The sequence below is a fragment of the Chlorocebus sabaeus genome, chromosome 4 (assembly GCF_047675955.1).
Source record: "Chlorocebus sabaeus isolate Y175 chromosome 4, mChlSab1.0.hap1, whole genome shotgun sequence".
Classification (NCBI taxonomy): Eukaryota; Metazoa; Chordata; class Mammalia; order Primates; family Cercopithecidae; genus Chlorocebus; species Chlorocebus sabaeus.
Window position 1 is genome coordinate 19,893,793 of NC_132907.1, and position 72,089 is coordinate 19,965,881.

Below are 72,089 nucleotides of genomic sequence, written 5' to 3' on the forward strand. Positions count from 1 at the left end.
TCAGAAGGTTTTTGATTTGCGTAAACCATTACTTTCTATAAATTCAGGATAAAAATGAAACATCAGAAGTAACACTTGTTTCAAAAGCAGAAAAAAGTTTCTCTTTGACGATGAGAGTGCTTCCTCTATTTAATACTGGAAAAAATTTCTATTTAATGTTGAAGGCTTCTTCTGTTTTCAACTTTGCCAGCTTCTCATGTTCTGGCAAAAATATTAGACGTTAGATTTCTCAAAATTCAGGAACTTGCAGCTCCACTTAAAATGCATACTTAAAAGCTACTCAGAAAATGTATTGTGTGATTAAACAAATATTTAAAATTAGACAAAAAATTTATGCATAATTCAAACTGTACATAATTCACATTTATGCTTCTAAACAAATAGAAGCTCACATCTGTACTACTTTTACAATTTACAAAGTGCTTTTATATACATTTTCTCATTTGCTATTCACGACAGACAAGTGAGACAAATATTCTTATTTTACAGATGGAAATAGACCCAGACATTATTCAATACTTTAACCACTAATAGTGGAACCCTGAGACTTTAGATCTGCAAAGGGGTTTAATAATGCAAATATCACATGTATTTCCATTTTCAACACCATATTTAAGTTTTCCATTTTCTTAATAGAAAATGATAAAAAATGTTTTCCCCAATATAATAATACAAATGGAAAACATTATAGACAGTCATATACTAACCCAATGACCAAGATTCACCAGAAGCAAAACCTATTTGGGGGTGTCCTATATTGTTATGTATAAACAGGGCACCAGCACCAGAACCACATTTAGACTAATACTTTTTATTTCTAATTAAAAGAAAACAATGCAGGGCACTCCTGCGGCCTGCAAGTCTAACTGTACATACATATGTGTCAAGACTATGCACGTGGCCAAGAGGAATGCAAAGAGATATTTTATCCAAATTTGGAGTTTAGGGCCTGATTGTCCTAGCTTAAGCCCATAGGAACTTGACAACTCGTTCATACCTCTCATCTTTAGTCATAGTTTCTTTTTCTCCATCCCCCTTTCTCCCTAACTACCCTGTGCCATTTAGACTGGAAATTCTAACAGGTAGCTTTTTCTTTCTGAATTACCTTTACTACTGTATAATTTTTATTTTCAGAATATTCCTTATTTCTACATCTTGAAGACATTTCTTTATAGTAGATGGGGGAGCTAGAGCTTACATTCACTGCCAGAAAAGGGTCAGTTCCAGTGTTAACTTCCCAGCAAACACCCGAGAGAAAAACTGAACAGAACAGTGATAGGTGGCAGAGCAGTGACACCTGCACCCAGAAAGCCGCACTGCAACTGTCTAATATTTGAGGCTCCCCTTTGTTATAATTCTGCCAATTTAAACTAGAAAATTCTGGCAAAGCAGATCAATACATTTAAATCACTGGTTCAAAAACCACTCTTTTTCATGTTATAATGTTTTTATTGCAATTGAGGACGTTTTCAGTAAGTATCTTGAGCTTCAGGCCCTGGCTAAGTATTCCTTTTGTACTAGAAATCAGATTTCTCTGGCACAATTCCATTGCCTGCAATGGTCTTTATCAAAACTACAAATGCCAGCACACTATTTCAATATGTATTCAGTTGTTCATATCTAAATACCTCATTAGCTATGAAACAAACCAAATATAAATGCTGAATATATAGTACATAGCAACAGATTCTTCACAGAAGAAAACAATGAAAGGCTAATTTTCTACAACATGTTACCTGTTCATTAGTTCTTCAATAATATGACTTAGGCTATTTGTTTCAAGGATAACAAAATGTATGCACCACTACCCATGTCTTCTCAACATTTTTAATCTAGGTTCTAAAGGGCATAAATGAGGATGCATATAGTCAGATTTATTTTTATAAACTTTTGATGTTTCTTTTGTTATGCATCTTACATGAATATATGGAGACAAGAACAGATAGATGTACATTTAAGTCAGTAGTTATATGAATTTTGCATATATGACTAGTTGCTTATATGGATGTTGTAAATGACAAGATAAAATAACGAAGTTGGATAAACTCATCCGTGCCCTGTGAACTTTAGTCTATTTACTGCATAAATTGGTTCAGTCACTATTTATTAGTTTTTAAAAAATGGTTTTTAAAAGCTGCAAACCATACACATTTCTGAATCAGGAAGAGGTAAACTGTGACACAGTTCCCCTGTGCTGCTGATTCTTTTGGGGAGAAAAAATAAGAGTTTCCAAATTCTATTTTTAAAAAAGCTAGAGTTTTCTTCTATGATTAACCTTCACTCTAAAGTCCCTTTTACCCAAGGCATGGTCCCTGGGTCATCTTTTTGAGGCTTAGTTTCTGGGAAGTTTTCAGTAAACCGCTCTCGTGCTTTGTCCCAGTTTTTTTTGTTCTTGTTTTGGAGAAGGTGAACATCTTCAATTGAGGATGGTTTGCCTGTCCCCAAGCCTGCATGTGTTCGCCGAAGCTGAAGCTGGATCTGTTACCAAAAGTTGAGCAGAGGACTTATTTTAGAGTCTAAACACATTGAAATCTGCTGTGTCCAACTTAGGACTCTATAATTTTTTGATTTATTACAGATTGATGCAAAAGAAAAACCTGTCAAATGCATCTAATACATGCAGGAATATATATACTTTTATACATGGAACTTACACTTATTTTCCTATGTTGTCTTGCCTGTCAATAAGTACAGCCTACTTTACAGAAAATAGAGTGCTCCTTAACTAGCAATCACCAAATTTCATTTAGATGCTGCAGAGTATGTCATTCCACCCTAAACAGAAATAAAGGCAAGGGATATGTTTAAACCCACTGTCCTATCCTTACCTAAGTAAGTGGAACAAGCAGGTTAAACATTAATAACCATAAAAAGAATCTGATTGTTTATTTTCATAACAGGAGGGGAGCACTTCTCAATATTTTAAGAACATTCAAAGCTAACATTTAACTGAGTGCCTAATGTAAGGTACAATGCTTAGGGGCTTTATCTTCAAGATAACCCTGAAAAAGAGTTCTTATCCCCATTTTTTCATAAGAAAACTAAAGTCCAAACTTGCCCAAAGCCACATAGCTAGTAAATGACAGAGCACATATTCTAACCTAGGTCTGACTACAAAATCCTAGTTCTTTCCACTGTAACTCAAAAAAAATTAGAAAGCTGGTATATACTCACACTGATCCATCTATTATTTCTTTAGGTACTAAGTCATTATCCAGAAAGTTCTACAGTCAGGTTACTTCTTAAGGTTTGTGTGAAAGATAACCCAAACCTCCTATGAACAATGGGACCATTAATTAAACTACTATGTCGTTTTCCAGACATTATTCTCTATATTCCATGTTAACATGCTCTGATTCTTGAACCTAACAGACTTTTCAGCTCATACAGAATCCACCTGTTTGTAAACTAACACTGTGATTGTTCTTGAGTGCTCAGTACCAGGCACAGTATGACAGTTATTAAAAATGACTCTAAAACACAGAAGAACCTTTGGCTCAGGAAACAGCACTTTTTACCCTAGCTTTAATGTAGGAAAAAAAAACACTCAAAAAGAGGCTTTCTAAAAATATAAAACACAAAACAAAGCACATGTATATATCTGGTAATTGTGAATGCCACAAAGGCAGTAATCATGTCTACTTTAGCTTTCTACTATATTCTTAACACTTAAGGCAATGTTTGGCACATTAATGTACACAGTAAATATCTGCTCTAGGAATAAATGAATACAAGAAAATGCAAGTCTTACCGGAGTTTTCATTCCTCCACCATCCTTCCCCAGGCCCTCTCCTTTCTTCCAACCCATCTTCTCCAACATCTTCCGACCTTTGTTGCTATCAGTAATTTCACTTTAAAGAATATTAAAATGATAGTTGATTGATAAAAGATCTTTTAGATCACATTTATAACAAATTCATGAATTAAAAGTAATTGGTACAACTACTTTAGAAAACCGCTTGGCATTACCTAACAAAGTTGAAGACACACAAATTCCACTGGTACATGTCCTACTTAGAAAAGCATGTGCACCAAAAGACACATACAACAATGTTCTTCCAGCAAATCTAATAGCAACAAATCAGAAACAATCCAGATGTCTGGCAATGATTAAAATGGGTAAATTGTGGCATAGTCATACAGTAGAATATTATTCAGTAATAAAAATAAACCATACATAACAAAATAATGTGGAACAAAAAGAATATGGACACAAAATAAATACTGAATTGTTCCATTTCTTTAAAATTTTAAAATAAGTGAAATTAATCTATTGCTGTCAGGATGGTGATTACCTTTGAGGAGAGCAGGACAGTGATTAGGCAGGGCACAGGGAGAATAAGCTTCTGGGGTTACTGATAATTTTCTATTTCTTGTCCAAGAAATGTGTATTCTGCAATACCTTAATTTTATGATGTATCACTGAGCTATATACTTATAATCTGTGTTCTTTTCTGTACATGTTATATATTAAGAAGTTCAAATGAAATAAAACTTCTTAATCACTGTTTGCATTTTGTCCTATGATTCTATACTCTGCTAATTCAAGAGTATTTTATGTTCTATTATATCTTTTCAGTTCCACAAAATATGCTGTTAGCCCTTCAATTAATAACCAAGCAATGTCAAACCAATGTGTTTTATTTTAAATTTATCTTATTTAATTTGAATGCACTCTTTACATTCTCCAAGATTATATTTTAAATATTAAACTTAAAAAAAAAAGTGTCATGTTGCTTAGTGTACCTGTTTTGTAATCCTGTATTTCATCAAATAAAATGTTGGTAATGGATCAATCTCCATCAACTCTAAGGTACACCATTATTTTATGTACCATCAAGAAAAAATTGTTGCCATTTGTAACCATAAAACTCTTAGAGTCAATGCAATATGATACTGAATCAAAACTTTATAATTAGTTATTAGTTCTATATGAAAAATTTAAATTTTAACTAAACTCAAAATTTATATTCTGAGGAAAAAAATGTAGCTAATATTTGATTAAATGCAGAAATATGGTCATATTGTAGGCCTCAAAAATCACCTTTTTCATTTTTATCCAAACTACTTTGCCAGGAGAAAACTGAATCAGAGAAAAATAAATAAGAAAAATTATATTTCACGGTCATTAAGAACAGAAGTATTTGAGTATTAAAATAATTATTAAAAAATACTAGTCCATACCAAGTTCTTACCAGTCTAGGCTTCTAGATACCTAGCATATAGAAGTATACACACTCAACTGTGTGGCTAGACTGTTAACATACATATACGTGTGTTTAAGTACAGGTACTCATGCATATGCTCAGCAATTTTTTAGGGGATAATGGAATTCTAAGATTAGTGGAAAGTATAAATAGACTTAGTGTCTCCATTTTGTTGTTAAAGCATTCATTTTAAGGCCACTTATCGGCCAGGCGTGGTAGCTCACGCCTGTAATCTAAACCCTTGGGGAGGCCAAGGCAGGTGGATCATGAGGTCAGGAGTTCAAGACCAGCCTGGCCAACAACATGGTGAAACTCTGTCTCTGCTAAAAACACAAAAATTAGCTGGGCGTGATGGCACGCAACTGTAATCCCAGCTACTCAGGAGGCTGAGGCAGGAGAATTGCTTGAACCCAGGAGACGGAGGTTGCAGTGAGCTGAGATCACACCACTGCACTCCAGCCTGGGCGACAGAGCAAGACTCTATCTCATAAATAAATAAATAAATAAATAGACCACCTATCAGGATATATAGCCCTGAACATCAGACCACCCTATGAATGTGATTATGAACAAAGGATGTTTCAAGCCACTGTAATTCAAAACTTACGAATGAACAGATGCAGGAGCATCATCTCTTTGGAAAGTTCCTTCACTTCCAATCTGCTCCCTACGTTTTCCAGCTCTATCTTTATATTTTGGATTCTTCAATGTCTTTTCATCTTCGTATTCTGTATTCTTAATAAACACAAAATATTCATTGAGGAAGAGAAAGCTGATAAATAAGACAATTTCTGTACATGTGCCTTACTTAACGAATAGGGTTCAATGTGGCCTATATAAACAATAAAATAAAACAAGCTATGATATGAAGAAATTGCTGGGTATGGTGGCTCATGCCTGTAATCCTAGCACTCTGGGAAGCTAAGGCAAGAGAATAGCTAGAGGTCAGGAGTTTGAGACCAGTGTGAGCAATATAGCAAGACTCCCACCTCTACTTGATTTATATTAAAGTTATAAAAAAAAGATATGAAGAAATTGTCATATTAGATATGCTACTTTTATTCTATTCCCTTTAAAATGTTTATATTATTTCAAGTTATGCCACAACATACATATACATAAGAAGATGATACGGTGAAAATATAGTATATTCTGACTCAATGCTGCGTTCTCATCTCGTCATACGAACGACTAGTATTTGAAGAAAAATACAGAATCCCTGGGGTTTGGGGGGGAAAAAATCTATCTCCCCTTTTCTCTAAGGAAGTGAAAGTTCCAAGGGACCTACAGTAGTTTGATACTGTTTCTTGGAAGGGAGAAATGTAGAGACTTTTAAAAAACCCATTTAACCTGGCAATAATATTTTTTTGCTTCAATAAAGCTCCATTTAAGTGACTAATTAGTCACTTAACAAACATTCACTGGATAAAGAGTATGTCAAGCTCCATGCTAGGTTATGAAATGCCAGAAGGAAGATGTGCATAACCTTTGGCCTATTACAGTATGAGTGGTTCGATAAAGGTATACACAAGGTGTGGTGGTGGCACAAAGATGGGGTAGTCAATTCAGCATTCATAGAAGCCTTCCCTTTCCCTTTGTTATAACTTGCTGATCTTTATATAAAAAGTATGATACTTATCCAGAGAGATGCTAGGGACTGGAGAGCAACTCAACGAAGGTACGACAGAAGCTTTTAATTAATTTTGCTTTTAAAAAGAGAAGAAAAATATAGAACTACCTATCCTAGTAAGTTTTTCCCCCAGAAGACAATAAAGAAATTGAGCTAAAATTTTTGAGAAAACAATTTTATTCTCTCCTTAAATGTCTTCTATTTTCCCCCAAAATTGGTCTATCTTGTTTTTTCTACGATTTCTCTACCTTAGTAAAACAGTAACAACAAAAAAAACACAATTTGACAGAAAAATGTTATTTTGGCAGCAACTTCTTTTTCCGTATCTTCATGAAGTGTAAAAATTTAGCACAAATATACTTAAGAGCTAGATTCTACATCTAGCTCTACCATTTAATAGCTGGGCTACTAAGCTTTAGTTTCTCAAAAGTAAACTAGAAACATTAATTAATTGCCTCCCTGGTCTATTTACAGGATTAAGCGGTAACTTTTTAAAAAAAAAACCTTTATTGAGGTATAATTAATATAAATAAATCATACACAGCTAGTGTACAATGAGATGCTTTTGAGATTTATGGACCTATGACACTATCACCATAAGCAAGATAATAAACAAACCCATCTCTCCCAAAAGTGTCCTTGTCTCTCTTTGTAATCCAACTCTCCAGACCTTCCCTGTGTAGCATTCCTCCCTTGTCTAAGCAATCACTCTTCTTCCTTCTGTCACAATACATTAGTTTGCTTTCCTAGAAGTTTATATAAATGGTGCAGAACAGTTCTTCCCACTTTCCTGTTTGTAGTTCTCAACACCAACCAGAATGTGCTGGGAATGCAACATCCTGAGGTAAGGAGGGATTGGCTGAAACAGTCCAGGCTGTTCCAGTCCCCATCTGGAAACAGGATATCCTTCAACATTGTAGCCCAGTGAGTCAAACGACCCTGAGGTACATAACCCAAGGTGGGCTGCTTTCCAGGGTCCCTCAACTGCTGCGCAAGTAGGGCATACAAAGTTGAGGTTCCATTCACCCACAAGGCAGCTTTCTGACCTTTGGGGGGTGGTTTCACAATAAATCCCAGGCTTCTGTCATCCCTTGCTGCCTATTTGTAAGTCATAAGTTTGCTTCATGTAACTTGTATGAGAGGGTGTTCTATCTCACTGACCTCAGACAAGCTGGAAATCAGTGTAATAGTGAAACTGTTCCACAAGTGGCAGCACATATACGTGTTTTATTTGGCTTCACTCAACATAACTATTTTGAGATTCATCCAGGTAGGTTGTGGCCTATATTACTAGTTCCTGCTTTTTTATTGCTAAGTAGTATTTTCACCATATAGATACACCATAGTTTGCTTATCCATATATGATGGACATTTGAGTTTTTCTCAGTTTTTGGTTATTCAAAAAAAAAAAGCAATGAATATTTGCTTACTGGTCTTTTTATGCACATATGCTTGCACTTATCTTGGTTAAATGTCTCAGAGTAGAATGGCTGAATTGTAAAATAGGTGTATGTTAAATTTTAAGAAACTACCAAAGCATCTGCACCATTTTACATTCCCACCAGCAGTGTATGAGATTTCTAGTTCCTCCACAACCCTTACAATACCTGTTACAGTCAGTTTTGAAAATTTTAGGCATTCTAACAGATTTGTAGTGGTATCTCATTGTGGTTTTAATTTTCATTTCCTTAAAGACTGATGACACTGAACATTTTTTCGGGTGTTTATTTGCCATCAGCATACCTTCTCTGGTGAAGTATCTATTCAAATCTTTGGTCCATTTTTTAACTGAGGTGTCTTATTATTAAGTTTTGAAAGTTTTTTGTATATTCTAGATATAGAAGTCTTTGACCAGATACATGATTTGCAAATATTTTCTCCAGTCTATGGCTTGTCTTTTCACTCTCTTAATAGTGTCTTTGGAAAAACATAAATTTTTAATTTTGAAGAAATACAGATTATCAAGTTGTTCTTAAGGATTGTGCTTTTGGTGTTAGAATCTTTGCCTTTAAAAAAAAAAGTTTCTAGAAGTTTTAAAGTTTTTAGGTTTTATTTTTATATCTATGATCCATTTTTGGATCATTTTTATAGATTGTTCAAGGTATGGATCAATACTCTTTTTGTCTGTGGTTTTTTTTGGTAAGGCCATCCAATTATTCTACCACCATTTGTTGAAAAAGACCACTCTTGGCCGGGCACAGTGGTGCATGCCTTTAATCCCAGCACTTTGGGAGGCGAAGGTGGGCGGATCACCTGAGGTCAGGAGTTCGAGACCAGTCTGCCCAATGTGGTGAACCTTGTCTCTACTAAAAATACAAAAATTAGCCGGGCATGGTGGCAGGCACCTGCAATCACAGCTACTTGGGAAGCTGAGGCAGGAGAATCACTTGAATCCAGGAGACAGAGGTAGCAGTGAGCTGAGATTGTGCCACTGCACGCTTCCAGCCTGGGTGACAGAATAAGACTCTGTCTCAAAAAAAAAAAAAAAAAAAAAAAAAAAAGACCACTCTTTCTCCACCAAACTGCCTTCAAGCCTTTATCAAAAATTAACTGTCCACACATATATATGGATCTACTCCTGGACTATTTTGTTCCATCCATCTATTTATATTTATGCCAATATGATACTACCTTAATCACTGTAGTTTAATTATAGTAAGTCTTTAAATCAGGTCGTATTAGTTCTCCAACTATGTTGTTCAATCAGTGTCATCTTTTTTGCAGAGATAGGATCTTGCTATATTGCCCAGGCTGGAATGCAGAGCCTATTCATAAGTGCAATCACAGCTCACTGCAAGTGATCCTCTTGCCTCAGCCTCCCAAGTACCAGGGACTACAAACTACAGACACTACCATGTCTAGTTATGTCAAGGCATCTTAATGCAAGTTTTCTGAAAACCAGAAATGTATATTCAAATGTAGGCTATTATCATTTTTCTACTCCAACTTCAGTAGTTTTTAGATTATGAATACCAGAACACTAAACTAATAGAAATCACAAAATCATACTACACAACTATTTATATATAAAATGTACTCAGCATATTTAAAGACATTTTTACTGAAAACCAGATATACGGCTTAACAAATGAAACAATATTTAACATCCTCACCTGTAAACCATATTTTACTCGTATTTTCTTTAATTCTTTTCTTCTTTCCAACTCTTTTTCCTCCTTACTTAGTGTTGGACCAACTGAAAGAAAAAAAGTTTGGTTAAAAAAAAGCCACTAAATCTGATTTTGTAGAAAATTAAAACTAATGTTATTTAATTAATAAAAAATTAATATAACCCATTAGTAACCATTCCGATCAACCAGAAGTTGAAATAAACATTAATATAAAGGATAAAAGGGTTGTGATGATGTCCTTTCAGCATTTTGGTAACTAAACCTACTTGAGAAGTAAAGCAAAAACTACAGATAATAGGAATCTTACAGTATAGATACCAAAATGAACAATGAACATTTTGATTTTTCAATATGATTATTGTAACACAATCTCAAATGCAGAAATATTAAGTAAGTTTTGCAAAGGAACATAGCCATAAGCAAAATAAAAGTCAGAGAAACCAAAATTCGTGTTACTGTGTAATGCAACATACTCATTTTCAAATTAGTATCAGAAAACAAAAAATAAACAATGAACATGCATACTTGGCATTTGGGGGAAAATTTATGTCAAAAAAGATGACCTCTTACTAGTTCAAAGCATCTATTTAAATTTTAAGAGCTTTATATGGGTGGGATGAAAGCACAACAGTAATATCCTACAGTGCCATTATAAAAAATAATGGTACATAGACAATATACAGCATGAGCTATCAATAGGACAGAAAACATATCAATCAACAACCCTTAATGCCCTGGCCTATTATTTCCTATGTTAATATTACATGACAGAGTTCAACTGTGGATGACTTTTTTACATCAATACATACATGTCAAAAGGAAACCAATCTTTATTATTACTTTATTGTCATTACTTTTTAAATTATTTTAACTGATAAATTAAAAGTGTATATATGGTGTACAACATGATTTTTGATATATGTATACATTGTGAACTGGCTAAATGAACCTCATTAACATATCCATTACTACCTCATGTACTTATCACTTTTTTGTGTATGATGTGAACACTTAAAATTTACTCTCTTACCAATTTTCAATTACAACTGCTCCTAAGGACATTTGACTACCACTACAGTCTGACTCAAAAGCCTACTAAACTGGATTAGCAGAAACAGAGCTAATCAATCTCTTTCCTGGTCAGAAAGCAGACCAATGCTACATATCATGAAGCTAAATTATTACACAGAAAAATCAACTACAATTATAATCTATTAGCCTAGGTCTCAAATTCCACATATATGTCATTTCTTAGTCTCATTTGGTAATATTTACTGAAATATATCTCAATCTATTATTACATCAACTGGATACAAGACCAATAGCTTTGTATAAATATCTCTCAATGCAGTATCCTATCAATTAGACACGTAGCCAGTAGCTGACTGATATTTTTTACAACACTTAGGTAATGAAAGAGAACCAATCTTTATTAAATTAATTAAACCAACCTTTATTAAACCAATCTTTATTAAATTATTACTTTGTCATTACTTTTTAAATTATTTTAATTGATAAATTAAAAGTGTATATATGGTGTACAACATGATTTTTATCATTATTAAATGTTAACATTATTAAATGTTATTAAATGATAACATTATTAAATGTTATCACAGCCACATTTAATCTGTTTCACATACCAAAAGACTCATCTTTCTTATCAAGGCGAAGGTGGGCTCTAACCTGCCCTGGTTCACAGCCATCACAGGTATCACTGCCAGGGTGAATGTGAAAGGATAAGACAGTTTCTCCAATTTTCACTTCATCTCCATGCTCAAGTACATAAGGGTCACATTTAGTTTTCGGCTAGAGGGGAAACATTTTACAAAACAGAAATCAAAACAATCACATATGGTTACCTTACATCTATTGTAAGTAATGTCTGATTACAATTTTAAAAATATATTTAAAATAGCTGTAAATGAAATAGACACAAACACACTTCCCCAACTTGATGACGCATAAAAAAAAGTTCTAGTGGAGATGAAGACAGCTGAACTGAGTAATTTGTCAAACCCACCAATCTCGCTATCCAATCAGAAATATCCAATTCTAGACTTCAATCTATTACCAAAACATATAATCATCATAGTAAAAAAAAAGATGAAGTGTTAAGAGAATGGGATAAATGCATCACATCTCCCTTTTCTTCTCTCAACTCAGTTTTATTTCCATTTTTACTCTTACAGACTAAGAATAAGGCCTCCCTCCTTCCCTATATTTTCTTTTTCTTTTTTTTGAGACAGAGTTTCACCCCATAGCCCAGGCTGGAGTGCAGTGGTGTGATCTCGGCTCACTGCAACCTCCGCCTCCCTGGTGCAAACGATTCTCCCGCCTCAGCATCCCAAGTAGCTGGAATAACAGGCACACACCACCAAGCCCAGCTAATTTTTGTATTTTTGGGAGAGATGGGGTTTCACCGTGTTGGCCAGGCTTGTCTTGAACTCCTAACCTCAGATGATCCACTGGCCTCGGGCTCCCAAAGTGCTGGGATTACAGGTATGAACCATCGCGTCCAGCCCCTATATTTTCTTATTATATGCCAAATAGTTTGTTACATGCTGAGGATGTAAGTGTTAACTGAATAGACATAGCTTTTGCCTTTAAGAAGTTTTCAATTTAGCAGTATTTCCATTAAGACAATAAAAAAAAAAGGGAGGACCTTCAAAGTTGTTATTGAGACATTTACACACTTACTCTGAATAGCTTTACAATGGATTCATAACTGAAAATAAGGCACAGATACACAATTAGAAGTCAAAACTCAACAGCCAAGGAAGACCCACTGATTATATTCTTTTTTCAGCCTTTCTGGAAATTTCTTTCCGAGTAACACATTTGGGCTTTACTCTGAACCAAATGATAAAGATTATGGCCTTCAGAAATAAAAAAAATTCAGTTTTAAAATAATGTGCAGGTAACTAATTAATACATACACACTCACCTGAAGAATCTGTTTTCCATTAACAACTGTGCCATTTTGACTGCCTTGATCCACAAGGACATAACTTTGTAAGTCATGGTCAAAATAAATTTCTGCATGAAACTTAGAAAATAAAAGCAAGCAATTATTAATTACTACACTTTTCAAAACTATGGACAATTTCTGTATGATATGATGATGTTAACTTGAGTCTTTGATAATTTACACTTTATTATACTTAACACTTTTTTAGAAACACAACTATTATATGCTTCTGGTAGAAACAGAGGCTATAGAAGAAAATGTCATCTATAATTCTACCTTTAACTACCATGAAAAATTTAGAATATGTCCTACTTTTTCTCTTTTTGTACTAGAGATTATAATTTGAAAAATTTTGACCTAATGTAAGTATTTGTCCATATCATTAAAAACTCCTTTTTTTTTTCTTTTTTTGGAGACAGAGTCTCACTCTGTCACCCAGGCTATAGTGCAGTGGTGTGATCACGGCTTCCTGCAGCCTTGACCTCCTGGGCTTAGGCAATCCTCCCACCTCAGTTTCCTGAGTAGCTGGGACTACAGGTGTGTGCCACCATACCTGGTTATTTTTTGTATTTTTTGTAGAGACAGGGTTTCACCATGTTGCCCAGGTTGGTCTTGAACTCCTGAGTTCAAGTGATCCTCCCGCCTTGGCCTCCCAAAGTGCTGGGATTACAGGCATGAGCCACCACACCTGGCCAAAAATTTTTAATACAAAATGTGATTTGAAACACCCAAGGCCAACCTCTCAGAGAAGTTTCCAGGATCTTCAATAGTTAGGACTAATCTTTCCCTCCTTTTTCCATAGCACTTTATCTATTCCTCTTATTTTGCTTCTTTAACGTTAAGTCATGAGGTTCATCCAGTTGTTATACAGTTACAGAGTTGTCGTTCATTCATTTTGCTGAATGGTAATCCATTGTGTGGATATACCACAATCTATCCATCCATCCTTCTGAAAATGGACATTCAGGGGTTTTTTCCAAGGTTTTACTATTTTTTTTAAATATTACTATAAACCTTCTTGTACCTGCAATCTATTTGTGTACAAAATGCAAGTGTTTCTCTGGAGTACACACCTAGGAATGGAATTGCTAAATCATAATATAAGCAAATCTTAAACTTTACTAGATAACTGTTTTTCCAAAGTAGTTGTATCAATTCATATTCCCACCAGCAGTCTGTGAAAATCCTTGTAGCTCTATGTATACTAAACCAAAACTTGACATTGCTTTATCATTGTGATCTTAACTTGCATTTCCCTGATTAGTACCAAAACTCTTTTCTGAGACGGAATCTCATTCTGTCACCCATGCTGGAGTGCAGTGGCGCCATCTTGACTCACTGCAAGCTCCACCTCCCAGGTTCACACCACTCTCCTGCCTCAGCCTCCTGAGTAGCTGGGACTACAGGCACCTGCCACCACACTTGGCTAACTTTTTGTATTTTTAGTAGAAATGGGGTTTCTCCATGTATGCCAGGATGGTCTCAATCTCCTGACCTCGTTATCTGCCCGCCTCAGCCTCCCAAAGTGCTGGGATTACAGGCGTAAGCCACTGTGCCCAACCCCCAAAACTCTGTTTAATTATTAGTCATTTGAGTTTCCTCTTCTGTAAATTTTCTTTTTAAGTCCTTTATACACTTTTTTCCAACTGGATTGTTTAGAATAAGTCTTTCCGTACGGCAAAACCCTATTCCAAAAAGCTGTTCTAAATTACTTTTCCAATAGGAGTGATATTTAATAAATGATGAATGAAAATTGACACCTTGGCTTCATCTGTATTTCTCAGATTACTAGAAAGACTGAATGGCTTTTCATATATTAACCATGATATTTCCTTAACTGTGAATTGCCTGATGTATCTTTTGCTCACTTATCTACTGGTGTCACAGTGGGGTTTGAAAACAAAAATTCGCGTGAACTTTTCAAAAATAAATAATGTATATTGTGTCATATTTGTTGTGCCTGTCCGAGTCTGCCTTCTAAACTGGTTTCTTAACATACAAAAAGCAAAATTATTTTGTCCTTTGTAATTTTTACCATTTTTTAAACTCAGAAAGTCTTCTATCTAGTGGTCAAATACTTGTTTTTTCCCCTAACATTAAGTTTCTTTTTTAGAAGTTTCTATTTGGATACATGTTATATGTGCTATCAAACTGACTTCACCAACTAATTATCCACCCCACCAATGGATGTTAGTTTAAAAGAAAGAAAAAACAGAAATGCCACCAGAAGCCTGGTGTGGTGGTGTGTGCCTATAGTGCTAGCTACTCAGGAAACTGAGGCAGGAGGATCACTTAAGCCCAGGAGGTGTCAGGGGCTGTAGTGCGTGCCACTGCATCCCAGCCTGGGCAACACAGTTAAGAACCTGTCTCTATATCAAAAAAAAAAAAGAAAGAAAGAAAGCCACCATAGAACTATCTATAGTTTAGATGGAAAGTGGGGAAGGATCTCGGAACTCTTTGCTATTTAAGTTACAGATTAGGTGTTATTTTTTTGGAGGCAGGAGACCCAAGGTCATAGTAAAAAAGTAAATAAGCAAGATAATCTGGTTAGAATTAAAATTATGAGAACTTTTTCCTCTTGCTGAATGAGTCTCCAAAAAGTGAAAGTAAATGGTCTTTCAAATTAAAAATGAGAAATTATATTCCAAAAAGACAAAAATCACATAAAATCTATTTTAGGTCCACATTACGGTCCATTAAATAAAAGCAAAATGGGAACGATGGAAGGTTAAAAAAAGAGAAAAGCAAAAAAGGAAAAAAGATAACTATAAGAGAGGAGAGAAAACAGTACAGGAAAGAGAAATATAAAGAGCCTCGGCCAGATGTGGTGGCTCACGCCTGTAATCCCAACACTTTGGGAGGTCGAGGCAAGTGGATCACTTGAGCCCAGGAGTTCGAGACCAGCCTAGGGAACCCCCAGGCGAAACTGCATCTCTATGAAATACATAAAGATTAGCTGGGCATGGTGGAGTACGCCTGTAGTCCCAGCTACCTGTGGGGCTGAGGCAGGAGGATTGCTTGAACCTGGGAGGTCGAGGTTTCAGTGAGTCGTGATCACATCACTACTCCAGCCCGGGCAACAGTGAAATCCTATCTCAAAAAAAGTAAAAATATATAAAGAGCATCAGGAGCTAAACCTTTAGTTATTTTCTACTTATAACTTGAGTTGCAATTCTGTTCTATTTGTTTTGAAAACTCAACTGTTCTTTTTCCTGAAACCATTAGATGATCAATTGGGGGAAGTTTTAAACAACATCCCTGAGCGGTATAGGATATATTCTTGGGTTGTAAAATCCTCTGGCTCAAAGTAACCACCTCCTAAAGTAGCCAGAAGCCAGGTAAGATTCAATTCTTAACTGTCATAAAATACAGCCTATTTATTTCACTCAATAAATATTCATTAAATGGGTCCTACTTTAAGACGTAGTATGTTTTCTACTCTTGTCCAGATTCTTAAAAATAAACATAATTTTGTTTATTCGAATTGTGATAAAAAATTTTATTTTCTCAAGCACTGAAATAAACAAATCTGCACTGCCTTCATTACCATTACTACACTGTATATTAACCTTCCTATTAAATGAGAAAAACCCCTAAGCTTTCTACTGTAATAATAATATAAAAATTTACATCTAGGGGACTATATTTGAGAAATCAAAGAGCTTACCTTACTGACACCAACTTCAGGGATTCGGAGAGTATGCTCCATATCCTTTTCTCTGCAGAATGAAGTAAAGTGTCTTTAATAATTTTTGAAGCATATTGTATAAATGCAGCACTTATAGTGACATGGAAAGGATTTTTAAGAATAGATAATGTTAAAATACATGTCTATCAACAGTAAATCTCCTGGTTATGGATTATCCAGTTTCCTTACTGCTACTCTAGACTTCCTGTGCTTTCACACAGTGATTATTTGCTCATGTCTTTTTCTCCCCCCAGACTGTGCTTCCTTTGGGTAGAGATTTGCATTAGTCCTCTTTGTATCCACAGCACAAAGAATAATGCTTAACTTATGGCCAGGCATGGTGGCTTATGTGCCTGTAATCCTAGCACTTTGGGAGCCCAAGGTGGGTGGATCACTTGAGGCCAGGAGTTCGAGACCAGTCCGGCCAATATGGTGAAACCCCCGACTCCACTAAAAACACAAAAATCAGCTGGGCGTGGTGGTGCACGCCTGTAATCCCAGCTAATCAGGAGGCTGAGGCAGGAGAATTGATTGAACCCAGGATATGGAGGTTGCAATGAGCCGAGACCGTGCCACTGAACTCCAGCCTGGGCAAAAGAGCACAACTCTGTCTCAAAAACAAAAAACAAACAAACAAAAATACATGCTCTCAATAAAGCCTTTCTGAAATAATTGAAAGAATGATATAATAATATTAACTGTTTTACCTTCCAATTGTAGCAGGGTTTACAGCAGTAATGATAAAGAGTGATCCTGTCTGCAACACAGGTGATCTAATGACAATTACTCTAATACATGGGGGCCAAATTTTGTCTTCGTCTGCCAAGGAAAGAAGTAAGTAAATATTAATTTAACTACTATGAAAAAGAACTTCATAGGGATAACTAGGCGGCATCCATAAAATAAAAAAGTGTTGGTCAAAAATCTTAATTCTGACTAAAACAAACTTCTTAAATTCTGCTGTGTAATACGTAGCAATGGGTAAGGCTTAACACTGTTATTAAAGTGATCAACATAAAGGTTGCTGCAGGATATGTAGCATCTATCACAGTTATCAAATAATCAACTCTTTCTTTTTTAAGGTTTTGGAATCTGAAAATATCCCAAATATTTTTATATTATTTTAAGTTACAAAAATTGAGTCCTTTTAAAAAAAATAAAAATAAAAAAGGCTAGGCACAATGGCTCACACCTACAATCCCAGCACTTTGGGAGGCCGATGTGGGCGGATCACCTCAGGTCAGGAGCTGGAGATCAGCCTGGCCAACATGGTGAAACCCCGTCTCTGATAAAAATACAAAAATTAGCTGGGCATGGTAGTGTGTGCCTGTAGTCCCAGCTACTCGGGAGGCTGAGGCAAGAGAATCACTTGAACCCAGGAGGCAGAGGTTACAGTGAGCCGAGATCGCACCACTGCACTCCAGCCTGGGCAACAGAGCAAGACTCTGTCTCAAAAAATAAAATAAAATAAAAAATAAATAAATTAAAAAATAAAAGCAAAAGAAATGACATTGAGAACCAAAGAACAAAATAAGCTCATACACTACACAGTTGGCCCTCAGTATCTGTGGGGGATTAGTTCCAAGATCCCTCCTCATATGCCAAAAAGCTATGGATGCTCAAGTTCTTATATAAATGGTATCATGTTTGCATATAACTTATGTGCATCCTTCTGTATACTATAAATCATCTCTAGATTACTTATAGCTAATAGAACATAAATGCTATATAAATAGTTACACTGTATTTAGGGGACAATAACAAGAAAAAAAAGTTTGTACACGTTCAGTACAGATGCAGCTATCCATTTTTTTCCCTGAATATGTTTGATCTGAGGTTGCTTGAATCCACTAATGCAGAACCCATGGATACAGAAGGCCAACTGTAATATGAAATCCTGTGTTTTAAAAGTATGTCTTTATATATTCAAGTAAAAAAAAATTAGATTTACCATAATATCCATGTAATTGAATTCATAATGTATACTTTTTAAAGACAACTTGTTTTTCTGTCTTAATTACAAAAGTAGACTACAAATACCTAACCCACTAAAACAGCCTTAATCTATATTTTAAGATTAGAATGCAGGTAACTTGGTTTTGTATTCTATTCACTATGCCATTCAATACAATGAAACTTTCTGAAGGTCCAAGTATTAGTCATTTATTCACATCCTACTCTATAAAAACCAAGTAGCAACCCACATAATTTTCAGTAACATCATTAAAATAATGTTTACTTTCCGGCAGGTATACGATGACTCACTAACATTTTTAACGGTTTTGCTCTTATATAGTTACCAGACTGGGGTATTTACTTAAATAATGATTATCTACTCACCTTCATCCTCACTATCTTCTGCAGTTACATTGCCTTCACTGGTAATGTCTTCATCATAACTATCCTCGGTCTGAGAGTCTGTAATTTCACCTTCCTCTGGTTCACTATCAGTCTCCATGATTTTCCCATCTTTAAATGATGTTGAATTAGAGATGTTTTCATGAAGAGGAGACTCTACAGTATTTCCACTAGCTGGAACAGTGAATTTGGGGAGACTATTTTTGCGATGAATGCCTATTTTTGCCTTTTTTTTCATATTCGCAATATTTTCTTCCTCATTGCAGCTTGTATGTTCAACACTGAAGGCTTTTTGATCCTCTGAGTTCAAATCCTGGAGAAGGGTGGGTAGATAGGTGGGAACAGGGGAGAACACTCTTAAACATCACTATCTTATAACATTACATCAAGTTTCAAAGAATTCGTGAAGATATATGTCAGTAAAATAACAATGGTTACGATCTGTTCCCCCTCTCCTTCTCACATTTCCTTTCTTGGTTAATGATATTACCATCTTCTTATCATCCAAATTAAAAATCCTCTAGTTATGTCTGAGATCCCCTTAACCATATATAAAATTACCAAGTGCTACAGACTTTTCTCAAAATATATCCAAATCTGTCCCTCTATTCTCAATGTCTTAACATTCCTAGTTCAAGCCCTAATCACATATTGCCTGGACTATGGGATAGCATAGACCAATAGTGTCCAGTAAAAATGTAACACAAGCTGTATTTGTACTTTTACATTTTCTAGCAGTCACACTTAAAAAGTAAAATTATTGAGATAGTTTACATGGTCTGCAAAATCCAGAGTGTATTTTACACTTAACAGCACATTTGAGTTTGGACTAGTAACACTTTAAGTGCTCAACAGCCACATGGAGCTGGTGGCTACCTTACTGGACAGTGCAGGCCTAAAGAATACCTATTCTAAATTTTCTTTTTAAACTTGTAGTCAATTAGCAAGTCAATACAAATAAAATACAGAATTAGTTTTACTTACAACATGAATTTAAAGATCCAAATGTACTCAATATGTAGCAAAATTGTAGTTTTGCTAAAATTGAGTACTTCACATTTGGCTTGATAATATATAAAAGTTTAAAAGTACAAATTAATGGTAACTATCTTATTCCAAAATCTTAACTTGCCTGGTATAAGTCTTTTATTATTTATTGTACATTTAGAGCTGATATGCCTTATAATAAATGAACAAATCTATTTTTCAATTAACAAAAATTATGTATTTTTATCATGTACAATATGAAGTTCTGAAATATGTACACAATGTAGAGTAGTTAAATTGAGTTAATTAACATGTACATTACCTCAAATACTTACCATTTTTCTGTGGTAAGAAACTTAAAATTTGCTCTCAGCAGTTTTCAATAATACAATGCATTATTATTAACAATAGTCACCATGTTATACAATGGTCAAATCTATTATTTTAGCCTTAGAAAAAGCAAATAATTATTTTCCATTTTTTTCCCTTGGTTTCTGACACACACTCACTTTTCTTTCTACCTTAGAGCAACATGAGGCAAATTCATATGCTCTTCTGTTATTTTATTAAATATGAGAGCATCTCACACAGCTTTTTTTTTTTTTTTTGAGATGGAGTCTCATTCTGTCTCTCAGGCTGGAGTGCAGTAACACAATCTCAGCTCGCTCTAACCTCCACTTCCCAGGTTCAAGAGATTCTCCTGCCTCAATCTCCCGAGTACCTGAGGCTACAGGTGTGAGCCACCACGTCCACGTAATTTTTGTATTTTTAGTAGAGACGGGGTTTCATCATGTTGGCCAGGATGGTCTCAATCTCTCGACCTCGTGATCCACCCACCTCACACACCTATCTTTAATAACAGCATAAATTCAGCTTGAAGACTGGCTAAACATTCACAGTGTGATAAATTATATACACTTTTAGCAATACAAATTCATCAAGAACAAGAACAAGGGCAAGGAGCTGAAAAACCATGAGGAGCTTTTACATTATAAAATTATAGCAAAAGGCCGGGCACGGTGGCTCAAGCCTGTAATCCCAGCACTTTGGGAGGCCGAGACGGGCAGATCACGAGGTCAGGAGATCAAGACCATCCTGGCTAACCCGGTGAAACCCCATCTCTAGTAAAAAATACAAAAAAAAAAATTAGCCGGGCGCGGTGGCGGGTGCCTGTAGTCCCAGCTACTTGGGAGGCTGAGGCAGGAGAATGGCGTAAACCCGGGAGGCGGAGCTTGCAGTGAGCTGAGATCCGGCCACTGCACTCCAGCCTGGGCGACAGAGCGAGACTCCGTCTCAAAAAAAAAAAAAAAAAAAAAAATTATAGCAAAAATGTTGCCTATCTGTATACACTCTTAAAAAAGCACTTGTATATTTATTACTTGCAGAACAACACATGCAGGGAAAGCTATTTGCCAGTACAGAACGTTAGAGAGTCATTAAGTGAAAAGAAAGAAGGACTTATTTACGGGCACTGAGGCACATATGGGTATTTCAAATTATTTACTCCTATCTCCCCTACTGTCTTCCTTCCACATAACCTCCACCTACAAAAAGTGAGGCTCAAAAATATCTTTAAAAAAGAAAACAGATGAAGATACTCACATGGCCTCACAGGTATCTTTTAGAATCCTCAGGAAATCCTCAAAATTCCAACAGAATTTTTCTTAAAGCTCTTGTCTTGGAATTCACATATTTTCAAAGAAGGATGGCTAAGATGAGTAGTTATGGGAGCGAAGCTGGACTACAATATCACTGAATGCTTTCCACCTCTATTCTCTAGTTTTTCAGGCAAGGCCATTTGAGGAGCCCTATATACTCTTTTCCTATTGTTAGTGAGAGGTGCTTTCACAACCTAGGTGGTTTTTTTTTTTTTTTTTTGAGATGGAGTCTGGCTCTGTTGCCCAGGCTGGAGTGTGGTGGTGCGATCTTGGCTCACTGCAACCTCCGCGTCCCAGGTTCAAGCGATTCTCCTGCCTCAGCCTCCCAAGTAGCTCGGATTACATGCGTCTGCCACCACACTCAGCTAATTTTTCTATTTTTAGTAGAGATGGGGTTTCACCATGTTGGCCATGCTGGTCTTGAACTCCTGATCTCAGGTAATCTGCCTGCCTTGGCCTCCCAAACTGTTGGGATTACAGGCATGAACCACTACACCCAGCCTACAACCTAGCCTTTCAAACAGTTAAACCACTAGTAACAAGCACTAGCCATTAAAACAGAGATCTTGAAAGCAAACAGAAAACTCATTTCTAGTATTTAAGTCACATACTCTTCTATTCCTAAGTATTGTCCACAAAAAAACAGAAGAACAAAAACAAATCAAATAGAGAACAGAAAAAAATCCAACAGAATCCTAATCCCTTATGTGAACTTTAGAATTTAGTATCAAGTCATTTTTCTTTTGTTAAGAAAAACTGGCTGGCACAGTGGCTCACGTCTACAATTCCAGCACTTAGGGAGGCCAAGGTAGGCAGATCACTTAAGCTCAGGAGGTCAGGGATGCAGTGAGCCATGATGGCACCACTGCACTCAACCTGAGTGACAGAGCAAGACCCTGTTAGGACAGGACAGAAGGATAGGATAGGATAGGACAGGACAGGACAGGACAGGACAGGACAGGGATAGGAAGGGATAGGAGAGGAAAGGACAGGACAGGAAACCATGAGATAAAATTTCAAGAGTAAGATACCAAATAGTTGCCACAGTTGATAAAATGTCAATAAAACAAATAAGCCTCCTTTCTTACTATAACCAAACTTATCTGTTTAGAGAGTAGAAATAAAGAACACTGATATCTTTTTATATTTTCCTTCTTTCAATTTAACATTGTATCATTGTAAGCATTTTTGGGGTTCCCCTCATTCTTTACAAGTACCATCTGAAAGCCTATATAATACTTTTTTCAATTAAATGTAATTATCACTTTCTTAACCATTGTCTTGCAGGCCATTTAAACTCACTCCATAGTTGTCAATAATGGATTTTTTTTTTTTTTGTAATGTTTTCCTGGCTGGGTGCGGTGGCTCACGCCTCTAATCCCAGCACTTTCGGAGGCGGAGGTGGGTGGATCACCTGAGGTCAGGAGTTCAAGACCAGCCTGACCACATGGAGAAGCCCTGTGTCTACTAAAATTACAAAAAAAATTAGCTGAGCACGTTGGTGCATGCCTGTAATCCCAGCTACTTGGGAGACTAAGGCAGGAGAATCGCTCAAACCTGGGAGGTGGAGGTTGCGGTAAGCCAAGATCATGCCATTGTACTCCAGCCTGGGCAACAAGAATGAAACTTCATCTCAAAAAAAAAAAAAGTTGAAACTATATCTATGTCTACCTGTAAACTATGTTTATCTTTTATTATGAATTGTGCACTGACATCAACTTATCAACTGAAGATCTGGATTCTTCTTCCAAACTATACAACACGAGATATTTTATCTGCCCTAAATCTGTCTCCTTCAAATTTTAAGAAATGCTTTCTATTTCTAGTGACAGAGTTTATGACAAAGTCCATGTTTGCTCCATCTAAACTTTCCTTAGATGTTATCTTAATGGGCATGTTTGAAATAGAGTTATTGAATGATTTTCAGTTTCATAAAAAATTTTGTCTTAATTATCATGTTATCACCATTATGCAAAGTTTTAAAATTATAAAGACATTACCTTTTCCTCATTTGTTGCAGAAGAATCTGGATCTTTTCTTTTCTTCTTCAATTTTTTATCTTTACTTTGTTTTGTGCTAGAAGTCTGATAAGGTTGCAAATCTACTCGAGAATGAAACTGGTAACGACCACTCTCCACATCACAATAGTAATAAATTCCAGTGGAAGGATCATAATACAGTTGATTTTCCTTTGAAAGTCAAGAAAAAAATAAATTCTAAATTCATCTAAGATAAAATAAACTTAACGAAAATGCCAAACATATTCAAATGTAGTAAATATTTCTTTGAACAACTATAGTATTTTCAGAAGACAATGAATTAAAGATAACAGAATAAAAAATGCTTTAATCTTCCAAAATACTTTACCATTCAATAGCTGATCTAATTTTCCTAGTGTGAGAAACAAGTAAATCTAAATATTAAATTGAATCATATAAAACTGTCAATACTTGACCATTTTTATCTAAGAAACAGCAATTTTGTATGGTTCCACTTAATACATTAACAAAAATTGACAATACTTTTGAAGGCATGAAAACTAAAGCATGCATAAGAAAAAGCTGACCATATGAGAGCAGTTCTAGACTCTTTATTCTTAATGACTGCACAATAATGGTGTGGCAGTACAAACCCCTAAACCCTCCTCTTAATGTCATAAAACAAAGATTTGTCTTTTGATGTTCATTACTTAAAATCCGTGAAAAAAATTTTGAAAATAAAGTTCATGCATACCAAAAAATAACATTCTGTATAATGCAATCAATAAACAACTGTCTCCACTAATTAATTAATTCTATAGTAAACAGGACAAGCAACCATGCAAAAATGAATTTGGCAAATTACAGATTTAAAAGCCAGAAAGTTAAAATTAGGTAATCACCTGCATTTATGATATACTGGCCACTCTAAAAACAATATTTAATTGAACAGTCTATATTTTATTTACATCCTAAATCCATGCAGACCAGACCTGGAAACATCTTTGATGTACTGAGATTGAGCAACTAAAACTTCCTGAAAAAGAATAATTTATTTTTCTAACTATTGACACTTGCAATTTATTGTCTTTAATCCCTCCATTTTGCAGATCTCTTACAAAAATATTTAGATTTCTCACCATCTTTCTCTTAACTAAGAAACTGAATGGAGGCTTTCCAATCTTTATTTCTAGTAATAATAGAACTTTTATAATTCAAACCTTTTTAATCTGGTTGTCAGTCCCAAATATAGACATTTTCAAAATATAAAAAAAAAATTTACTAAAATAATAAAAATGGCAACACAATGAAGTTCCTAATTTACTCAGAAATATAACCTGCAGAATGTAACTAACCATTTACAGAACAACGGATATCAAGAGAAAAGATACAGAAAGGAAGGCAGAAGACTGACAAAGACTAATGTCTACCTGAAACTGTTGTTTTCCTAGAAACTAAACAATAACTACTCCCTTTGGATAAGTGTTTAAACATTAATTTTCTGGTTATTTATTAGCATTGTCAATTAGCATCCTCCATGAAAGAAAACCCTCTCTGTATAAGGACTTACAGTTTACCATATGCAGATTAACAAACCAATGAAACCTCTTATGTTAATTGAGATATTTAGTATGATACTATGTTCTCTAGATAAGTTAACAATAGTTGCAGTAACAGGAATGATGAACATCAACTCCACTTTTGTGCACCACATTCTATAATTCCTCAGAGAACCAGATTACATTACTAGATTCTTGAGTTTGAGGTATGTGACTGAGTTCTATCATTGTCATCAAATCTGGAATGAAATACAATTAAGTATTAGACTTCAACAGCTATAACACTGTATTGTAAATCAAGAACTTTATTTTCTGGTTCTATCCTAGTCAGTGGTCCATTATATTTTAGATCCCATATTAATTCCCTAATTCTCACTGTTAACAGATTGATTTTTGTTTGTTTTTGAGACAGGGTCTCACTCTGTCACCTAGGCTGGAAGGCAGTGGTACAATCATGGCTCACTGCAGCCTCCATCTTCCCAGCTCAAGTGATGCTCCCACATCAGCCTCCTGAGTAGCTGGGACTACAAGGTGAGCCACTACAGCCGGCTGACTTTCAAAATTTTTTATAGAAAGAGTCTCACTGTGTTGCCTGGGCTGGTCTTGCACTCTTGACTCAAGCAATTCTCCTGCCTCAGTCTCCTGAAGTGCTAGGATTACAAGGAGTGAGCCACCATGCCTAGCCAACAGATTGACTTTTTTAAAGTGAAAGAGTTAAAAGACACAGAATATAAAACACTGGCTAATAATAAACACACTACTAAGAATTCAAGAAAGAAGTCTCCTTATGTGGCCTAAAATGAATTCATAAAGTATTTGAAATAATTTTTAAAATTCTTACCTCAAACCTAAAATTAACCTTACTTCTCTCTTAATTCTATGAAAAAAAAATTAGTTTAGGTTCTAAAATATTTACAATGTAGTTAACTATCTGCTTTTATTAACAAAAGCTCTAATACTTTAGATGTTATTTTTATACATAAAGACTTCTCCAAAACATTATCTATAATAATCACAATAAACAACCTTATTTTAAAAACTTAGAAGTGTAGCACCATAAGCTATTTTAGAATTCTTCTGTCAAATAGTTTTGAGTCAAATATAGTTTTTAAATGCAGCTTTTGGCTTTCTTACTTCGGCTTAGGGTTTAATATTTGATATCAGGCACTAAGTATGTATCATACAGTATTAAAGGTCTGAGATGGAATTTGAGACCAGCCTGGCCAACATGGCGAAACCCTGCCTCTACTAAAAATACAAAAAATTAGCTGTGTGTGGTGGTGCACACCTGTAATCCCAGCTACTTGGGATGCTGAGGCATAAGAATCACTTGAACCTGGGGAGTGAAAGTTGCAGTGAGCTGAGATCGCACCACTGCACTCCAGCCAGGGTGACAGCAGAAGACTCTGCCTCAAAAAAAAAAAAAAAAAAAGATCTGAGATACTTACAGAATCATAATAGAAACCAGTGCTGTGGTCAAAATACAGTCCAGTATTTTCATCATAACTAAATCCAGTCTGTGACACAGCCGCTTCTGCTGCAGCTCTCAAACTTTCAGCTAATGATGAACCTTCTAAGGATGTATCTTCTGTTGCTAATGCAGATGCTGGTTCCTATAAAAGATACAGTCACGCCAAATAAGACAAAAGCTTCTGTATATCAATTAAAAAGCTGGCTGAACTCAAGACTTGAGACTATGTTTAAGTTATGACTTCAATTACTACAATGGAAAAGGATGTCTATCAATTATGATTTGAACCACTTTTTAGAACATTTACTAGTGTGTCAGTAACTTCAACTTTGACCCAGTTTTGAAGGCAGTAAAAATGAGTGACAATTATTCGAGAATAAATGTATGATGCCACAGAGAAGCCATCCACAAAACACAGACTCTGAAATATTGACTAAGACAAAGATCTAGGTTCTTCAATAATTATATGTTCAATTGGAAAAAAAAATTCAAAAAGACAAATGAAGGAGAAAACCATAGATTAACTGAGGTATGTCAAACACAATAGGGATCCTGATTCAAACAAACTATAAAAACAAATTTACAGATTCAGGGAAATTTGAACGGTGGCAGGGTATCTGACATAAAGGAACATTAAAATTTTTTTAGGTGTAAATTTGGTATTGTTGTCCACAGTTCTTTCGTTGAGTCAAAATATTTGGACAAATTTTGTTTTAGATTACGTATATCATACAATTTTGGAACACAATGTAGCAGGAAAACCACTACACATATGAACAAGTTCTACTTTTGGTTTTTGAAAAACTATAACATTCTTTGCATAATTACACATAAGAATGTTTACAACGCTTGTATACGCTGTGACGGACCAAAGAAGTCTATCTTTCCACATAATAACAACAAAGAAGGACAGGTTCTTGGGCATGAACAGTTTCATGTTTAGCATTTTATTACCTGTGAATTTGAGGCAAAATGGTCCACTTGTCTACATTTAACATTTTCTGTTTTATGAGTACCAGGGTAAGCATCATTTTCTATTTGTAAATGGTCTTTAGAATTCAAAGTAGAAGTTCCGATATCTTGATCTTGTTGATCTGACGGTTCAGTCACTTTACCTGGAAGACTAACATCATTGTAGTATGTCTGATAATAATAATCTGTAGCAAAAAAATTAAATGAAATCATATCATATTAGAATAATGTATATAAAAACGACTTAATTACAAAACAATGGCATTTAAACACAAAAAGTACATACTTCAAATAAATCATGATTTTTACAACTGTACAAATTTTAAAAGATTAAAACAGAGGGTACAAATAAATCTGCAGAAGTGTGTATCTCTGATTCTGATGTCTCCTTCAGGACCCTAGCCGTCAGTTAAAAAGAAAAAAAAAAGGTAGGCTGGTTACATTTTCCACAGCAAGAGTAAAATAAAAATAGGTCGATAGGTTGTATTCTATTTAAAAAACTTAACTCTTAACTTCTAACCAGATACCTTAATATTGTTGCTTATCAATTTAACTTCTAACCGAATACCTTAATATTGTTGCTTATCAATTGATAAAGAAATAAAGGCAAGGAATTAGGGTTTTTTTCTTTTTCTTTTTTTTTTTTTTGTCAAATTTCTCTCCCCATGCAGACTTTTTAAAACATATCATACAGATAAGTAAGGTTAGCACTATTGCTGTGTTTAGCAACGTAGCCAAATTATGTCCTGAATGAAGTAAGGCAAAACTTAATAGGAAAGATGATTTCTTCTTGTGACGCATATATATTAAAACTCAGTATCTCAGCTATTTTGCCTCATAACACTCATGAGGCCATGGTGGTAGGCCCACCATTCCTACAAGGGTGAGAGAACTGACACTATACACAATTCTAATTAGAACACATCAACAAGAAAACAAATGGCCCTGGTCACAAGGAAGGCAGATACGGAAGCAGATGGCTAACTGCGTACCAAAAATTACTCAGTGAGTGTGTCACTGAAAACATTAGCAACATTACAGAAATCACAGGAATGACAATACATTTCTACTTTTTCCTCCAGAAGAACAAACTGATTACCTGAAAATACCAGATCATATGGAGAGACGTCAACAGCATTAACAATTCTTTTACCTTGATCTTAGTTTATTTTAAATTTAAAGAAAACTCAACATTAGCATGATTTGAATGTAACAGTATTAGCATATCCTCACTATAAGCTAAATACCTGAGATTGACCAAGGAGCATGGTTCTCTGTTTGTACTTCTACATCAGACTTTTTATTATCTTCATTTCTCCCACGTTGGAGTATTTTACTGAGTTCTTCCACCTGAGAGAAAACAAGGCTTTAGGGAAAAAAAAATCATGTAATGATCCTAATAATATATATACCAATCTCCCGCTGTTATAAATAATTGTTTTTCTTGATAAAAGTTTTAGAGAAATGTCAAGAGCAGCAAGTTTACCTTTCAGAAAAGCTAAAATTACTATTTTACTTTTTACATTTAAAAGACGTTTTCATTCCTAATCTCTCTTACTAAATGTCCAAATATCTCCTCCAAAAATCGAATAATGACACTTTGTGAACAGGGTCCTTTATTTCTAACAAATAAGATTGTTTTTATGTTAATATTTTAAAGTCAGTAGTTCTTTCTAAATAATTCAAAAATTTAAAAATTACAAATTCTCATCCCTACTGAATTATCTAATATTCATTTGGTATTCTCCATTTGGAATTAACTATCCACTTGAATATGTTAATGCCACTTACAAGCTTTAATACACATTTTTTCATTAAACAGTAGTCCTATAATTAACTGTAGCACAAGACAACAGGGAAGGTGACTGCCTGAGAGCAGCATCTGTCCTCCATGTATTTCACACACTAAAATACCCTTAAAAGGATGCTACTACATAGGACAGAGAGAAAGTGTGTGGAAGTGCCCAAAAGCAGGTAACATGCTGCCTCAGTCAATGTACCTCAGCCTGAGAGGACCTCAATGTGAGACAATGTCTACTACACACATGAAACCAAGTAAAAAACAAGCTTTTAAATACTTAATGATACAAAAAGCTTAAACAGAGAAAGGCAATAAAACTGATTATATACAGATTATCTGTGTACTTCATGAGTTATCCAATCTGTTGCTAATGCTGGGGTAGGAACTACAGTGAGGGAAGCAAGACACTGATCATGAAAAATTTGACACCCTCCTCTGATTCATGCAAGTACAGGCTCCATAGCTGGGAATTAGTGCCCCATTAAATCCCTTGCCCTAGGAGCCTGATTGCCTTGCCCTAAATCCTGGCTCTGGCTACTGTCTGTTACTATGAATTAGATTACTTAGTTATCTACTACCTGCTGGGCACTATACTTGATGCTTTGGATAACATCTCATTAATTCACAAAACCACCTGAAATATTCGTTGCCCTAACCCCAATTTTACACATAAAATATCAGACGAGACAAAGTAATTTGCACAAGGCTATTTTGGGGTCTTGTACAAACCCTATATGTACTATGGTTCTCCAGGTATCATTAATTCTCAAGCAAAACTTTTTAACTGCTCCAGATAAGACATATTCAGTAATTTGGAACGACAGTTAATCAAATCCACCCTCTCTCCAACCAAGGGAGGCTGACCAGGAGAGTAAGGAGTTATCACTATCCAAAGTAGAGTCAAGACTTTCTACAAGATTAAATTTTTAATACTGAACTAAAATGGAGGCATGTGGAAGACAGATGCTCCTCTTAGGCAATTACCTGCAGAAGTTCGCTTCTGCTGCAATTTAGTCAGAGAACTACTATTTTTTTGAAGTGTATTAAAGCTTATGAGGCATTAACATATTTAATAATTAAATCCACGTGGAGAACACTGAATGATATTAGACAATATGAATGGGAATTAACAGTTTTTAAATTTTCTAATTCTTTAGGGAGAATTGCTGACCTCCCGAAATATTAGCATAAAAACATTCTTTTCTGTAAGAAATAAAGGATCTGTTCACAAAGTCCCATTATTTAGTCTGATTTATCAAATTAACAGTTAACACCAAAATGCTGGCTCTTTGAAGATTAGCAAAAAATGTTTTAGAATCTCTAACGCAAGCAGTACTTCAACAATTTAGAATTATAAAGCCCTTTTCAAAAGGCTGTCATTTAAAAAAGGCTGTCATATTTTGCTCCCCTTTTTTTTTTTTTGAGACGGAGTCTCGCTTTGTCGCCCAGGCTGGAATGCAGTGGCGCGATCTCGGCTCATTGCAAGCTCCGACCCCCGGGTTCACGCCATTCTCCTGCCTCAGCCTCCTGAGTAGCTGGGACTACAGGCGCCCGCCATCACGCCCAGCTAATTTTTTTTTTTTTTTTTTTTTTTTTGTATTTTTAGTAGAGACGGGGTTTCACTGTGTTAGCCAGGATGGTCTCTATCTTCTGACCTCGTGATCCCCTGATCCCCCGCCTCAGCCTCCCAAAGTGCTGGGATTACAGGCCTGAGCCACCGCGCCCTACCCCTTCTCCCCATATTTTTTTTTTTTTTACCGTACTTGTATGCTCCTACACAGTTACACACCGTAGGTGTTCAAATTGACTAAACAAAAACTTTCCAATGTCATGATGTCAAGAACTCTATGTAACGGTCATACAAAGTCATTGCAACTCAGCAGTTATTTTCATAGTCCGTTTGGTAAAACATAAAGAAGTTTGATGACGTTTTAGTGTTCGGCCTATATACTGGTTTCAGGAAACGTACCAATAAATTATGAAGAACTAGACAACCGTCAAATTGAAACTAGTTACTATGTGGAAATAATCTGTTGGCAGAGAGTGCCTGCCAACAAAGTGGAAAAAAAAATACTATGCTCTTGGTTTTTGAGACAGAGTGGCACTCTGTCGCCCTGGCTGGAGTGCAGTGGCACGATCTCGGCTCACTGCAAGCTCCACCTCCCAGGTTCAAGCAATTCTCCTGCCTCAGCCTCCCGAGTAGCTGGGATTGCAGGAGCCCGCCGCCAGGCCTGGCTAATTTTTGTACTTTAGTAGAGACGGGGTTTCACCATGTTGGCCAGACTGGTCTCGAACTCCTGACCTGGTGATCTGCCCGCCTCGGCCTCCCAGGGTGCTGGGATTACAGACGTGAACTACCGCGCCCGGACAAGGCTTTTTGTTTTCAATGCGACAGTTTAAGTATTAACATTTGCCCCTACTATCTTGAAAACGAAATAAGCTGCTTAACGTCTCCAACAAAAGCAGTTATATTATCTTCCCTACTTCCACAAGAAAGCCCAAGTAAACGCCCAGAAGAGCAACCTTACACAGGTATAGCGTTCAAAAGTTTGTAAAATTGTTTCCTCGTGTTTTACTCCACCTTCACAACTGTGAGCTATCATTCCCATTTAATGGGGAACTGAGGCTCGGTATAAGTTTACACATCCAGTGAATGGCAACGATGGGATTCTGACTCAAGTTCAACGTTTTAATAAACTCAAATGTGCTCTACAGTAAATGCGCCTACTGCCAATGGGAAATGGGATGTTGGGGCAAGCGAGAATGAAGACTATGTAGCCACAGTACTTAAGTTCAATTCACGCCAGTCGCGAGACATAGATTTAAATCAAGTAACCTGAACTCAGCTTTGCTCCTGATGTACTTGGAATTGTAACTGCGCTGAACTTTTACTTATTTATATTTCAGGTACTCTACAGTAGTTCTGAGCCCCTGCCAAAGACCCCTTTCGAGGCCATCAGGGGCTTCGAAAGCCTCGCCTCGGGCTGGATCGGGCGCGGGGCTAAGGCGGACCGCGCACCTGCGTGCGGAGCTCCTGGTTGTTGCTTTCTGCGTTCTGGTACAGCCGTTCTGTGTGATGCAGCAGCTTCTCGATCTCCCGCACCTGTCGCTTGCAACTCCGCAGTTCACGTTCCAACTTCTCCACCTTCCGCCTTAGCTGGGCCAGCTCAGGCTCAGGGGAGGTGGGCGGCGGCGGGGACGGCGCCTCCGAGGCCATGAGGTCCGGCGCGAGACTGCTCGTTGCCGCGGAGGGGCTGCGTTCAGGCCGAAACGGACGCCGGAGGACCCAGAGGCCACGGGAGCGCGCGGGCAGCGAAAGGCAGCCTCACACCCGGCCGGCCGCGGTGGCCCCTGGCCATGACGCCCTGAAACTCACTTGTAGCCGAACGGGGCTGCGGACGACGAGCAAGGGGACTGAGGATGGCCCCTGCCCGATGTGCGCGGCCTGGAAACCGGAAACCTTTCCTGGAAACTACCTTCTCCAGCTACAGAAACAGACGCAGGAGCGTGGGATAAGGAGCCGGAAAACCACTGTCCAGAAAACCTGGGGCCAGAAGCGCTCCGGCAGCTCCCCAGTTGAGCCGGAAACTACGGCGCCAGCGGTAGGCGGGGCCAAGACGGAACAGGAAGCGACGGAAAGCAGGAAGGACCGATAGTGTGCGTGCGGACGTCTAGCCTGCGGTACCTGAGGGCGTGGAGAGCTGTTGGCAATGTGGCTACCGAAGCCTTAGAGTGATAGGGAGGCTTGCAGCCTCTGGTCTCAGACATTTGCACTTGCTGATGTTCTTTGAACAAACTTTTAGTATAGCATGCATTTCCTATCTCCTTGTCTTACAAATAAGAACAGAGTACTCCAGTAATGCTTTGTGGGGACTATAATGCTCTACTTACCTATGTCAACTGAAGAATGAGGAGGCTGATCAATTTAGAAAAGGGCTTTATTTCTCATGAAGGGTTACAGCCTGCAAGGTGGCCATCCTGACAGGCTTCGAAGCATAGCCTCTGGTCAGAAGCTGAGAACAAGACACTTGGAAGGAAGGGCAAAGGGAACAGAAATTTATGCTGAGCAGGGTGGCCAAATATATTCATGAGCTGTAGGAGGATTCATGAATATTTATGAAAGGAGAAACATGCACATGCACAATTAAGCTTCCTGCCTCTCTATGGGACCCATATTCAAAAAATGGTGGTGGTAGCATGATCCCAGTGTGAAGTTTTCATCCTGTGACGTCAAATGGCAAAGCAGAGGAGATGAAAACCCTCACTGTGAGTCCCTGGTAGATTGGCCAGAACTGCTCTGTGGTTGGTGGTCTCTTATCAGGAAGGAATGCTGGTTGGTGCGAAATCAGCCCAACTGTCCTATAGAACTGATGTTTATGGTTTCTTTTGAATAAACCTGGAAACTTACCCTCCCAGTCTTAAAACTTCAGAAAGTTACATTTGTCTTATCTGAGTTCCTTTCTTGGGAAGCCAACCATGAGGCCTCCCAGATAGTATCAAGGAACTGAAACTTACCAGATCACTGCATCTGGACAATGAGGCACCATATCCCTCACCCATTATGATTCCCTAACCAGCCACATGCTGCCTGTTGAACAAGTCCTCATCCTTACTACTTACTACTTCCTGTTTTCCCACATGTTTTCCCTTGCCATATAAACCCCTAATTTTAGTTGGTTGAGTAGATGAATTTGAGACTGATTTCCTATTCTCCTTGGCTGCAGCACCCAAATAGAGCCTTCTTCCCTGGCAATACTCCTTGTCTCAATGACTGGCTTTCTATGTAGTGTGCAATGGATCTGTTCAGTCAGTTGAGGGGCTCAGAATTTTACTTTTATTTCTCATTTAGTCATTCTGCTGGTTCCTAAGTTTAGACCCCCTGGGAAAATAGAGCAAGTACATTAGGTCTGAGCCACAAAAAGGAGCATCCCTGGTGGGAAAATAAGAGAGAGACAATATTCTGTGGAACAGGGGAGAAAAATGCTCTGGTTTGGTGCATTTATTTGGTCTTTTGTCGGCATGACCCTGGCATTGGTTCGCCAATATTTAAACTGATGAGAGCTTCTTTGGAACACACTTCCTTCCTTTGCCAGCGTCATTTAGAATTAGATCATGAGCTCAGAGTCCTGGGCCTGAGATTCATGGAGGTCAGCAGCTGTGTCGTGCAGATGCTCCTCTCTCAGGGCTCAGCACAGTGCCTGTCACAGAGCAGTATCCATAAATGCTGAACACAGCTGAACAAGATAATCCTGTTTGGTGTCTTAGATCAGTGGCCACTTCCATTAACTGTATTTTCTTATTTTTTGTATTATTGATGCTCTGGCATCTGGGGTCTCCTTGACCAGGGAGATACCCCCTCCAAGGGTTAGCTAATTTCTAGACATAGCAAACAACTCACCCAGCATGCCACCCACTGATCATCTACCTTCTTTATCAGACTGTTACACTCCATGCCAATATTCCCCTGCCCTCATCACTCCAGGGCCAAGTACCAGACAACTAGGAACAACTCCTACATCTCAGATCCCACTGAAATTATGCAAACTAAACCTGCTTACCCTGACTTGTCCATTCCTTCCTGCAAAAATCACATAATGTTTTTTGCCATATTTCCTCCCACTCCTTCTGCCTTCTTTTGGACCTTGGTGCTTCTCCACATTGCCTTGTGTGGCTTGGTGTGCATCCTCCTCTTGGGCTGGGTGAATAATAAACTATCTTTTTAATAGCAGATCATCTCCTGATCTGTTGGCCTCACTATAACTAAATAATAATAAAATCTAAATTTTAAAACATGGCTCTGTATGTATTTTTGTCTTGTGCTCTGCCACTAGATCATTCGTAAACAGTGAGCTTTCCAGCAGAGACCTGCCCTCTGTAGGTCCTGTACACATTCCTCCTTAGGCCTGAAGAGCTCTTTACAAGGCATTGTATCTGGAAACACAGAGATTCTACCTTATTGTCATGTCAAGAGTAACCCTCAAGCCATCAAAGGAAATTTAGTGAGAAGACACGGTATATCCCCTGTGATGTAGAAAAAAGATGTATTGAAAAAGAATTCTGACTTCCCCTGATGCATTATGACTCCACCAATGAACATATTGAAGTCTTTTTTAAAAGATGCCATTTTCTACTTTCTCCACCTTTGGGGGATAAGAAAATCCATAAATACCATTTGAAAGGTATCTTTAAGATGGTATTTCAGTTTTTAGTAATTAACTGGAGGATAAATAAGCTTATTAACCACTACTTCAAGCAGTGATCCTCTTATTTGTCTTAATCTATTCAAGGCTAAGTTATCTTTACCTTGTAATACCAGTCTGTACCTTACCTCTGACCATTAGAAAAGAATGACTTTTTTTTTTTTAGAAAAAGTCTTGAATATCAGGAATTGCATTAAGATGCTAGTATCGGAGGTGGTCTATAGTGGCTTATTAAACAAATTAGGGTGTTATCCTGTTACAGAGCCTAAAGAGGGGCAGTCCACGGCCAGTGACTCCACAGTTCTTCAGGGACCCAGGCTCGGTATGTCTTTCTGCTCTGCTATTCTCAGAGCATGTTTCCAGAGCCTCCAGGTTGATCCATGGTGCAAGATGGCAAGGGGTGAAAGGAATTTCCCAAAGCCCCACCCAATGGTTCCTGTCTACGTATCAATATTCACCCCTTGCTGCAAGTGGGGCTGGAAATTATGTGTATATGTGTGTTTTTCTAAGCTAGACATGTTATTCTCCTGGTAATATAGGGATTCTACAAGTGAGGAAGAAGGGCAAAATTCATGTTGAGTAGGTAAATAGCAGTATTTGCCACACCTAGTTTTCAGATCTAAGAGGTACTTAGCATAGTGGGCAGAGGCGCTGCCCTAAAGAAGCATTCAACTTGACACCCTTCACGATTTGATTTTGTTTTGTAATGTTTTTTTCCCACATCCTCTCCAATAAATTATATGAACCATTTTTGTACTTTTTGCCATTATGAATATAATGAGGTATTTCTTGCTGTTTTAATTGATGCTCCTCTGATTACTAGAGAATCTCATGCATTTGTTGAAATAGATGTATGTTGAAATGCCTATATGTCCTTTCCTTTCTGTGAATTGCCTATCCATATCTTTTTTCCCATTTCTTTCTTGTTATTTTGCAGTTCTTTATATAAGCAAGGTATTGCTTCTTTATGAGTTTTAGATATTACAGATATCTTCTCCCAGTTTGTCATATATCTGTTAGCTTTGTCCAGTATTCTTTGTTAACCAGGAATTCTTAATTTGTATGTAGTGAAATCAGTCTTTATTTTATTTTACTTTTTAAATTTTTATTTGGCTTTACAGTTTAGGGTTTCATGAAGATTTTCCTTACCCCAAGTCATATTTTCTTCTATTGATCTTATAATTTAAACTTTCGCATTTGTTCTCTATTCCAACGGGGGGGGTATTCAGACATGACCTAGTTTTCTCAAGACTATCCCCTTTGCATTGCTTTGTAGTACCACCATCATCTTCCATCAGGTTCCCATCTTTATATGTGGGTCTAGTTCTGAGCTTGCCATTCTTTTCCGTTTGTCTGTTAGTCTGCTCCCATGCTGGAGCCATTCCGTTTTTATCACTTAGGTTCTTTAGTATGCCCTAACTGGTAGGGCAAGGCCCTATTTTGTTTTTCTTTTTCAAAATCAGCTTATTCATAAACCTCTATTTTTCCATAACATTTTAGAATGAGCTCCTTGAGTTCCAATGGGATTTTTATGAAGATTACACTGAATGTATAGATTTATTTAGGGGAATTAACATAAAACTTTATTTAGTCAATTCACATACTTTTTTTGCTTAATATTTTTCTTGGACTTTAGTACAATTTTAACACTTGTTTTGGGAAAGGTCTTGGGCATTGTTTCTTAAGTTATTTCCTAGACACTCTGTAGTTTTATTGTGAATAAAATTTTATACTGTAGTATATTAAAGAGGGAAAGAAAAATCGAAGTGATGAATAGGTTTCTAGGTTGGACAAGGAAGGTAGGGACTATTGGAGAAGAGTATGTTGCATGAGGAGGAAGGGATGCTTTAGGTTTGATTTTGTTGATTATATTGAATTTGAGGTGTTCAGTAAATAGTGAGCACTGCAGAAGCCTATCTGAAGCTTGAGAAACAGATCTGGCTGTAGAACTAGTACTGTGTAAAGCAAACTCAAATGGCTCCAAGGGCTAGGGAGATAAAGCAAATGAATGGACAAGGCAGCTACTACTCAGCTCCTGAGAACTGCGGAGACATGTGGGAATGTGGACCCTGTGTTGCAAAGCTTCTGATTTTTCAAAAACAAAAAAATTCAATCAGGATTTTTATGTGAAATCTCTCTGTTTTAAAAAACTGGTTCAAATTAGGAAAGTAATTTCTGTAACTTCAGTGTCATATGATTTATTTTATTTTGTTTTGTTTTTTGAGATGGAGTCTTGCTCTGTCTTCCAGACTGGAGTGCAGTGGTGCGATCTCAGCTCACCGCAACCTCGGCCTCCCAGGTTCAAGCAATTCTCCCACCTCAGGCTCCCGAGTAGCTGGGACTACAGGCACCCATCACCACAACCAATTAATTTTGTATTTTTAGTAGAAACAGGATTTCACCATGTTGGTCAGGCTGGTCTCCAACTCCTGACCTCAGGTGATCCACCTGCCTTGGCCTCTCAAAGTGCTGGGATTACAGGCGTGAGCCACCATGCCCAACTGTCATATGATTTATTATAAGGAATTGACTCATGTGGTTATAGAGGCTGAGAAGCCCCACAATCTGTTGTCTGCAAGCTGGATACCCAGGAAAGCCTATGGTGTCATTTGAAGGCATGAGAGCCAGGGAGCCAACGGCATAGATTCTAGTCCAAGTCTGAAGGTCTGAGAACCAGGAGTGCCAGGGGCAGGAGAAGATCAATTTTCCAGCTCAAGCAGTCAGGCAGAGCAAGAATTCAACTTTACTCTGTCTTTTTCTTCTATTCAGGCCTTCAGTGGGTTGGAGAATTCCCATCCACATTGGGGAGGGCCATCTGCTTTACCTAGTTTGCCAATTCAGATGCTAATCTCTTCTGGAAATAACCTCACACACACCCCAGAAATAAATATTGAAGGAGATAAATGAGCATCTTGTGGCCCAATCAAGCTGACACATAAAATTAACCATCACACTTTGGAAATTGCATCAATGGCCCCAGTTCTTTATCTGTCTTGCTTCCTCATCCTTTGACATGTGATTTTGTGGTTTTCCCCACTAAAAGGGAAGAATCTCCCCTTCACCTTTGAGCTGGTTTGGCCATGTGATTTGCTTTGGCCAGTAGAATGAGGTGATGTGCCAGAAGAGTGGCACATCTAAGCCTAAGTCCCAAGGCCTTAGTGATTCTGTTTGCCCTCTGGAATTCCTGCCATTGCCATGAGAAGAACATACACAGGCATGTGTGTTGGTCTCAGGAGAAAGATGAATACAGGGAGCAGACCTCTCCTAACTTAGATGCTCTAGCTAAGACCAGCTTAGAGCAGAGACTTCAGGAAACCCTCAGATAAATTAGCAATCCTGGTGGTAGTGATCAACCAGCCCACACATCGCCCCTAGGCTTGTAAGAAATAAGGAAGGATGGTTGTTTAAAGTCACTGAGGTTTGGGTGTTTAGTATGCAGCAATAGCTAACTCACACTCAATCTGATCTAGAGCCATTCCAGGAGCCTATGAATTTAATCAGGCTGGAGTTCAAATGCCTGAGATATTATAATATTCCACAACAGAGGAATATTGTCAATTCAATAAAAGCTGATTTATATCCAATTTCTTTTAGAGTGTCATCAATTTATATTTAATTAATATCTACCTGTCATAATTTATATTGGATACGGTGGGTAGCCAACATTTTCTTACCTGATTCAACTTTTTGATGCCACAGGAGAATATCTGGGGAGCCATAGCATTTTGATAGTTATGATTTATTGCCCCATATTACTTTTGGTCAATTGACCATTATCTGTTTCCTCCCCTGGAGGCCCAAGAAAAGAATGGGTGGGTATAACATTAAAACACTGGAGTGACGGTAAAGGAAGCCAGAGGAAGCTAGGTAAGACACTCTTCTCCACCCCCAGCTGAAATTCTTACATTTTGTACCTTCCTTTTATGATAGTATAATGAGTAAAAACATTACTGTGTCATGAATCTTCCCACATCCTCCTCCCTTCTACTCTCCCTTAATAATAAGAATTCAAACTGTCAAAGGACAGTCTGTCCCACTGGACCAATTCGAGGTCTTTAGAATGCAAAATCAATGGTTCATACTAGAGTAGTACTTAAGCTCTTTGTGGTGAGAATGTTTTTAAAAATTCTAGTTCATTATGGATTAATACTTTTGTAAGACACAACAAAATGCATGAGTGAATGGGAGAGGAGAGAATAAGGGATGCAAGAAAGGTTACTGGGCAGTGTGAAATGGTGCCCTTTTAATAGTTCTCAAGAAATGCCAAATCAGTTTGGATTTTTAATTTTAAAAAGATTTTTTGGCTATTTGAACTGTGCTTTTTTGAATGCAACTGGCCCATTCCAACAGGAATTTTTTAGTGTTAAAATTGGATACAAAATACAAAAATCAGCAACCATTGTTAAATTCTTCTGAGGATGTTCATTGCTCGCTAGTGCCTTTCAGGTATCCTACAGCATAAGCAGGAAGGTGCCTACCTAGTTCTTTACAAATCACTCAAGCTAGCTCTTGCTCAACTATGTCTAATTGCCTGCTGCATAGGTCATATCTTTTTCCTCAGCCTAAACCTGAACATGAGCCTGAGCCTGTAAATAATTTTTATTCAAAATATTAGATTCATTCATTTTCTCACTGTCTCCAAGGTTCCTGGGAGTTAAGCCCTTTCTGGCTGCAACTTTAAAAAGTGTTTTTGTGGCAGGCACTGCTAGTTGTCAACCCAATAGCCATATTTTCCCCTTTCTGACAAGAGAACCTGAATTTTCTTCTGGGTAGCAATGCATCTAGCTAAAGTGTACATTTCTCACTCTTGTTTGCAGCTAGGTGACCATGTGTCAAAGTTTTGGCCAATGAGGTATAAGTAGCAGACTACAGGCAAGGTTTCTGGAAAAGCTATAGTTTCCTGTTGTATTAGTCCGTTTTCACACTGCTGATAAGACATACCAGAGACTGGGCAATTTACAATAGAGGTTTAATTGGACTTATAGTTCCATGTGGCTGGGGAAGCCTCACAATCATGGCAGAAGGCAAGTAGTAACAAGTCACATCTTAACATGGATGGCAGCAGGCAAAAGAGAGAAACTGTGCAGGAAAACTCCCATTTTTAAAACCATCAGATTCAGTAATCTCCCACTGGGTCCCTCCCACAACACATGGGAATTACGGGAGCTACAAGATAAGATTTGGGTGGGGACGCAGAGTCAAACCATATCACCAGTTTAAAAAAGATCGCTTTGGTCTTTTGTTTTTGCCTTTCTCTTTCTTCTCCTCCCCACTACCTGAAAGATGGACCTTATGCTAAGGTGGAGAAGCCACAACATGACTGTGCGATGAACACCACACCCTAAGGAAAGCAAACCAGAAGGATGGGAGGATCCCGGGATGTTAATGTCACTGGAACCACCTGTCTCTGAACTTCCTCTTGATTAAGTCACCATAGTGGGGTTTTTATTTCATTCAGCCTAATGTAATGCCTAAATGACATAGTCTTTTTTAATGTGGTTTATCTACTTTGTTAAACATCTTAGTAATTTTTACTAACCTTTTAGGCGAAGTATTTACTGTCCCGTTCTCTAGGAACACTTTAAGAGAATTCCAGCTCAAGGAATAATTGCTGGCAGTATGATAAGAGTAAGTTTAAGAACCTCTGGCCTTTGGGAGGCCGAGACGGGCGGATCATGAGGTCAGGAGATCGAGACCATCCTGGCTAATATATGGTGAAACCCGTCTTTACTAAAAAATACAAAAAACTAGTCGGGCGAGGTGGCGGGTGCCTGTAGTCCCAGCTACTCGGGAGGCTGAGGTGGGAGAATGGTGTGAACCTGGGAGGCGGAGCTTGCAGTGAGCCGAGATCTGGCCACTGCGCCACAGCCTGGGCGACAGAGCGAGACTGCGTCTCAAAAAAAAAAAAAAGAACCTCTGGCTTCCTGGTGCTTCCATTAGCAATGGAAGATTTGAGAATATGCAGGGTTCTTCTCGACCATCTTTTGTTCTTCCTCTGTGTGAATAACCTAGGAAAGCTTTCAGTTAAGAAATATATCAGTTGGCTCAGAAAGTTTTATGTCCTCCAACCTTTTCCCCAAAAGTCAAGTGCAGTCATACACCAAATAGCATTTTAGTTGATGACGGACCATATATATGAGAGTGGTGCCCTAAGACTATAACGGAGCTGAAAAACTCCTATCATCTAGTGATGTTGTAGCCTTTGTAACGTCATAGCACAAGACATTAACTTTTCTATATTTATTATGTTTACACAGTATTCAGTACAGTCATAATGTACAGGCTTATAGCTTAGGAGCAACAGACGATACCATGTAGCCTAGGTGTGTAGTACTAGGCTACACCATCTAGATTTGTATAAGTCTTTGTGTAAGTACACGCTATAATGTTCACACAATGACAAAATCGCGTAAAATTGATGAATGTCTCAGTATCCCTATTATAAAGCCACACAAGACAGTTGTATTAATTGACAAGTCTCCAGCAATTAATACTTTAAAACTTTCCAGAAATTTGGTAAAGTAATGTTTGTGAGGCTGTGCGCAGTGGCTCACGCCTGTAATCCCAGCACTTTGGGAGGCCGAGGAGCGTGGATCACGAGGTCAGGAGATCGAGACCATCCTGGCTAACACGGTGAAACCCCATCTCTACTAAAAATACAAAAAATTAGCTGGGCGTGGTAGCGGGAGCCTGTGGTCCCAGCTGCTCCGGAGACTGAGGTAGAAGAGTGACGTGGGCCTGGGAGGCGGAGCTTGCAGTGAGCCGAGATCGCACCACTGCACTCCAGCCTGGGCGACAGAGCGAGACTCTGTATAAAAAATATATATATAGTGTTCAAAGGTCTAAATTTAGAACCTAGCACATAAGAAGTTTGCAATGAATATTAATTATTGTTGTTCTGTTTTATGAATAGTGTTTGCTACATGCCAGGAGCTAGTCTAATTACTTTTCAAAAAATAATTATTTACGTGCTAGGCACTGTTTTAAGCACTGTATAGATATTAACACATTTAATTCTCATAACAGTCTTGTGGGATAGGTATCATCATCATCATCATCGCCACCTCTATTTCACAGAGAACAAAAATGGAGTCCAGAGATTAGGTAACTTGCTTATATAACATAGCCAGTAAGAGTCAGAGCTAGGATTCAAATTCAGACAATCTGCTTCCAGAGGCAGCGCTCTTAAATTCACGTTAGTGTCATCATCATCATCATCATGAACCATAAATTCAGGTTTATGCATCAGCATGAGGCATTAATGTATACATGTTATTAATTGATTATTAAAGTTTAGTCTACACAATCGATGGTTTAATATGATGTGTACATTATTCTTGTAAACTAAATTACATTTTAAGGGCAAAAGTGGGCTTGCTAATGAAAAAGTAGATATAGAACCATTATAGAAAGCTTAAAAAGATTAACAGGAACACAAATCTGCAAGGAAAGTTAGAGTTCATTGACAATTCCCTGTCTTTTTATAGGATGGCTGAAAGATCATTCTATTAATATATCCTACTTGTCTCTCAAGTTGGTATAATGACCAAATGTGAAAGCACTTTGTAAACTGTTTTTTAAAAACAAAGCCCTATAGAAATGTAAGCTATAATTACCTGTCTTTTATACCCTACAAGATTCAGAACAGTATTCATTTATGTGACATATACATGCATTCACATCCTTGGGAAATTTCTCAAGGGATATATAACATTCTGTCCATGTTGGCTACCACTGGAGAAGTGGGATTTCTGCTCTGACAGGGACTTAATTTCTCTCAAATCCTTTTTACTGAGACCAAATGATGACTTCAAGAAGTAACACAAAACACAATTTGACCAGAAGGTGGCAATAAAGCATTGACATTTTCAAAAGGTTTCAGGCAAAAGTTTAAGGACTAACATGGTATTGTCTATCTAAAGAGTCAAAATGTTGCCTGGAGCTTCTAATGGTCCAGATTCTGGGCCTGATGTCCTTCAGATGATCATGGAATTAGAGGCCTGTGTTCAACTGTAAGGAGAAACTCCCCACCTTCCCACCGTCACCCCAGATGTCCCTACCCTGGAGAGGCCAAGACAAGAGGTGACTGGAATGTGGTGAGATAAATGCCAGTACGAATGTGCAGGGAGCTCCAGGAATGCTCAGGGTGCACCAGGAGCAGGGCTATTTATCTGAAGAGTATGTCCCCATCTTGGGGCATTATGGGAGGAAATTAACATGAAACTAAGAATCCCCACTTGAGTTAACTTTATTGTGTCAGTGGAATGATTCGTGGGATAGTGTAGTTATGTTATTTTTAATCCTTTGGTGAAGTTTTTCTATGTACCCATTTTACTGCATCTAGCAATGTGATGTCTTCTCTTTGTTCTTCATCTAAGGAAAGGGAAAGAATGTCGGGAGAAACTGGTGTATGTACTCTTTGATTTGGTACCCCACACCTTCTACCTCAGGTAACCAAAGAAAAGGATCCTAAGAAGACTCCCTTACTTCTAGGAGGTGCACATTAGTGCTGGATAGAGTAGGCTGGGCCCAGGTTTGTTAAAGAAGAAATCATTCTGACCCTCGTTAACATGGTAAGAAGGATCCTAATCGGAACTATTGCAATAGGTAAAAGTGTCAAGACCATTGCAATAGAGGAGAGAGATTGGGTTCATCACTGAATACAGCAAGAACAAATGGAGATTTACAGCAAAGGAGCAGGTTGGGAGTAATGATGGGTGGAAATTTTCTAAGAAGGGAAATCAAAGATGGAGGATTCTTGCTAAAGTAGCCAAAAAGGGCTCTTGCTGAGGGCAGGAAAGGCTGTTGATTAGACATCAATAGCGATCAAATATCAAGGGTGTGGGATTCTCTCTAAACTGACTTTGAGGGATGCTTGTGAAAACTGGGCACGTTGAGGCCTAGTTGAGAAGAGGGCTCAGGAGAGACTGACTAAAGTTTGGTCAAGGAGAGAGTCTTTGTTGGGTTCAAATGTACAGAGAACATCAACGCCTTAATTTATTTTATTATTATTATTTTTTGAGACAGGATCTTGCTCTGTCACCTACACTGGAGTGCAGTGGTGTGAATTTGGTTCACTGCAGCCTCGACCTCCCAGGCTCAAGCAATCCTTCCTCCTCAGCGTCCTGAGTAGCTGGGATCATAGGGAATCACCACCACACCTGGCTAATTTTTGTATTTTTAGTAGAGATGGGTGTTTGCCCTGTTGCCCAGGACAGTACCTTAATTTAATGCAGAATCTGCCTCATAAACTGGCAGAATTTTGATCTTCTTCCAAATGGCTAGACAGCCAGAGATTCAGTTGGAATACAAATGTTTGTATATTTTGCCATATATATTTTATTCCAATATAAAATTGTTAGAGAATGTATTTGCATAAACTTATAAGAACATGTGTTTAGGTGCTTCTCTTTAACAGCACAATTCTTACTTCAATTAATCTGTATACGTTGATAAGCAATGTACCTCACCTGTGTTATGGCTGTGTTGCTTTTATTGGGAACTTGAAGAACCAAGTGTGTTTACGGGAGACGTGTAGGCTGGCTTACACTCTGACTTTCAGAAACCAGGTTAAGCCTTAGCTCTTTAGCAGTCCTAACTAGGATGATACAATAGCTGGAAGATTAAAATATAATTAAATAGTAATCCATAGCCTTCTGAAGACCCTTATTTAAAAAAACACACACACACACAGAACAAAGACGTGCTAAGTATCTTCAAGTTTTTATGTGTTTAAGTAGGCACATGCTTATCACACTCTTTCTGTATCATTAACTTTGCAGGTGCCATTCTCTTTTTTCTTTTTTTTTTTTAGAGATGGGGTCTTACTTTGTTGCCCAGACTGGAGTGCAGTGGTGCGATCATGGCTTACTGCAGCCTCAACCTTCTGGGCTCAAGCAATCTTCCCACCTCAGCCTACCTAGTAGTTGGGACCACAAGTGCATGCCACCATGCCTGGCTAACTTTATTTTTTTATTTTTTATTTTATTAGAAATGGGGCCTTGCTATGTTGCCCAATCTGGCCTCAGACTCCTGGGCTCAAGCAATCCTCCCACCACAGCCTCCAAAAGTGCTGGGATTACGGGTGTGAGCCATCATGCCCAGCCTTGTAAGTGTCATTTTCAGTTGATGACTGATGTGAATGTAATATTGGATAATTCAGGAACAAACGCATATTGATGTAGAGAAAAGTGGTATGTGAAGCAGTGTCTGTGTCTTGTGCTCACTTGTCAAATTGAATCATATTAGCTACAGCATTATATCCAGACAAAAAGACAATAATTACAAAACACTAGATGATGGAGCTTTAAGTAATCACAGCAGATAATACCAGTGAACCAATTCATCTGAAAACAAGTAGCTTGTATAATTTATCCTCCCTTCCTATATGAACCATGCCATTGGCTCACCAAATGATAGATGAAGGGAAATTTCTCTTTATAGAAAGATTTTAGGTGATAAGTAAAGAAGGAATGATGGAATTAGAATATCAGCATTTCATAGCCCCTAATATATTAATGGACCTAAATATCAATCATCAATATCTGCAAACCAGATATTATGTGTCTCTTGATAGAGGCCCATAACAATACCTGTGAATTTGTCCTGCCCCAGAATTCTAAACTGAATCTGCACACAAGCCTCTACCAATTTATAGGAAGTCAAATATTCTCACTTGAATGGGCATATCTCAGGTTTGATCATATAATTTGAGGACCCGGGGGTGGCCAAAGGGCCAAAGGCCAAGAAAATGAAGCTCCACCTTAGATGCTTACAGGAATCACTTGAGAATCTTTTAAAATGACCAATGTTTAGTTTCACCTTAGACCTATTGAAGCAGGACTTTGGGGATAGGGCCCAGTACATTTCAAAAGCTGCCCAGGCAATTCCAATGGGCAACCAGTGTAAAGAACATATTTGGAGACACACAAAAAAGCAGGATAAAATGATCGTTCTACATATTTGCATAGTAAGTGGAATTTTCTAAAGCTCAACAACCTTTCCCTTTGCTTCACTGACCCCCTGAAACCCATCTATGAACCCAGAATAGGAATGGTTAAGAGCTTAGAAAGCAAAGCTGAAATGGAGAGGTCACTCAGAAGGGAAATAAGGTAGGACAGATCCAAGCTCTGAGATGGAATCACTCAAGAGCAGGAGTGAGATCTGGCAACACTATGTAGTGAAGTCTCAAACTGGTTAGCAGACAGTGGAAGTCTAATAGGAGGATGAGAATGAGGCTCAGGAAGGTGCAGGCGCAAGCTGAGTCAGACTGCAGGGTGCCCGGTAGCAGAGGCCAGGAACCTTGAGTCTGTTGCATCAGAGGACTGCCACGGGAAGAGGTCCAGTATGAGTTTCCTGTAAAACAGGTTGACTGTGAAGTCTTCTTTGCAGAAGCAAAGGCATCAGTGGGCCATGCATGAAGCTCTTTTGTTTCATGAGGGACACTTGCTGAAAAGAATTAGATTCTCTCTTACTCATGTAGACATTGGTGCTGTGGAATTTTGCTTTCTGAGTTAAGGTCAAAGAGGGAGAAGGTAAGTCAGGAACTGAGCATTTCCTGGGTGCTTACCATGTGCCAAATTCTTTCACCTATTTCTTTGGTGAATTTTTTGCTCTAAACTGGCACCTCTCAGTCTGAGGGAAGGCACACATCCATGTTAGACAGATTTGGCTCACTTTGAATATTCTAGTTTATATCCTTCCAAAATAGAGAGTTAATTGGGGCTCAAAGGATATTTTTGAATGTACTGAGGATTTTGCTTTGGTTTAGTTAGGATGAGGCAAATAGATCAGAAGACTATTGCCATTGAAAATACAGCTTGTGGTGGGGTGCAGTGGCTCACACCTGTAATCCCAGCTCCTTGGGAGGCTGAGATGGGATGATTACTTGAGCCTAGGAGTTTGAGACCAGTCTGGGCAACTAGTGAGACACCATCTCTACATAAAATAATAATAATAATAACAATAATAATAATTTAGCTGGACATAGTGGTGCCTGCAGTTCCAGGTACTAGAAAGGCTGAGGCAGGAGGATCACTTGAGCCCAAGAATTCAAGACTACAGTGAAATATTATCGTGTCACTGCACTCCATCCTGAATCACAGAGGGAGACCCTGTCTTTAAAAAAAAAATGAATAAATAAATAAAATTCACAGCTCCCAAGAATAGGGGGCGAGACACACAGGGAAGCACCAGAGTTGATCAGGAGACAGAAGGAAGGAGGGAAAAACTAGTATTGTGTTTCCATGGAAGGAATGGGTGAGGCAGGGTGAGCAGCTGAACAGGCTGGGCATGCACTGGATACATTGAAGAATCTCAGCGGGCTCTAAACTACAGGGTGATCTCTGGTTGGCCAGTACCTGGGTCTGGGGTGGCTGAGGAGAAGGGCATAGTGTCCCAGGCTGCAGAAGCCTGATATAAAGAGGTAGGTGGGGTATGGGCTAGGATTGGTTGGTTTGCATATCAAAGGTATGCTCTCACAGGCAAGTTGCTTGCCCTCTACAGGAATCAGCTGCCTCCTGTGAGGGGCAGTTCCTCCTCAGGTCGGCAAGGACCCAAGATGACAAAGCTTCATAAAATAAAATAATTAAAACATGATTAATACAAAAAACCTTATTTCTAACTTCTAAAGTACTGTCTATGTCAACCAACAAAGTAACTCATATAATTGGGAAGCATTGAATAAGCAAAATCATCTGATTTAATCTAATTAATACTAGTAGGTAACATTTCACTGGTTTCTTCTATGTGCAACCTACTGTGCTAAGTACTTCAAATGCTTAATTGTATTTAAGACGCATATTTGTATCTTGATTGTAATAGTAGTTACACGAATCTATACATGGGATAAAATGCCATAGAATTATGCAAAGCCTTACCCTTGCTCTCCCAAAGAAGAGTGTGTGCAAAAACTGGTGAAATTTGAGTAAGAACTGAGTCTAGTTAATTGCATTGTGCCAATCAATTTCTTGGTTTTGACAGTGACCTGTAGTTATGGAAGATGTCACCATTGGGGTAAGTTGGGTGGTGGATACCTGGTACCTTACTATACTGTTCTTGCAACTTCTTATGAATCTACAATTATTTCCGAATAAAAAGTTAAAAGAAAACCCTTTGAGACCAATACTATTTTGCCCATGAGGAAACTGAGGCTTGGAGAGAGGTTGAGTAACCTGCCTAAGGTCACTCAGCTAGTAAGTGACAGTGTGATTCTAACCCAGAGCCTACCTCCCGTCAACACAAATTATATTATTCACTATAATCTTTAAATAAAAGTGACTCCTATTAGTCATGGGATATGTCCAGGTTCTAATATGATCTGAAAAGTATGTAAATAAATTCAATCATACCATGGTGCTTGAAAGGTAAACTGCAGCATACTTAAAAGTTAGTATAGAAATTGTGACTCGTCTGTATCAAGGAACGATGAGATGATGGCAGTCCATTTTATAGGTTTCTTTCAGCAATGAATTGTAAAATGTCAACACTTTTTCCTTTTTATTGTTGAAAATACCAGAGATCAGATTAATGGTTATATAAAGAGTTTATTCATTTACCAAGAAAAATTTTAGATCTGATTCATAAATAACAGACAATGCACTTATTTTGTACAATTTAATCCTCTCTAATGGCAAAAAAATTGGCAACATATTTCCAGAATTCTAATTCCATTGTAAGTAGATGAATCATAGCACTTTCTATGACATACTTGTTAAAAAGCGTTTTCACTTCATTTAGTCTTAATTACAGTCGCAATATGCAGTGCTGAATCGATTGAGTACTCATATCTGATCTCAAGGTCTATAAAATGTCAGAGACACATAGTAATCAGAGATCTAGTACTTTTTCTTTAACATATTATATGCCTATAAAATTAAATTCATAAATACAATCTCTACAGTTTTGTTATCCACTTTGTATCATTTTCCAAATGTTCTCAGTTACTTTCACCCTTGGTTATTTCTTTTATTTGGTTTAATGTGACATGGTCTTATAGGACTTTTGATAATTTGGTATCATAGGCATAAATAATCCAGGAGGCCTGGGATACATTTTAGTGCGACTGTGGTCTGACTGGATTAATGGACAGGAAGAGACTGAGATGTCCTCAGCATGTGGTTGCCATATTTCTCATTTCCTACCCTCAACTGTCTTTACAGAGCAGGTTTTTCTGTAACAGGTAGGAAGATGGTGGCCCAGTGTGGGTAAGGGCACACTGATTGTAACTGACGGTAGCCCAATGTGGATAAGGGCACATAGCAGCTTCACCTTGGCCTGCAGTGATGAAAACCAGCAGAGTTTGGTTTCATCAACCAACGACCACAGGTATAGCTTCTAGAATTGGTTTTTAGTTTATCTATATAAAATGCTACACAGGTTAACTGATTATCATTTTCAAAGAGAAAAAAAGGAAAGAAAGGCTGGTCTGAACTCATTAATACTTTTGAGCATTCTAATGAACGAACGTCTATGTTACAAGTTTACCTTCATTTTTGGTCTGATTCACTGTGATGATGGCAGGTTTATAAGTGTTTCTTTACAATGGACCTGGAGTTTGAAAGTACCAAGAAACTTCTATAGACAATGGATTCTACTCAAATACTAAGTGTCTTAGAATGTGCTTGGTCATTTAAAAGTTTCTAATATATTCTCAGTATATATTACTTATTAAGAGAATTAGGTAGATTTGATGAATAAGTAGGGTTTTAAAAATTATATTATATATAATTTTATTAAGGATACAGTAGCCGGGTGCGGTGGCTCATGCCTGTAATCCCAGCACTTTGGGAGGCCGAGGCGGGCAGATCACAAGGTCAGAAGATCGAGACCATCCTGGCTAACACGGTGAAACCCCGTCTCTACTAAAAATTCAAAAAATCAGCCTGGCGTGGTGGCAGGCACCTGTAGTCCCAGCTACTCGGGAGGCTGAGGCAGAAGAATGGCATGAATGGAGCTTGCAGTGAGCTGAGATCGCGCCACTATAGTCTAGCCTGGGTGACAGAGCAAGACACTGTCTCAAAAAAAAAAAAAAAAAAAAAGGATACAGTAAAGATTCTATGTAACCAGGTACCAGGTAACCCTTCCACATCATGATGAAATTAGGGGTTACTATAACCACTTAGGATAGTGTACGTTCCTTTGATGAGTGGTCTCAAAGCTAACAAGATAGTAGAAAGCTAACAAGATAGTAGAAACCAAGAAACAAGACCTCAATTGGCTTTGTAAAGACAGATGTTGGGAAGTCATGCATGTGTGTATTAGTCTGTTTTCACACTGCTAATAAAGATATCCCGAGACTGGGAAGAAAAAGAGATTTAATGGACTTACAGTTCCGCATAGCTGGGGAGGCCTCACAATCATGGTGGAAGGCAAGGAAAAGCAAGTCACATCTTTTTTTTTTTTTTTTTTTTTTTTTTTTTTTTTTTTTTTGAGATGGAGTCTTGCTTTGTTGCCAGGCTGGAGTGCAATGGTATGATCTCGGCTTACTGCAACCTCCACCTCCCAGGTTCAAGTGATTCTCCTGCCTCAGCCTCCCAAGTAGCTGAGATTATAGTCATGTGCCACCACGCCCAGCTAATTTTTGTATTTTTAGTACAGACGGCGTTTCACCATGTTGGCCAGGATGGTCTCGATCTCTTGACCTCGTGATCTGCCTGCCTCAGCCTCCCAACGTGCTGGGATTACAGGCAAGTCACATCTTACGTGGATGGCAGCAAGCAAAGAGAGAGAGCTTTCGCAGGGGAACTCCTCTTTTTAAAACCATCAGATCTCATGAGATTTATTCACTATTGCTAGAACAGCATGAGAAAGATCTGCCCATGATTCAATTACCTGCCCCATGATTCAATTACCTACCACTGGGTTCTTCCCACGACACATGGGAATTGTGGAAGTAACACTTCAAGATGAGATTTGGGTGGGGACACAGCCAAACCATATGAATGTAAAAAAAGAAGATCCCATGAGTTACCACTATAGGAACCTGAAAGTTAACAATTCAGTTGCTATTATTCACTCAAAAAATACTCAGCAAATATTTATTGTCTATTTAGTAGGTGCACAGATCTTTGCTATGTCCTTTGGAAGATTCAAATATGAGCAACAAATTCTCTACTGTCAGGGAGCTTAATTTTTGTTGTCATAGAGGCACACGTCTAAACAATCAAAATTAACCCAAAGGCAAAATGACACAGGAAAAGCACAAACAAGGTGCTATGGGAAGAAGGAGGAAGAAGTCAGTGACTCCTGACAAGATGTTGACAATCATAAAACAGAGGACCAGAATGAGAAGGTGACCCAGTCACCAGTTAGGAGGCACTTGGAGGCGGCCTTCAGTGCCACACCCAAACCAAGCCAAGGGTCTCTGATGCCAAAGCTAAGTCCCATCTTCTACTTGTATCAATTACCAACTACATGCTGAGACTCTTGAACAGTCTTCAGTATAAACAAGTTGAAACAAGCAAGAGTTCGTGCTGATGTCTGGTATTGTGTGTTCTTCAGGCAGTATATGTACATGTTGTCATTTGATGGATGAAATACATTTCTCTTCATTGGAACAAATATACCCAGCAGAATTCCCAGTGTATTACAAGCAGCCAGGCAAGGCCAGCAGACAAGCTGAAAAGATGTGTGGAAGACAATTTAGGAGAAATAGAGCCTGGGCACCCATTTTGGGAAAGCAGAAAATGAAACTTTTTCTTTTTGTGGACTCCATATGGGCTGAGCTGTTTAGGTGTCCAATAGACATAGAGGCAGTGACAGTGAGAGACAGTGGCTATTACTGTGGACAAGGCATGGATCTCATCATCAAATTACACTGCAGACATCCAGCAGTGGACCAGTTGTTACTTAGCAGCACACTCTGCATTCTCTCCCCTGCCTATCGGTTTCATATAGAGATTAAACCTTTTCTGCTCAATTTCAGACCCTGTTGCAAATTTTCCTCTCACATGGTTAAAAAGAGGATGCAAATGGATCAATAATTACCAAAATCCTTAAAGTCCAAAGGATCTTGATAATGAATATTCTCTTACAAATAAGCAGCTACAGGGATTAGCAGATGAATGTATCAGAATCTTAAGAATATTATAAGAACATCAAATAATCTCATCCTTGTCTCACCCCATGCTTACATTATTGTTCATCTTACTTGCCTTGATTAAGAGGCTCAAGAATGCTTTTTATCATTTTTCCAGTGCTAAATATATACCTATTTTGCAGCAAAACATAAGAACTGAAATCATTTTCTGATGTGTAATACTGAATAGGTTGTTAGTTGTAGCAACTTATCAAAGGTTGAATCTTCCAGTTCCAAGGAATAAAATTAAATGTAGTGAAGGTGTGAACAAAGGAGTAGATAAGCATTGTGAGTGCAGCACCCCTCAGGGTTTATCCCACTTTTCAAGCCCTCACAATAAACCTGTCCATTCTGCTTAGCAAGCAGGCTGATCTCTTTCCCGAGCTGGTAAGAAAGTGTTACATTGCTATTCGTCTGTAGTCAAGTATGACTCTTTGCAACTGGAGATAGCTCATTCATTTCTATTACAGCTTACCTTCCCACTAAAAATATGTCCAGAAATGACTTTATGCAGTGGTGTTTTCTTGGGGAAGGTTATTTGACAGTAGGATTATTTCCTCACTGAGTTGCATTATAATTTCATCAATGAGTTCAATGATTTTTTTCTAATGTTAATAATTTGATTTTTAAATTTTTAACTTTTAAAATATTCTAGCATTAAACTACTTATTTAGGGTAGATCATATGTGTGTATGCAATTTTCTGGTTATTAAGAAGTACACAAAAAAATGTAAAATGTGGTCTCTGTTCCTCCAATAGCCTGAAATCTAATTATGGAAGAAAGACATACAGACTTTAAACAATTGACAAAGTAGGAAAATAATGATTGAGTGCAGACAATACCCTGAAAGGAAGGGATGGGAGTAATCTGGAAGAAATAGGTCTTCAGCTGGACTTGACTGATAGAGAATATTTAAGTAAGTGAAAGGGAGTGAGGAGGGCATTTCAGGTGGTAGGCCAGCCTGGGAACATATCTGGAACCACTATTGGACCTGGCTTAGAGGTGGGAGGATTGTTTGGCAAATAGAAACACTGTGTATGTACACATGTAGTGATTTACACATATGTTAGTTTTCTATTGTTGCTATAACTAATTACCACAAATTTAATGGCTTAAAACAACACAAAGGTGTTCTCTTACAGTTGTGTAGGTTAGAAGCCTAACATGGGTCTCACTGGATTAAAGTCAAGGTGTTGATAGGGCTGTGTTCCTTTCTGAAGACTTTAGGGCACAATTTATTTCCTTGCCTTTTCCATTTCTTTGCTTGTGGCCTCTTCCTTCATCTTCAAAGCTAGCAACGTTGCATCTCTCTGACCTTTCCTTCAGAGTCCCATCTCCTCTCTCCACAACCCAGAGAGCTTCTCTGTTTTTAAGGACTCATGTGATTACATGAGGCTTACCAGGATAATTCCAGAGACTCTCCCCATCCCAAGGTTCTTAACTTTAATCACATCTGAAACATTCTTTTTGCCATGTAAGGTATCACATTTAAGATTACAGGGATTAGCATGTGGACTTTTTTTTGGAGGGAGAACATTATTCTGCCTACTACCCCATTTGCAAAATGTTTTTATAAGGATATCATAGAGAGAATTAGGAAGTTGGTAAGAAAGGTAGATGATAAAAGGCTTTGAATGCTATGATGGAATTAAATTCCATCCACACTGACTGGACAACATTTGAGTGTGAACAAGAAAGAGATATAATGATATCAGTGCTTTAAGATGATCTGTATGAAATTAATGCATGGGTTAGATTGAAGTGAAAGAGACAAGCTACTCCAAGGAGAGAAATTAGAAGGTTATTGCTATAATTCTAAGTTTGGGTGTAAGAACTCAGACTAAAGACATAATGGGAATCAGAGAAAAATCTGGGAAAAAGATTCAAGAAACTTGGAAACTAATTAACTTACAGGAGATGAAGACAAGGAATGGACATTATATTAATTATTTCTCTCCTCCCCTGTCAGGTAGACAGTGATCAGCAAACTGGTACTTTAGATCAGTAGAAAAGCCATTGCTTTAAAGGATCTTGCAGTGAAAATTTTTGCAAAGACAAAAAGGTTTTAAAAATCTCACATACTAGCATACCATGATATGAATAATATGCTAGTATATAAGTCATTTTTATGCACAAAACACACATACTTGAGAATAAGTAGCACATTAAAATAATACTTTTACTGTGTAGCCAGTGCAACTCTAAAAACAACCTTTTGTAAAAGTCAGTTGAGAAAGTTTGAGTTTCCATGAAAGAAAGGTTTAAAAAAGTTTCATTTTCCAGACAGTTAAACCCTATCATAAGCTTCCTTGGAAAGTGTTTCCAGTGAAAAAGGGAGAGAAAGGGGAGGTTAATAACTTTGGGAAATAAGACTCCCTAATTATCCACTTTCAGTTAACTCGCAGAGCAGTCTTCCTTCGCTGGGGCACATGGTTCGGAAAATATCTGTGTGACGTCAAATACAGGGGTCTGCCCAAGACCCAGGCAGCCCTGTTCATCAGGAGCCCCTGCTGGAGCCAATCATCCTATCAAATTTGGCCCTACTGACTCAGGAGTCAGGTTACTTCCATTTCATCTTCACCAACAGAAAAGCTAGAATTCAACCTAAGGATATGGTAGCCAAAAAGATGTGAACAGAGCAGAAAAGGGCAAAGTTATGCCAGATGGGATGCAGATGCGTGTGTGTGTGTGTGTGTGTGTGATGCATATACACGTATATGTATGTGTGTATTTGTATGTGATATTTATATGTATATATGTATGTGTGTATATTTACATGTATGTGTGCTTGTATCTTTGCACCATGTTTCTATTATAAAACACTGAATGATACTTGATTTTAACAATACAATAGTTTAAATTGCTGCTTTCCTTAAAAGTCTATGACTACATTAGCATAAATTCAAAAAATTGGGGGATTTTCTTACATTATCTGCATTTTTGAAGTAGTTATCCATTCAGTAACTACTAATCACAGGCTTTATCAATTTGCTGTGGAACAACATAGGGAACATCATTTATTATCAGTTTATTTCTGGCAGGTAATATTAATGCCTCAGAAGACTTTCACAGACATTTAAGTCATCAACAATATAGATTGAGGCCAGGTGCGGTGCCTCATGCTTGTAATCCTAGCACTTCGGGAGGCCGAGGAGGGAGGATGACTTGAGCCCAGGAGTTCCAAGCCAGCCTGGGCAATGTAGTAAGACTCTGTCTCTACAAAAAATACAAAATATCTACGCATATACATAGAGAGAGAGTGAAAAAAGCAAGTTGTAGAATATGTCGAGTATGATTGTGTTTTTGTAAAATAAAAAAAGCTATATAAATGAATGTGCGTGCATTGATCTCTGGAGAGTGACAACTGACTCAGGCAGGGAGAGTACGGACGCTCCACTTTTTCTTTATAATGGTTTGTCCCATTGAACTTACATTCAGAGAGAGTACGTGTATATGTGTGTTATTTTTCTGAATAACTTTTTAGTTTAAAAAAAGTTGTATTGTAAAAATTATTTTGCAATTGTTCAAAATAAACTTTTCTAGATATGTGTGATTAAGTAGTCAAGACAAACAGAGTGATGCTGTCTGTGTTAATGTTCAGTCAGGCTGACCACAAGAGTCAAGGCTTCATATCTGCCTCCTCATATCGAGTGTTCTATAAATAGTAGGCAACCTGCAAAACTTCAAAACGCTTCTTTATCAGAATATGCTCTCCACAAGTATCAGAGTATGCTCCTCAGGCGGTATGACTCAATAATCACATGAATCTCACCCCACAAATCTGATCTTTGAATTAACTGTAAGTACTTCATATTAACTCAGCCCAAGAAATATATTAAAACTAATTGTTCACCAGGAATATAAATGCTTAAAGTGTGTGTAATTTCCAAGAAGTCATACTAACCAAATGCAATAAATATGACTTGATCTGAAATTTAGCAAAATTCCTAAGTGAAGATATACAAAGCTATGACTGATGATAGCATCTTTCTCCCAGTACCCAAACCTGTATCTTTGGACCGATTCAGTTCAGTTTAATGCAATAGGAATAAAGGCTCAGTTCCTTTTCTCTGAGAATCTTTGAATCTGGCCCATCCTTTGTTCTTCTTGACTCTAGTCTCCAACAGATCACTGAATTCTGCTGAAGGCAGGTCCTTTTCTCCCCTAAGCATTTATCCTGCCATGCCTGGGTGACTCAACTGCCTTCTCTCTTATTACCTTGCCTGCAGTGTCTTCCCCAATCCCCTCCACTTTGTGATCAACTAAATCTTTTCTTTTGTTTTGTTTTTGTGACGGAAACTTGCTCTGTCATCCAGGCTGGAGAGCAATGGTGTGATCTCGGCTGACTGTAACCTCTGCCTCCCTACAAACTCCTCCTCCAGGGTTCAAGCGATTCTACTGCCTTAGCCTCCTGAGTAGCTAGGAATACATGCGCCCACCACCACACCCGGCTAATTTTTATATTTTTAGCAGAGACAGGGTTTCACCATGTTGACCAGGCTGGTCTAAATCTTGTGAAAATACCATTGCATTTCTTATTATTAAAAATGTATTATAAAGATAGAGGAATTTAAAAAGTTTGGTACTTAAGCAGAAGTAGCCCAGAAATAAATTCATGTTAAAGATGTCATTTTAAGTCCATGGGAGTAAAATATTGTTTACACAATAGATGGTGTTGGGTTAATTGACTGGTCATTTAGAAAAAAACAAGTTGGCCTGGGTGTGGTGGCTGACGCCTGTAATTCCAGCACTTTGGGAGGCTGAGGTGGGCAGATCACTCAAGTTCAGAAGTTCAGGACCCGCTTGAGCAACATGATGAAACCCATCTCTACAAAAAACAAAAATTAGTGGGGTGCAGTAGTACATGCCTGTAGTTCCAGCTTCTTGGGAGGCCAAGGTGAGAGGATTGCTTGAGCCCCAAACGTCAAGGCTGCAGTGAGCTATGTTTGTTCCACTGCACTTCAGCCTGGATGACAAAGCGAGACCCTGTCTCAAAAAAAGAAAAAAGAAAAAAGAAAAAAACAAGTCATGTCTCACTCCTTATAGGAAAATCAATTCTGGAGGAATGAAAATTTTAAATATAAAAATGAAAACATGAAGTACTAGAAGAAAACATGAGTAAAACTTTTTAAAATGAAATATTGTATTGGAGAGGAACTTTCTCAGATTAATATAAAATCTAAATCATAAAAGAAAAATGTTTAATAAATGTTGCTACTTAAAACTATAAAATGTTGACATGGCATAAATACCTAAATAAAGTTAAAAGACAAAATACAAATTGAGAAAAATATTTGTCACATACATGACACAAAAGGGCTAATTTTCTCACCAAAGAGTTCTTGTGGATGAGAAAAATATCAACGACCTAATAGAAAAATGGACAAAGAATATAATCGGTTACAGAATTACAATTACTACCTGAAAAGCTCCTCGACCTCCTTCATAGTCAGGGTTCCACATTAAACAACAATGATATAGCACCGTTACTCATCAAATTGGCAAATGCCCCTGAATATAACGGGAGTTTTTAAGTATTTAAAATTTTTAAATGTATTCATTGTTGTGATTGCAAAGGAGATTATGCCACAGTGGTTTTAGTAAGTCAGGATTATCTCATTAAAAGCTAACTCTTTTATTAAAACATCTTTTCTTGAATTGCAAATAAGATGCTTGAGAACACCGACAAGGAGAAGCGATACTAATATGATATTTGTAACAGGCAGACAGACAGACCCCCCATGGAGGTCAGTGGGAAGGAGGAAATGCACAAGTAGCAAATCCTCAGACCACTATGGCTAGACACCTGCTTCTGCCCAACTCCAGGAAGCTACCTGCCACGTTTTACTTGGTTCACAGTCTTCAGGGGAAGAAGCTGTGGGAAGAGGGCTGTGAAGTCTGGAAATTGCTGCTGAGTGCATCTTCAGAATAGGGTAGATTCTTGAACCTCCCTACCACAAACAGTCCCTCAGGCCAAAGGGAGCAGTAAAAGTGCTTCCAGTGCAAAGGATCCACAAGGGAAATCGGGCTGTTTAAACCAGTGCTTCTTAAAATGGGGTCCCTAGTCCAGCAGCATCAACATCACCTGGGAACTTGTTAGAAATGCACATTTTCAGGTCTCCCTGAGGTCTACCGAAACAGAAACTCTGGGGGTGTGTTTTTAAAACAAGCTCTCCAAGTGATTCTGATGCAGGATATAGTTTGGGAACCACTAGTTTGTTTGTTTGTTTGTTTGTTTATTTATTATTCATTCATTTTTTTCTGAGATGGAGTCTCACTCTGTCGCCCAGGCTTGAATGCAGTGGCACGATCTAGGCTCACTGCAATCTCCGCCTCCCAGGTTCAAGAGATTTTCCTGCATTGGCCTCTCCAGTAACTGGGATTACAGATGCCCGCCACCATACCCAGCTAATTTTTGTACTTTTAGTAGAGATTGGGTTTCGCCATGTTGGCCAGGGTGGTCTCGAACTCCTGACCACAAGTGATCCACCACCTTGTGGTCAGGATTACAGGCATGAGCCACCCGGCCCGGCCTAGAAAACCACTAGTTTAAATCAACATTTTGTCCATTTCCGTGATGATGACAATCACTTAGATGGGGTCAAGGAGACAGGAAGCCTGTGAAAAATGCATACTCCCAGGTCCCACTTCAGACCTACTCAGTCAGAATCTAAGGAGCAGCCTGGGAATCCAGAACAATAACAACTAACTCAGGTGAATCCATAACTAGGGATGTTTGGAAAACTGCTTAAGCAATTCCTATTACCAGATGCACAATGTTAGAAAAACACACTTGCCTTACGCTCCAAACACACCAACGTTTATTTTTCTTGTAAACAAACATCCAGGCTTGCCTTACAGCTCAAATAAGATTCTTTCATATGACCTATTAAACAGCAGCCTTGACCGGGCGTGGTGGCTCACTCCTGTAATCCCAGCTCTTTGGGAGGCCGAGGTGGGTGGATCAGCTGAGGTCAGGAGCTCAAGACCAGCCTGGCCAACATGGTGAAACCCCATCTCTACTAAAAATACAAAAATTAGCCGGGTGTGGTGGTGGGTGCCTATAATCCCAGCCACTCGGGAGGCTAAGGCAGGAGAATGGCTTGAACCCGGGAGGCAGAGGTTGCAGCGAGCCAAGATCGTGCCACTGCGCTCCAGTGACAGAGTGAGACTCCCTCTCAAAAATAAGAAAACAAAGAAAACAAATAAATAAAACATCAGCCTCTTCAGGATGTGTTTGGCACCTCTAACCCACAACTTTCTTACGTGGTGGTCTATATCTCAGAGATCCTAATTCGACAGTATTCACAATAGGAAACTGTAGATCATTTGGATGTTTGAAACCTGGTGGAATTTGGGAACATGGTGCTGCTTATTACCCTGAGTAACAGCAGGCAGCTCTAAGGGCCTGGGGTGAGAAGCATCTGGAGGGAAGAGTTAAAATTGCCTCCATTGAGTCATACCCTGTAGACAATTGAGTGGTTGCATTACTCCTTACTTGCTAAGAAGAGAACTTCCCGAGGCCCAACCTCCATTCCAAACTCCCTTGTCCCCTGCCTTAGGCTGTGGGGACAGGAAAATGGAAGTATGCTGGGTGACTATATTCTAGATCTTAGCACTGGGTAAGCACCACATTTTGAAAGCACTCTGAGGAGCTCCTGCCCTGGCAAAGCCCAAAGGGCTCCCAACTTCTCTAGGAAAGCAGCCATAAGCTAATGAAGACTGAAAGGCAGCCCAGTCCAGAAGCTCAGAAGACTATATATTCAGGAAAATAGAGGACAAAACTAATTTAACTTAAAGAATATCTTTACATCTGCTATTCATTATATATACTATAAAATAAGCAAAGTCTCCAGCAGTTTTCTTTCAGTTCAGCTGTGCTTCCAAGTTCAGATGGCTGGTCTGTAGTGTAGTGTGTGACCAGAAAGATCACAGGTTCCAAAGACAACATTGTTGTCTTAAAAAACATGAGCAGCTAAGAGTATCACTGTTGTAGGAGAAGAGGCCACAAAAGTTAGAATCAACCAGTGTTTCTAAATAGCTTTGCCCCATGGATCACCCCAGGGAAGTCTGGGAGCCTATTTATTCTCTGCATAGTCTGGTGCCATCAGCTCTCTTCAACAGCAGAAAGAAACGTCATAATGGGAAGACAGGACAGGGCAGGGATGCAATGATTCTGGGGAATTCCTGGGGGTGGGGAGATGGAGGAGACAATTGTTATACAGTTGCTTTTGAAGAAGAAACACCAAGAGGAACCTCTGCCTCCACTTGCTGAGTGAGTTGGTGTTTTGCTTTTCATTCTAGGCTTATAAATATCTTAGATCCTTTTTTTATAGTTTCAACTTTTATTTTAGTTTCAGGGGGTACGTGTGCAGGTTTGTTACCTGGGTATATTGTATAATGCTGAGGTCTGGGGTATGAGTGATTCCATCACCCGGGTATTGAGCATGGTACACAATAATTAGATTTCCAACCCTTCCTCTCTCCTTCCCTCCCTCCTCTCATAGTCCTAGTGTCTATTGTTGCTATCTTCATGTCCATGAGTACCCATTATTTAACTCCTACTTATGAGTGAGAACATGCGATATTTGGTTTTCTGTTCCTGCGTTAATTGACTTAGGATAATGGCCTCTAACTGCATCCATGTTTGCTGCAAAAAGCAGGATTTTATTCTATTTTATGGCTGTGTAGTATTCCATGGTGTAGATGTACCACATTTTCTTTATCTAATCCACCCCTGATGGGCACCTAGGTTGATTCTGTGTCTTTACCATTGTGAATAGTGCTGTGATGAACATACAGGTACATGTGTCTTTTTGGTAGAATGACTTTTCTTTTGGCTATATACCCAGTAATGGTATTGGTGGGTTAGACCATTTTTCAAAAGCCACTTTTCCAGGCCAATTTGTTCTAGGAGAAAAAAACTCAAGTTAAACATGGAGCTGTACCATTGCACAAGTTCACATGGGGGATGCCTCAGAGCTGCACCTCAAACTCTCATCCCTTCCTGGGTTTCTCCAGTGCCATTCAATGGTCAGGAAATTTGAGATGTTTTTGGTGTAATATCTTTATTCCTGCCTAATTTTATGCAACTTGCTACATTTTACCCACTAAGACGACTAAAAATATAAAGAGGCAACTGAAAATAAAAGGACAAAGTGTGCCTCCATCCAAAATGAATATAAACTCCGTGACGACAAGGATGTCAGTTTCATTACATAATCCCCAGTGCCTGCCACACAGCAGGTGCTCTATAGGCATTTACTATGTAAAAAAGATGACACCCTGGTCCAGAGTAGAAGCCAGCACTCCTCAAGGTCATTGAAAAACGACAATGGATTCTGCCCTCCATGTCGACACCTGTTTCATTTGCTATACTGAGGACAATCAACACATGCCTACATTTGTTTGGGTTTCATGAAATTCCTTTGCATTATTTTTCATCAACTGAATATTGCTTTGTCACTACATATACTCGTTTCACTTTATTGGCACTTTTGTCCTTCACATTCGCTTCAAGTGTCTCCCAGAATATCATGGAACCCTGGGTGTCAGGTGTCCACCCACATCCCTGGGAAATAGTGAAGCTGAGATCAGTAACACAGGCATGGAAGGAACCTTAGCCAGCACGCAGTTCAAAATCCTTGGCATAAGGACAAAGATATTGAGTTCCAGAAAGAAACCATCTGCCTGGGCATCCACAGACCATCTCACTTATTCAGATGCATCTTGGCCCACTAATATCATACTAATATCATAGTTACATTAGCATCACCCCTTTGGCTTTCCAGCCAAACACAATATGTTATTCAGGAAAGCTGATTGGCACTGGAATCTCTTAAAATCTTTGCTTCTCATGCTGCTTTTAGAGTGGGATTTTTGATGATGGGTTTAGGAATAAGTTTAGAGTGGGATTTTAAATATGAATTTGGATTATGAATAGGTTTATCCAGTGAGGTTTATGAATGGAATGCAGAACAAATTAGTTCTAAGTAGGAATGGAAAGAGATAGAAAAGGTTTTAATTCACTTACAAGAAAAAGAAAAACTTAACAATCACTTTGGAGAGGCAGCATAGCATAGACAGCAATGACTTGGGAGCCAGAGCCTGAGTTGAAAGCCTAGCTCTGCCACTCACTAGCTGTGTTACTCACTTGCTGTATGTCTCAGTTTCCTCATCTGTCCTTACCTGTAAATGGGAAACAATAACAGTGGGGCTTGTTATTTGCAAAGAACTCAGTACAGTAGCTGTTGGTCTGAGGATTCTAATGTGCAACCAAAGATGCAAACCCCTGCTGTATATAATCGATCCTAATGATCAAAGTCTAACAAGTTCTCTTTTCTTTTTCTTTCTTTTTTTTTTTTTTGAAACTGAGTCTTGCTCTTGTCACCCAGGCTGGAGTGCAATAGTATGATCTCAGCTCACTGCAACCTCTGCCTCCCAGGTTCAAGTTCTGCTGCCTCAGTCTCCCGAGTAGCTGGGATTACAGGCACCACCACCAAGCCCGTCTAATTTTTGTATTTTTAGTAAAGACAGGGTTTCACCATGTTGGCCAGGCTGGTCGTGAACTCCTGATCTCATGATCTGCCCACCTTGGCCTCCCAAAGTGCTGGGATTACAGGCATGAGCCACCGCGCTCAACCACAAGTTCTCAATATATGGAAGCATCTCACAAGTTCTCAATATACGGAAGCTATTGTTTTATTCTCTTCAGGTCTCTTCAGGTAAAACTTTGCTTACATTTGTCACTCATTTCTAGAATAAAACATGTTCAGATCTTTGGTGCATGACCTACTAGTCTTTTCCAATTTTATTGTCCTTCTACTTTGACCCAGAGTGGATGCCATGTGTGGTGCTCCCGCTAAGGACAGGCTTTGTAGAAGTTAAATTTACATTTTGAAAACAGTCATTTTAATCTGTTTTAGGATAGTTTTAGAATTCAGTTTAGTGTTTATTGTTATTACTTTAGAGTTTTGGGGGGGATTCATCCAGGGAATGTAAATATGGAGTCTCACAATGCAGCTGAGTAATTTAACTAAACAAATATTTGAACTGATACTGAATGCAAGACAGTGTCACATACAAAGGTCTGAGGGATATGATGATGACTAAGAAACAGTCCTCACTCTTGGGTTTAAACAAGAAAGTCTACTGAACAGATAGCTGAATCTGTCTAATGACATTCCTACATAAAAATAGGTGAGGAAAGAATAATTTATAAAAGGGTATTGGACTGGCATGAATTCCTTCCAAATGTCTCTTATCTATTTTGCTTCTAACGTCATAACATTATCCTAAACATCCATCTTTGAGGTTCACTGCTACAAATATCCTCTGGTGAACTGAGAAGAAAATTACATGATCAGAGATTATTCTGAGTGTCATCTAAAAGAAATGAAGGTTTATTTTCTGATTCAAAATATAAAGTGACAGTTCCATAAAATAAAATGTGTTCTTTTCTCCAGCTCACAAGGATATAAAGTTCTAAAAGGAAGAGCATTTTCTTGTTAGCTGTCTGAGGAATATCCAATAAGATTTTATTTTAAAATTGATTTTTAAAAAATCTTTACATACCTGTAGTGCCCATGTTCATTTGGGAGTTTTATTATAGGCATTAATTGGTTACTCAGAGCAGGCACAGTATCTCATGCCTGAAACCTCAGCCACTGTGGAGGCTGAGGAGGCAGGCTAGCTTGAGGCCAGGAGTTCAAAACCATACTGGGCAACATAGCAAGATCCCCATCTCTATAAATAAATAAATAAATAAATAAATAAATAAATAAATAAATAAATTTAGTTACACAGAACTAGGGAAAAAAACTATATATAAAACTAGAAAAATGTATCTTTAAATGAAAGCATTTTATTACCCATTATTATGACTTTTTCAAGTGCATTCTATGGTAGTTTGAACTAGTTTATATATACCCTGCTAGTTTATATATGCAATATACAATGTGGAGTTCCAAATGCAAGCCTTCAGTGGTAAGTAACTAGAGAGTAGTCTAGCAACCCAGGCATTTTGAGTGCAAATTCTAGTGCGGCATTAACTCGCTATGAATCTTTCCACAAATCTCTTTTTTTTTGAGACAGAGTTTCATTTTGTCACCAGGCTGGAATGCAGTGGCATGATCTCAGCTCACTGTAACCTCTGCCTCCTGGGTTCAAGCGATTCTCCTGCCTCAGCCTCCCAAATAGCTGGGATTACAGGCATGCACCACTACACTCGGCTAATTTTTGTATTTTTAGTAGAGAAGGGGTTTCACCATGTTGACCAGGCTAGTCTCGAACTCCTGACTTTGTGATCCACCCACCTCGGCCTCCCAAAGTGCTGGGATTACAGGTGTGAGTCACCATGTCCAGCCCTCCACAAATCTCTTAATCCTGTGTTTTCCTGTGTAATTAGGCGAAGATACCCATATTCACCTGGTTCACAGACTTAAGTCTATGCACACTGTAGAGAGTACGTAAAGTAAGATGCATGAACGTCCTTTATAAAGTGTTAATGCAAATAGAAGTAATTACTCACTATACCTATTAGAGCACAGCATGTGTGCCAAGCAACCTAAATCATACTAATACAGTGGATACAAATATTATGCTATGTTGAGCAAATTATATACAGGATCTGATTCTGCCTATCATAGTGGCATCCAAAGAAAGCCTTGTTGACCCGTATTATATGACTCATATTAAATAAAACATTTAATTTTCTTTACTAATCAAATCTATTCATTCATTCAACCTACATTACTGCAAATCTTTCCTGTGACAGCACAACCGTGAATAAGATAGACAGGGTCCCTGCCTGCTATAGCTTACCTCCCGGAGGACAACTTTCTATAAACTTGTCTTTCTTTAGCTTTAGTGTGCATATGAATCATCTGAAAATTTGACTTAAATGTGGATTCTGACTCAGTCTAGAGTTGGGCCTGAGGGTCTGCTTTTCCTGAACTCCATTTTGAGCAGTAAAAAATGAGGTAAACGTTGTGTTAACCTTCCAGGTAACATGATGTCTTAACTAAATGAAAATATCCTACTTCAGAAGAAAAGAGCCCTTAAGGACAGACAATAATATTGGAAATATCAGTAGGTGGCAGTGGAAGAGGAAGTGGAGACACATGGGCAAATGGACTTTCTGTGACCTCTCAATAAAAAGGCTGGCTCAGGCCAGGTGTGGTGGCTCACGCCTGTAATCCCAGCACTTTGGGAAGCCAAGACGGGTGGATCATGAGGTCAAGAGATTGAGATCATCATCCTGGCCAACATGGCAAAACCCCGTCTCTACTAAAAATACAAAAATTGGCTGGGCATGGTGGCATGTGGCTGTAGTCCCAGCTATTTGGGAGGCTGAGGCAGGAGAATCACTTAAACCCAGGAGGCAGAGATTGCCGTGAGCTGAGATCATGCCACTATACTCCAGCCTGGAGACAGAGTGAGACTCCGTCTCAAAAAAAAAAAAAAAAAAGGCTGGCTTAGAGCCCAGGAAGTACAAGGCTCACAGGCAATGCTCTGCTCCAAGTTCTTCAGAAGGAAATCTTTGCCCATAGGAAGCCTGCTTTTTTTTGTTTTTTTTTTTTTTTTGTTTTGAGACAGGGTTTCACTCTGTCACTCAGGCTGGAATGCAGTGGTGCTCTCGGCTCACTGCAACCTCTGCCTCCCAAGTTCAAGTGATCCTCCCACCTCAGCCTCCTGAGTAGCTGAGACTACAGGCATGTGCCACCACATCTGGCTAATTTTTGTATTTTTTTTTTGTAGAGACAAGGTCTCACTATATTACCCAGGCTGGTCTCAAACTCCTAAGCTCAAGTGATCTGCCCACCTCGGCCTCCCAAAGTGCTGAGATTATGAGCATGAGCCACCACGCCCAGCCAGGAAGTCTACTTTGATCAATAGGATCAATTACATACAGCAGAGGTTTGCATCCCTGGTTGCACATTAGAATCCCATACCAAGCCTCGGTGAGGGCAGGTGCCGGGCGTCAGTACTTTGCAAGTTCTCTAAGTGATTCTCATGTGCAGCTAGGACTGAGAAACACTATCTCCTAAGTATGGATGTTCGAGAATTATTCTTATTTCAGGATTTTTTAAATCCCTTTATTTAAAGGTAAATTGTTAGATTATAACTAAGTACAATTTGTTTTTATGAATTTTTGTAAATCTTTTTATCTACATCAAGCTTGTCCAACCAATGGCCCACAGGTCTTGTGGCCCAGGACTGGTTTGAATGAAATCCAGCACAAATTCATAAATTTTCTTAAAACATGAGTTTTTTGCAATTTTTTTTTTTTAAGCTCATCAGCTATTGTTAGTTTAGTGTATTTTATGTGTGGTCCAAGACAATTCTTCTTCTTCCATTGTGGCCGAGGAAAACCAAAAGATTGGACACCCCTGATCTACATACATTGGTAAACCAGATAAACATCCTTTTACACAGCATTTATCATAATTTTTAGTTTGGAAAATATGACAACTATATGGGAAAATAATATCTGTAATATATATGGCAAACATTTAGTATCATTAACATATAAAGAGTTCTTTGAAACCTTCAAGGAATAGACAAACACAATAGAAAAATGGGCAAAAGAAATGAACTGGTAGTTCAAAAAGGAAAAAATGCATGTGACTAATAATCAGCTTTTAAAGGTTTAACTTTATTACTAATGAAATAGATGCAAACTAAAAGGATGAGACTCATAAAAGAGAGCATAAACAAAAAATATTGGAAGAAAGAAACTATGGAAGGAGATGAAAACAAAAAAGGGAAAAAAAGGCATCAATATCCTTAGAGAAGGAAGAGAATATCACATTCTCGAAACAAAAAAACTCTAAGTCATTAAAGGTGCTGTCTTATTCACTAGGATTCACACTGTGAAAGTCTTCAGCCACCATATAAAGGGCCTCACTGCCCTGAGGCCACCAGGCTCTGAGGCAGCCCATGCAGAAGAAACACATGGAGAGGCCTTGGGACTATATATGTAAAGAGAAGGATGCCTGGGCCAGGTGTGGTGGCTCATGCCTGTAATCCCAGCACTTTGGGAGGCCGAGGCTGGTGGATCTCTTGAGGCCAGGAGTTCAAGACCAGCCTGGGCAACATAGCAAAACCCTATCTCTACTGAAAATATAAAAATTAGCCATATGTGGTGGCAGGTGCCTGTAGTCCCAGCTACTCGGGAGGCTGAGGTATGAGAATCGCTTGAACCTGAGAGGCAGAGGTTGCATTGAGCCAAGATTGCACCACTGCTCTCCAGCCTGGGTAACAGAGCGAGACTCTGTCTCAAAAAAAAAAAGAGAGAGAGATTGAGAGAAAGAGATGCCTGGCCAGCCTCAGCTGCTCCATACTCCTGCCATCCCAGCCCCAGCCACCTTCAGACTACAACCACGGGAAGACACCGAGCCAGAACCTGCCAGTTGAATCCTTTCCAAATCCGTCATACACAGAAACTCTGAGAGATAATAAAATAACTGTTGTTGCTTTAAGGTGGTTTTTAGGCTGGTGATTACCAGAAGAGAATTTGGTGCCTTAAGTGAGGTGCTGCCATAAGAGAAGCCTAAAGCAAACGGCATTGGCTTTAGGACCAGGTGGCAGAGGACACCAGAAGGGACCTGAGGCAACTGTTAGTGGAATCACCCCACTGAGTCCTTCTGGAATACCCAACCCATAGTAACCATGAGAGTTAATAAAATGATGACTGCTGTTTTAAGCCAGTATGTGTTGAGATGTTTTATTACATAGTAATAGATAACCAGAATATCCCACTTATGGCACCAAATTCTAGATTGGTTACACTGTTCAAAAGGAGAAGCAGAACCATGGTGAGTAAGTGACACATAGGGATAGATATGCAGATGTGGGAGGTTGTCAAGCCATCTGTGTAAGAAGGCAGCTTCTGCTTCTGGTGTTGGGCTTGAAATCATCAGACCCAGCACTTGGGAAAGAAGGATGAATATGAAGCAAGGACAAACTGAAACCTGAGAGAAGAATGTGGAACTCAGGATGTAACTAGTTCTATGGGTTCTAGAACAGATTGCCAACCTTAATGATGTCAATAACCTGCAGGATAAGCTCGTGCCCTTCCCTGCAGAGCTGTACATATCTACAGAGGGAACTAGCAGATTAGCGACAACGTGCATGAGCTACAACAGCAGCTAGCCCTGCATCACACTCGACTATCAACAAAATGGCTGCAGCTGCATTTCTACCTTCCATCAATTTCCACTCATCTATTTCTCCAACTGTAACCAAGAGCCACCCAGGGAAGGAAGTTCTAGGGAATACAGTTCCAGCCAAGTTGACACAGTAAAAATGCACCACAGGATTGACTAAATAAATATCGAGGCACATTTGTCAACAAGGCAAAGATACTCACAAAATATAGTTTAGGGAGATAAGCAGATTATAAAACAAAAAATATAATATAATTCCATCTTAAAAATAACATATGATATTTATAAATATAGAAAAATACAGCTGGATGTGGTGGTTCACGCCTGTAATCCCAGCACCTTGGGAGGCTGGGGGGGGGGGTGCAGATCATGAGGTCAGGAGTTCAAGACCAGCCTGACCAACATAGTAAAACCCCGTCTCTACTAAATATACAAAAATTAGCCAGGCATGGTCGTGGGCTCCTGTAATCCCAGCTACTCAGGAGGCTGAGGCAGGAGAATCTCTTGAACCTGGGAGGCAGAGGTTACAGTGAGCAGAGATCACACCATTGCACTCCAGCCTGGGTGACAGAGCGAGACTCCATCTCAAAAAAGAAAAGAAAAGAAAAATGCTGGAAGAGTGTTAGTAGTATTAGTAAAAATATGAGTTATTTTTCCATTGATGTTGCTATAAGCTTTTATTTTCTTTATTTTGCTTACCTATTATGATGGTTAATTTTATGTGTTAACTTGATTAGGCCATGAGGTGTCCAGATATTTCTGGGTGCATCTGTGAGGGTGTTTCCAAATGAGATTAGTATTTGAATCAGTGGACTCAATAAGACAGATGGTCCTGGACCCCAGTGTTGAGGTATGATCCAATCCATTGAGGACCTGAATAGAACAACAACAAAAAAAAGGTGGAATTAGCCAGGCATGGTGGTGCATGCCTGTAGTCCCAGCTACTCAAGAGGCTGAGGCAGGAGAATCACTTGAAAATGGGAGGCCGAGGTTGCAGTGAGCCGAGATCGTACCACTGCACTTCAGCCTGGGCAACAGAGAGAGATTCTGTCTCTAAAACAAAAGCAAAAGAAGGTGGAAGAAGGAGGAATTTGCCCTTTTTCCTGCTTCACTGCTTGAGCTAGGACATCTCATCTTCTTCTGATATGGAGATATAAATTTATAAATAAGTATTATATCTCCTATGTCCTATTGGGTCTGTTTTTCTGGACAACCTTAATCAACAGAGCTGTCTGTAGTCAACCTGCAGTATTTATGCTAATTAAAAAAAGTTTTTAAGTATTTAAGAGTAGCACAGCAAAAAGACACAAATTTAGGAATTTTTTTTTCAGAGCCACTTTAATCAACTGAAAACTTTGAAAGTGTATTTGAATGAATTTTGAGCTCAACCAACACAAAACACTCCTGATTATAAACGTGGAGAGGCAATCCACCTTAACACCAATGGCCAGGTTTCTCCCCAAGTCTGTCTTGTGGCAGAAGTCATATCATTTTTTGTAAAGCAAGGACACTTATCTAAGGTGTTAGAAGTCCAAAGAAAAAGTGAGCAACTAGACCGTCTTTACTGTTTAGATGCAATCTCTGTGGCCCAGTTATAAGATGTCCACTTTTTCTTTCCATTCCTTTCTGTTCCATTCAAATATATTTTTTTTCCTTTCTTGCTTTATGATTTGCCAAAATTGGTGCTGGCTTTATTCTTCATGCCAGAACTCTTGTTTTTAATTGCTAGAAGATGAAAATATGATTTGAAGAAACAGAGAGTAGCCAAAAGGATTTTTTTGTCCCTTTTTTCAATGCCACAAAATATCCAAAGAGGATCATGTTTTTGTCCTCTTGTTTGAAGGTGAAAATCCTGTATTATCGACATCTGTATAGTAATAGTAATGTAAGAGTTACATTATATGATGTCCTAAGTCCATTACAAGTCCATTAAGTGCACAGGGTGGCTTTGCTAATTATTCCTCCACTGGATTGTGTTGTATCTGAGAGTGGATGTTTGTTCTAGAGAGATGTAGAGCTGTGTGTGTGTGTGCGCGCGCATGTGTGTGTGTGTGTGCACGCATGCACACTGGACCTTCAAAAGAATGACAGGGCGGATCTACAACTACAGGGTAGGAGACCCAGAATAAACCTAAGTTGCCATTGCTTGTTCTGGACATCCCGCTTGAGGTTCTTCCCCTGTTCTGTGATTCTAAGCCGGATATTCAGAATTAGAGAAAAACACAGCTGGGGACTATTATCACAAATTGTAGAGGAAGGGAAATCAGCCCTAGGGTGAAACCAATCCCCAGTGGTAGTGAGCGAGATTTCCCAAGAGTCCTAAATGAATAAAATCCCCTACTGGATGGAGATTTGAACTGTGGAGGTTCGAAAAAGATGCTCCCATAGAAAGCTCTGACTTGAGCCTTGACTAAGGTGAGCAAATGAGGAGGACCTATTCATTCTTAGGGATTTCTTTTTCCTTAGACGGAAGGGGGAAAGTCATGATTTTCACATAGTTTTAAATTCTTTCCTGCACACCTTTTAATTCCTTTACTTTCCCTTACTCATTGTGTTAATTTTCCAGGGCTGCTGCAACAAAGTACCACAAACTGGGTGGCTTCAAGCAACAGAAATTTATTTTCTCACAGTTCTAGAGGACAGAAGTCCAGAACCAAGGTGTCGGCAGGGCCACACTCCCTCCAAAGACTCCAGGGGAGAGTCCCTCTGTGTTTTTCCCTAGCTTCTGCTAGCTGGCCATCCCTGGCATTCCTTGGCTTGTAGCTGCCCCACTCCAGTCTCCGTACCCATCATTACTTGGGCTTCTTGGTGTATCTCCTCGGTCTCTTTGTGTCCTTTGCTCTTACAAGGATACCGGTGATTGGATTTCAGGTTCATCCTAACTCGGTATGATCTCATCTGAACTAACCACATTTGCAAAGATTCTATTTCCAGATTAAGGTCACATTCTGAGGTTCTGGGTGGACATGAATATTGGGAGGACACTAAATACCCACTGCACTAATCAATAACATCTTCAACTCGATGTGGTGGTGCCATGGAGGGAAGTGAAAGAGAGAGCCAGGAGGGGAACTGAGGGCTGCATTGCCCTCCCAAATGATATCTCACTGGGTGTCAGAAGGGACTGCTGTCCATGAGACCTCCAGGCCACACCCAAAAGTGAAGGGTCTTCCAGGGGTGGGGAGTGACTGGAAGCCACAGGCTTGAAACAACCTTCTTCCCTTCCCCAA

General features: G+C 38.5%; 1 protein-coding gene across 1 annotated transcript; it reads right to left on the reverse strand.

The window, feature by feature from the left end:
• Positions 1-2,087: 2,087 nt before the first annotated feature.
• On the reverse strand, positions 2,088-33,015 carry AGGF1 (angiogenic factor with G-patch and FHA domains 1). The gene is made up of 14 exons (XM_007975932.3): positions 32,432-33,015; positions 28,859-28,961; positions 27,594-27,796; positions 26,617-26,781; positions 23,631-23,819; positions 18,968-19,298; positions 17,335-17,446; positions 16,607-16,658; positions 12,916-13,017; positions 11,612-11,777; positions 9,951-10,033; positions 5,815-5,942; positions 3,752-3,851; positions 2,088-2,478 (listed from the first exon to the last, which is right to left on the reverse strand). Exons 1-14 carry the CDS (start codon positions 32,627-32,629, stop codon positions 2,278-2,280), a joined length of 2,133 nt encoding a protein of 710 aa, XP_007974123.2. The 5' UTR covers positions 32,630-33,015; the 3' UTR covers positions 2,088-2,277.
• Between the last annotated feature and the right edge of the window lie 39,074 nt (positions 33,016-72,089).

Bases quoted from the DNA above. Each gene is read 5' to 3' on its own strand.
- AGGF1 (XM_007975932.3), bottom strand. From the start codon at position 32,629: ATGGCCTCGGAGGCGCCGTCCCCGCCGCCGCCCACCTCCCCTGAGCCT. The intron at 17,447-18,967 runs GTGAGTAGATAA...TTTCCTTGGCAG, and splicing joins AGAAGATAGTGAGGATGAAG to ACGAAGACAAAATTTGGCCC. The intron at 2,479-3,751 runs GTAAGACTTGCA...TTTTGGTAACAG, and splicing joins GTGGAGGAATGAAAACTCCG to ATCCAGCTTCAGCTTCGGCG.